The following is a 72,089-nucleotide window of genomic DNA, read 5'->3' on the forward strand; positions in this document are numbered from 1 at the left end:
TCTATTAACTCCCTTTAATTTGGAAATCTCCCTTTATGACTTAACTTCACCTTTAATCCCGACCGTTGATTGAAATCGATCTCAACAGTTGATGAATTTTAGGAAAGTCTATTTAAGAGACCCTCATCTCTTCATTTTGAAAGGTTGAATGAGAATTTGCATCGAATTGTTGCTGGAATTCATACTCACATTTGCTCATATTCACATACGCAAAGATCAAGTTTGACCAAAAGTTAACCAGATTTAACCACGGTTGACTTGAGTTGACTAGTTTCAAAAAGAATTTTGAAATAATTAAACAAAATTGTTTAATTAAATGAAGTACTTAATTCTAATTAATTAAACAAAGTTATTTAATTAAATGAGAAGCCATTCCTAATTAATTAAATGAAGTTATTTAATTAAATAAGAAAAGTGTCTCTAATTAATTAAAGGTTATTTAATTAAATAGAAAAATTAATTATGAGAGCATATCTCATTTTATTAAATTAAATATCTCAACAAAATCTCTCTTCAGTTCAAAAAGGGAAATTTCTAGTTCATTATTGATAAAAAATGAGTTAAATGAGTTAACTCCTTCTTTTACTCAAATTAAATCCTTTTACTCCCTTTAATTTGAAAATCTTCTTTTATGACTTAACTTTACCTTTAATCTTGACCGTTGATTGAAATCGATCTCAACCATTGATGAATTCCAGGAAAATCTGTTTAATAGACTCTCATCGCTTCATTTTGAAAGGTTGAATGAGAATTTGCATCGAATTGTTGCTAGAATTCATACTCACATTTGCTCATATTCACATACACAAAGATCAAGTTTAACCAAAAGTTGACCAGATTTAACCACGGTTGACTTGAGTTGACTAGTTTCAAATTTTTTTTTGAAATAACTAAACAAAATTATTTAATTAAATGGAGTACTTACTTCTAATTTATTAAACAATGTTATTTAATTAAATGAGAAGCCAATTCTAATTAATTAAATGAAGTTATTTAATTAAATAAGAAAAGTGTCTCTCATTAATTGAAGATTATTTAATTAAATAGAAAAAGTAATTATGAGAGCATATCTCATTTTACTAAATTCAATATCTCAACAAAATCTCTCTTCAATTCAAAAAGGGAAATTTCCAGTTCACTATTGATCAAAAATGAGTTTAATTAGTTAACTCTTTTTTCTACTCAAATTGAATAAGTTAACTCCTTATTTTACTCAAATTAAATCTGTTAACTGCCTTTAATTTGAAAATCTCCCTTTATGACTGAACTTCACCTTTAATTGATAAGTAGGAGATGATTTAATTGATGAGCTTTCTAATGAATGGGTCATAAGGCACAACACTTGGTGTAGGTTTTGCAAATGGGGTTGCAAGCTTTGGGTTTAACTATGGAGGAAACTCCGTAGTTAAGCGCGCTCAGGCTGGAGTAGTACTGGGATGGGTGACCTCCCAAGAAGTCTCGGTGCTTCACCCTTGTGAGCATCACCTAGATCCAATGAGTGCTAAGTGTTCCATTTATTATCATGAGAGATGGATTCATGTTGAATCACTACTCATGAAACATGGGTCATCGAGTTTGACTCAAAAATCACACAGTTAAATCTTGATATTCACATCACAATTTGACTAGCTGTGGAAATCATCTCCTACTTATCAATTGATGAGCTTAAGGGGCTTTCTAATGAATGGGTCATAAGGCACAACACTTAGTGAAGGTTTTGCAAATGGGGTTGCAAGCTTTGGGTTTAACTGTGGAGGAAAATCCGTAGTTAAGCGCGCTCAGGCTAGAGTAGTACTGGGATGGGTGACCTCCCGAGAAGTCCCGATGCTTCACCCCTGTGAGCATCACCTAGATCCAATGAGTGCTAAGTGTTCCATTTATTATCATGAGAGATGGATTCATGTTGAATCACTACTCATGAAACATGAGTCATCGAGTTTGACTCAAAAATCACACAGTTAAATCCTGATATTCACATCACAATTCACCTTTAATCTTGACAGTTAATTGAAATCGATCTCAACCGTTGATGAATTCCAGAAAAGTCTATTTAAGAGACCCTCATCTCTTCATTTTCAAAGGTTGAATGAGAATTTGCATCAAATTGTTGCTGGAATTCATAATCACATTTGTTCATATTCACGTACGCAAAGATCAAGTTTGACCAACAATTGACCAGATTTAACCATAGTTGAATTGAGTTGACTAGTTTGAAAAAGAATTTTCAAATAATTAAACAAAATTATTTAATTAAATGGAGTGCTTACTTCTAATTAATTAAACAAAGTTATTTAATTAAATGGGAAGTCATTCTTAATTAATTAAATGAAGTTATTTAATTAAATAAGAAAAGTGTCTTTAATTAATTAAAGATTGTTTAATTAAATATTAAAAGTAATTATGAGAGCATATCTCATTTTATTAAATTAAATATCTCAACAAAATCTATCTTCATTTCAAAAAGGAAAATTTGTAGTTCACTATTAATTAAAAATGAGTTAAATGAGTTAACACCATTTTCTAATCAAATTGAATCAGTTAACCCTTTATTTTATTCAAATTAAATCTGTTAACTCCTTTTAATTTGGAAATCTCCCTTTATGAAAGAATTTCACCTTTAATCCTCACCGTTGATTGAAATCGATCTCAACCGTTGATGAATTCTAAGAAAATCTATTTAAGAGACCCTCATCTCTTCATTTTGAAAGGTTGAATGAGAATTTGCATCGAATTGTTGCTCGAATTCATACTCACATTTTCTCATATTCACAAACGCAAAGATCAAGTTTGACCAAAAGTTGACCAGATTTAACCACGGTTGACTTGAGTAGAGAAAGGAGTTAACTGATTAAACTCATTTTTGATCAATAGTGAACTATAAATTTCGCTTTTTGAATCAAACAGAGATTTTGTTGAAATATTTAATTTAATAAAATCAGATATGCTCACATAATTAATTTTTTCTATTTAATTAAATAATCTTTAATTAATTAGAGACACTTTTCTTATTTAATTAAATTAACTTCATTTTAAATTAATTACAAATGGCTTCTCACTTAATTAAATAAATTTGTTTAATTAATTAGAAGTAAGTACTCCATTTAATTAAATAGTTTCGTTTAATTATTTCAAATTTTTTTCGAAACTAGTCAACTCAAGTCAACCGTGGTTAAATCTGTTCAACTTTTGGTCAAACATAATCTTTGCGTATGTGAATATAAGCAAATGTGAGTATGAATTCCAGCAACAATTCGATGCAAATTCTCATTCAACCTTTCAAAATGAAGAGATGAGGGTCTCTTAAATAGACTTTCCTTGAATTCATCAACGGTTGAGATCGATTTCAATCAACGGTCAATATTTAAGGTGAAGTTCAGTCATAAAGGGAGATTTCTAAATTAAAAGGAGTTAACAGATTTAATTTGTGTAAAATAAGGAGTTAATTGATTTAATTTGACTAGAAAAGAGAGTTAACTAATTTTACTCATTTTTGATGAATAGTGAACTGGAAATTTCTCTTTTTGAACTGAAGAGAGATTTTGTCAAGATATTTAATTTAATAAAATGAGATATGCTCTCATAATTACTTTTTCTACTTAATTAAATAATCTTTAATTAATTAGAGACACTTTTCTTATTTAATTAAATAACTTCATTTAATTAATTAGGAATGGCTTCTCATTTAATTAAATAACTTTGTTTAATTAATTAGAAGTAAGTACTCCATTTAATTAAATAATTTCGTTTAATTATTTCTAAATTCTTTCCGAAACTAGTCAACTCAAGTCAACTGTGGTTAAATTTGGTCAACTTTTGGTCAAACTTAATCTTTGCATATGTGAATATGAGCAAATGTAAGTATGAATTCTAGCAACAATTCGATGCAAGTTCTCGTTCAACTTTTCAAAATGAAGAGATGAGGATCTCTTAAATAGACTTTCTTGGAATTCATCAACGGTTGAGATCGATTTCAATCAACGATCAGGATTAAAGGTGAAGTTCAGCCATAAAGGGAGATTTCCAAATTAAAGGGAGTTAACAGATTTAATTTGAGTAAAATAGGGAGTTAACTGATTCAATTTGAGTAGAGAAAAGAGTTAATTGATTTAACTCATTTTTGATCAATAGTGAACTGTAAATTTTCCTTTTTCAACTAAAAAGAGATTTTGTTGAGATATTTAATTTAATAAAATGAGATATGCTCTTATAATTACTTTTTCTATTTAATTAAATAATCTTTAATTAATTAGAAACACTTTTCTTATTTAATTAAATAACTTGATTTAATTAATTAGGAATGGCTTCTCATTTAATTAAATAAATTTGTTTAATTAATTAGCAGTAAGTGCTCCATTTAATTAAATAATTTCGTTTAATTATTTCAAATTTTTTTTTTGAAACTAGTCAACTCAAGTCAACCGTGGTTAAATCTGGTCAACTTTTTCTCAAACTTGATCTTTGCGTATGTAAATATTAGCAAATGTGAGTATGAATTTCAGCAACAATTCGATGCAAATTCTCATTCAACCTTTCAAAATGAAGAGATGAGGGACTCTTAAATAGACTTTCCTGGAAATCATCAACGGTTGAGATTGATTTCAATCAACGGTCAGGATTAAAGGTGAAGTTCAGTCATAAAGGGAGATTTCCAAATTAAAAAGAGTTAACAGATTGAATTTGAGTAAAATAAGGAGTTAACTGATTCAATTTGAGTAGAAAAAGGAGTTAACTCATTTAACTCATTTTTGATCAATAGTGAACTGTAAATTTCCCTTTTTGAACTGAAGAGAGATTTTGTCGAGATATTTAATTTAATAAAATGAGATATGCTCTCATAATTACTTTTTCTATTTAATTAAATAATTTTTAATTAATTAGAGACACTTTTCTTATTTAATTAACTAACTTCATTTAATTAATTAGGAATGGCTTCTCATTTAATTAAATAACTTTGTTTAATTAATTAGAAGTAAGTACTCCATTTAATTGAATAATTTCGTTTAATTATTTTAACATTCTTTTCGAAACTAGTCAACTCTAGTCAACCATGGTTAAATCTGGTCAACTTTTGGTCAAACTTGATCGTTGTGTCTGTGAATATGAGCAAATGTGAGTATGAATTCAAGCAACAATTCGATGCAAATTCTCATTCAACCTTTCAAAATGAAGAGATGAGGGTCTCTTAAATAGACTTATCTGGATTTCATCAACGGTTGAGATTGATTTCAATCAATGGTTAGGATTAAAGGTGAAGTTCAGTCATAAGGGGAGATTTCCAAATTAAAGGGAGTTAACAGATTTAATTTGAGTAAAATAAGGAGTTAACTGATTCAATTTGAGTAGAAAAAGGAGATAATTGATTTAACTCATTTTTTATCAATAGTGAACTAGAAATTTCCCTTTTTGAACTGAAGAAAGATTTTGTCGAGATATTTAATTTAATAAAATGAGATATGCTCTCATAATTACTTTTTCTATTTAGTTAAATAATCTTTAATTAATTAGAGACAATTTTCTTATTTAATTAAATAACCTCATTTAATTAATTAAGAATGGCTTCTCATTTACTTAAATAACTTTGTTTAATTAATTAGAAGTAAGTACTCTATTTAACTAAATAATTTCGTTTAATTATTTCAAAATTCTTTTCGAAACTAGTCAACTCAAGTCAACTGTGGTTAAATCTGGTCAACTTTTGGTCAAACTTGATCTTTGCATATGTGAATATGAGCAAATGTGAGTATGAATTCCAACAACAATTCGATGCAAATTCTCATTCAACCTTTCAAAATGAAGAGATGAGGGTCTCTTAAATAAACTTTCCTGAAATTCATCAACGGTTGAGATCGATTTCAATCAATGAGTAGGATTAAAGGTGAAGTCTAGTCATAAAGGAAGATTTCGAAATTAGAGGGAGTTAACAGATTTAATTGGAGTAAAATAAGGAGTTAACTGATTCAATTTGAGTAGAAAAATGAGTTAACTTATTTAACTCATTTTTGATCAATAGTGAACTAGAAATTTCCCTCTTTGAACTGAAGCAAGATTTTGTCGATATATTTAATTTAATAAAATGGGATATGCTCTCATAGTTATTTTTTCTGTTTAATTAAATAATCTTTAATTAATTAGAGACACTTTTCTTATTTAATTAAATAACTTCATTTAATTAATTATGAATGGCTTCTCATTTAATTAAATAACTTTATTTAATTAATTAGAAGTAAGTACTCCATTTAATTAAATAATTTTATTTAATTATTTCAATATTCTTTTCAAATCTCAGAAACTCAAGTCAACCGTGGTTAAATCTGGTCAACTTTTTGTCAAACTTGATCTTTGCGTATGTGAATATGAGCAAATGTGAGTATGAATTCTAGCAACAATTCAATGCAAATTCTCATTCAACCTTTCAAAATGAAGAGATGAGGGTCTCTTAAAGAGACTTTTCTGGAATTCATCAACGATTGAGATCAATTTCAATCAACGATCAGGATTAAAGGTGAAATTCAGTCATAAAGGGAGATTTCCAAATTAAAGGGAGTTAACAGATTTAATTTGAGTAAAATAAGGAGTTAACTAATTCAATTTGAGTAGAAAAAGGAGTTAACTGATTTAACTCATTTTTTATCAATAGTGAACTGGAAATTTTACATTTTGAACTGAAGAGAGATTTTGTTGAGATATTTAATTTAATAAAACGAGATATGCTCTCATAATTACTTTTTCTATTTAATTAAATAAACTTTAATTAATTAGAGACACTTTTCTTATTTAATTAAATAACTTTATTTAATTAATTAGGAATGGCTTCTCATTTAATTAAATAACTTTGTTTAATTAATTAGAAGTAAGTACTTCATTTAATTAAATAATTTTGTTTAATTATTTCAAATTTCTTTTTGAAACTAGTCAACTCAAGTCAACCATGGTTAAATCTGGTCAACTTTTGGTCAAACATGAGCATTGCATATGTGAATATGAGAAAATGTGAGTATAAATTCCAGCAACAATTCGATGCAAATTCTCATTCAACCTTCCAAAATGAAGAGATGAGGGTCTCTTAAAGAGACTTTTCTGGAATTCATCAACGATTGAGATCAATTTCAATCAACGATCAGGATTAAAGGTGAAATTCAGTCATAAAGGGAGATTTGCAAATTAAAGGGAGTTAACAGATTTAATTTGAGTAAAATAAGGAGTTAACTAATTCAATTTGAGTAGAAAAAGGAGTTAACTGATTTAACTCATTTTTTATCAATAGTGAACTGGAAATTTTACATTTTGAACTGAAGAGAGATTTTGTTGAGATATTTAATTTAATAAAACGAGATATGCTCTCATAATTACTTTTTCTATTTAATTAAATAAACTTTAATTAATTAGAGACACTTTTCTTATTTAATTAAATAACTTTATTTAATTAATTAGGAATGACTTCTCATTTAATTAAATAACTTTGTTTAATTAATTAGAAGTAAGTACTTCATTTAATTAAATAATTTTGTTTAATTATTTCAAATTTCTTTTTGAAACTAGTCAACTCAAGTCAACCATGGTTAAATCTGGTCAACTTTTGGTCAAACATGAGCATTGCATATGTGAATATGAGAAAATGTGAGTATAAATTCCAGCAACAATTCGATGCAAATTCTCATTCAACCTTCCAAAATGAAGAGATGAGGGTCTCTTAAATAGACTTTCCTAGAATTCATCAACGGTTGAGATCGATTTCAATCAACGGTCAGGATTAAAGGTGAGGTTCAGTCATAAAAGGAGATTTCCAAATTAAAGGGAGTTAACAGATTTAATTTCAGTAAAATAAGTAGTTAACAGATTCAATTTGAGTAGAAAAAGAAGTTAACTCATTTAACTCATTTTTGATCAATAGTGAACTGAAAATTTTCGTTTTTGAACTGAAGAGAGATGTTGATGAGATATTTAATTTAATAAAATGAGATATGCTCTCATAATTACTTTTTCTATTTAATTAAATAATGTTTAATTAATTAGAGACACTTTTCTTATTTAATTAAATAACTTCATTTAATTAATTAGGAATGGCTTCTCATTTAATTAAATAACTTTATTTAATTAATTAGAAGTAAGTACTCCATTTAATTAAATAATTTCGTATAATTATTTCAAATTTTTTTTTAAAACTAGTCAACTCAAGTCAACTGTGGTTAAATCTGGTCAACTTTTGGTCAAACTTGATCATTGCGTATGTGAATATGAGCAAATGTGAGTATGAATTCCAGCAACAATTCGATGCAAATTCTCATTCAACTTTTCAAAATGAACAGATGAGGGTCTCTTAAATAGACTTTCCTGGAATTCATCAATGGTTGAGATCGATTTTAATCAACGGTCAGGATTAAAGCTGAAGTTCAGTCATAAAGGGAGATTTCGAAATTAAAGTGATTTAACAGATTTAATTTGAGTAAAATAAGGAGTTAACTGATACAATTTGAGTAGAAAAAGGAGTGAACTCATTTATCTCATTTTTTATCAATAGTGAACTGAAAATTTCCCTTTTTCAATTGAAGAGAGATTTTGTTGAGATATTTAATTTAATAAAATGAGATATGCTCTCATAATTACTTTTTTTATTTAATTCAATAAAATTTAGTTAATTAGAAGCACTTTTCTTATTTAATTAAATAACTTCATTTAATTAATTACGAATGACTTCTCATTTAATTAAATAACTTTGTTTAATTAATTTGAAGTAAGTAATCCATTTAATTAAATAATTTTGATTAATTATTTCAAAATTCTTTTCGAAACTAGTCAACTGAAGTCAACCGTAGTTAAATCTAGTCAACTTTTGGTCACACTTAATCTTTGCGTATGTGAATATGAGAAAATGTGAGTACAAAGTCTAGCAACAATTCGATGCAAATTCTCATTCAACCTTTCAAAATGAAGAGATGAGGGTCTCTTAAATAGACTTTCCTGGAATTCATCAACAGTTGAGATCGATTTCAATCAACGGTCAGGATTAAAGGTGAAGTTCAGTCATAAAGGGAGATTTCCAAATTAAAGGGAGTTAACAGATTTAATTTGAGTGAAATAAGGAGTTAACTGAATCAATTTGAGGAGAAAAAGGAGTTAACTGATTTAACTCATTTTTGATCAATTGTGAACTGGAAATTTCCCTTTTTGAACTGAACAGAGACTTTGTTGAGATATTTAATTTAATAAAATGAGATATGCTCTCATAATTGCTTTTTCTATTTAATTAAATAATTTTTAATTAACTAGGGACACTTTTCTAATTTAATTAAATAACTTTATTTAATTAATTAAGAATGGCTTCTCATTTAATTAAATAACTTTGTTTAATTAATTAGAAGTAAGTACTCCATTTAATTAAATAATTTTATTTAATTATTTCAAAATTCTTTTCAAAACTAGTCAACTCAAGTCAACCGTGGTTAAATCTGGTCAACTTTTGGTCAAACTTGATCTTTGTGTATGTGAATATGAGCAAATGTGAGTATGAATTCCAACAACAATTTGATGCAAATTCTCATTCAACCTTTCAAAATGAAGAGATGAGGGTCTCTTAAATAGACTTTCCTAGAATTCGTCAACGGTTGAGATTAATTTCAGTCAACGATTAGGAATAAAGGTGAAGTTCAGTCATAAAGGGAGATTTCCAAATTAAAGTGAGTTAATAGATTTAATTTGAGTAAAATAAGGAGTTAACTAATTCAATTTGAGAAGAGAAAGGAGTTAACTGATTTAACTCATTTTTAATCAATAGTGAACTAGAAATTTTCCTTTTTGAACTGAAGAGAGATTTTGTTGAGATATTTAATTTAATAAAATGAGATATGCTCTCATAATTACTTTTTCTATTTAATTAAATAATCTTAAATTAATTACAGACACTTTTCTTATTTAATTAAATAACTTCATTTAATTAATTAGGAATGGCTTCTCATTTAATTAAATAATTTTGTTTAATTAATTAGAAGTAAGTACTCCATTTAATTAAATAATTTTGTTTAATTATTTCAGAATTATTTTCAAAACTAGTAAACTCATTTCAACCGTGGTTAAATCTGGTCAACTTTTGGTCAAACTTGATCTTTGCGTATGTGAATATGAGCAAATGTGAGTATGAATTCCAGCAACAATTCGATGCAAATTCTCATTCAACCTTTCAAAATGAAGAGATGAGGGTCTCTTAAATAGACTTTCTTTGAATTCATCAATGGTTGAGATTGATTTCAATTAATGGTTGGGATTAAAGGTAAAGTTCAGTCATGAGGGGAGATTTCCAAATTAAAGGGAGTTAACAGAGTTAATTTGAGTAAAATAAGGAGTTAACTGATTCAATTTGAGTAGAAAAAGGAGTTAACTGATTTAACTCATTTTTTATCAATAGTGAACTGAAAATTTCCCTTTTTGAACTGAAGAGAGATTTTGTTGAGATATTTAATTTACTAAAATGAGATATGCTCTCATAATTACTTTTTCTAATTAATTAAACAATCTTTAATTAATTAGAGACACTTTTCTTATTTAATTAAATAACTTCATTTAATTAATTAGGAATGGTTTCTCATTTAATTAAATAACTTTGTTTAATTAATTAAAAGTAAGTAGTCCATTTAATTAAATAATTTCGTTTAATTATTTTTAAAAAAAATTGAAACTAGTCAACTCAAGTCAACCGTGGTTAAATTTGGTCAACTTTTGGTCAAACTTGATCTTTGTGTATGTGAATATGAGTGAATGTGATGAGGAATTGCAACAACAATTCGATGCAAATTCTCATTCAACCTTTCAAAATGAAGAGATGAGGGTCTCTTAAAAGGACTTTCTTGGAATTCATCAACGGTTGAGATCGATTTCAATCAACGGTCAGGATTAAATGTGAAGTTCAGTCATAAAGGGAGATTTCCAATTTAAATGGAGTTAACAGATTTAATTTGAGTACAATAAGGAGTTAACTGATTCAATTTGAGTAGAAAAAGGAGTTAACTGATTTAACTCATTTTTTATCAATAGTGAACCAGAAATTTTACTTTTTGAACTGAAGAGAGATTTTGTTGAGATATTTAATTTAATAAAATGAGATATGCTCTAATAATTACTTTTTCTATTTAATTAAATAATCTTTAATTAATTAGAGACACTTTTCTTATTTAATTAAATAACTTCATTTAATTAATTAGGAATGGCTTCTCATTTAATTAAATAACTTTTTTTAATTAATTAGAAGTAAGTACTCCATTTAATTAAATAATTTCGTTTAATTATTTCAAAATTCTTTTCGAAACTAGTCAACTCAAGTCAACTGTGGTTAAATCTATTCAACTTTTGGTCAAACTTGATCTTTGCATATGTGAATATGAGCAAATGTGAGTATGAATTCCAGCAACAATTCGATGCAAATTCTCATTCAACCTTTCAAAATGAAGAGATGAGGGTCTCTTAAATAGACTTTCCTAGAATTCATCAACTGTTGAGATCGATTTCAATCGATGGTCAGGATTAAAGGTGAAGTTCAGTCATAAAGGGAGTTAACAGATTTAATTTGATTAAAATAAAAAGTTAACTGATTCAATTTGAGTAAAAAAGGAGTTAATTGATTTAACTCATTTTTGATCAATAGTGAACTGGAAATTTCCCTTTTTGAAATGAAGAGAGATTTTGTTGAGATATTTAATTTAATAAAATGAGATATGCTCTCATAATTACTTTTTCTATTTAATTAAATAATCTTTAATTTTTTTTGCAGAAAGAGGGGTAAATATTTATTAAGACAAAAAGGAATATTACAAGGAGAGCTCAACAAGGAGATCGATCCTGAGCAACAAGATCATCAAATTCTTGCACCATCTAAAAGGATAGTTGCCACCTAGTCCTAATATTCCAACCCAGATCATGACTAAAAGCCCATTTGGCTAAACAATCAGCAATTCTATTCCATTCACAAGGAATATACGTGAACTTAATGAACTGAAAAGAGGAAGAGAAAAAAAGAATCTGCTTAACAACAGTGGTCTGTTGCCAATTAACATCCTCAAGCTCTTGCGAAGAAAGCATATTCACCACCACCGTGGAATCAGACTCACAGATAATCTTAGTCCATCCTCGCAAGCAAAATTGTTCCACAACATATAAAATAGCCTGAGCTTGCATGAGATTGTTAGTATAATCACCCTTATGAACTGAGAAGAAAAATTTAACATCCCCAAAACTAAAACGAGCCACTCCGCCAATACCAGCCGGACCAGGATTCCCATGGGAAGAACCATCAGTGTTAATTTTCAGAACTCCACAGGGAGGAGGAGTCCAGTGCCCATCCCGATTAACCCGACCCTTCCTCTGATGGTGAAGCTACCTGGACATAGAAGGAAACCTATGAGCTGTAGCCCCATCCTGCAATTGAAAATTGAGACGACTACAGATAGCAAGATCAACCAGATCCATACCCCCATCAAGCTCACACTTCACAAGAATAGTTTCCTGAAGAGAATGTAATATTTTTCCACCAAAGATGCAAAACACCAAACCGAACATCTTGGAATATGTGACGATTCCTCTCCAACCAGATATGCCAAAGCATGAAAGATGGGCCAGCAATCCAAGCAGCATGGAGAGAAGAAGACTTGGAGGGAGCACTACCCAAGCAGGCCCAGAACTTAGGCAAGGAGGAAGCATGCCGACAAGAGCAACCCCAAGTGCTCCACCAAAGGTGCCATATCTGAGTAGAATATGAGCAATGGAAGAACAGATGGGAGATAGACTCCTCTCCATTACCACACAAAACACAATAAGAGGGACCCTGAAATCCACATTTACAAAGATTATCCCAGGTAAGACAACAGTTGTGAGCCACTAGCCACATGAAAAAATTGCACTTGGACCAAGAAACTTTATTCCAAACTTGCTTCCACCAAGGGACCTCAGCATCCCCAAATAATTGTCTAGTTATCTCCTGATACCCAACAGAGACATGATATTTACCAGACAAGGTACCGCCCCAAGCCAAAACATCTGGACCAAGCAAAGAAGAAGACTCTCTAGAGGCCAAAATTTGAGAAAGCTCCTGATGATCCATGTCTGTACCTCTAGGAGGCCAATCAGAAGAATGCTTCCATCTGTAACCAACAACAGGTCCCAATTGATAAGGAGTCTTGTAATGAGCCACTTTATCCCATCCAGTGGCAAGAAAAGAGTCACAAAGAGGCTGAAGATGAGGGTATATGGATAAAATGGAAGGTAATCCATCCCAAGCATTAGACCAAAACAAAGCCAATCAACTCTAGCCTTTTGCTTCCAAAAAATTTCCTCTCGAAGTTCCAATTCTTCTAGAGCTCTAGAAGCAAGGGATTCAGCCTTGCTAAAATTTTCTGAGAAACCTCGATCTCTAATCTCCCTTGTGATGACATCAAGATCTTCTTGAGCAAGCCTCTTCATAAAGTGAAGGTTCCCAAAGCATTCCCTATTCCATATCTTGAGCTTCCTTTTAACATATTGAAGCCTTTTAGAAAATGAGAACATTGCAGTACCATATGCAGGAGCACCATCTTTCCACCAACAAAAAATAAAATCATGAAGAGAGGAGTCACGAAGCCACATCAACTGAAACTTAAAAGGAGGATGCTTCGGAACATAAGCCCCTATAGCAGAAAATTTGATTGGCCAATGATCTAAACCCCTCCAATCAAGGATTTTTGAAGAGATAGAAAGGGTGCCACTAACCCAGAAGCAAGAAATAAGAAATCTATCCAGACGTTCTGAGATAGCAGCAACACTAGTCCTGCGATTATTCCAGGTATAGAGACCATTAGAAGGCTTAACATCAGAGAGATGCAAAAGAGATATGTGTTTCCAAAGAAGAGAAGAAGAAGGCCCCAAACTAGCCAAACCATCATGCTTCTCCTCCAGACTTAAAACTAAATTGAAGTCCCCTGCTAACACCCAAGGATGATAAGGATGACAATTTCTAACATATTGAATATGTTCCCAAAGTTCCTCCTTTCCCACAAGATTAACAGGTGCATACACATTAGTAACCATGATTACCTCTCCTGAGTCTAGAACAGAAGCTACCATAGAGAGAGCTAAGCGAGAAGACATCCAGCCAAGAGGAAAAATTTTTTGAGGATACCAAAATATAGCTAAACCACCAGCACTGCCTGTTGCCCCAACACACTGGCATTGGCCACGAGACCAAATATGAGAAGCATGTTGGACCATAGACTCCACAGGGAGCTTAGTCTCTTGGATACAAAAAACATTAGGACTATGATCAACCACCAAGTTATGAATAGCCTTTTGTCTAGGGATGCTATTCAACCCCCTTACATTCCATGAGAGAATAATCATCATTGGGTAGAATTGGGAAAATGAGAATCCAAAAGTTTCACTGAGCCAGACTCAATCAATATATCTCCTGTGAGTTTAATCTTCTCTTGGTCTATTTTGCGCCCACTCCTTAGAGGGGGAGTAGAAGAAGCCCTCTTAAAGGGTTGAGGCAGCAAGCCCAAGGGGAGAGGAGATCCCTTGCCCTTACTTGATGGTAGCACATCCTTAACCAAGTCAGCCAAAACAACATCATTATCCTCCAACACTGCAAGAGTCACCAGAGCCTCTGTCACAGGAGCTACAGGGACCTCACAGTTCTGATATACTACAACTTGGGATGCCCCACAAGTATCAGTAGGAACAGATTTCTCATCTAGGCAAACTGGATCAGAAGAGATAGGAGGAGGAATACCCTCCTCTAGAACCATACTATCCAGCACCTCAAAGCGGTTAAAACTTGAATCAGATAATCTTTCTTTCAAAGGCCTCTTTTGACCATGTCCCATAGCTCGAGGGTGAACAGGGGTAAATCCATCCCTATCCTGCATTTGAGCCTTACCCTTACCTCTATCATCTGGAAGATTCAGCCCCTTGGTAGTATTAGCCATTTGAGATTGTCCTTTCCCTGTAGTATCTACCAAACCACCAGCATTGCCAGCTGTAAAACCATCCACTCTTTTGAAACTTGAGTTACGAGGGCACTGACGCTGTAAATGACCATACTCATGAAAAATCCAGCAACAGAAAGAGAGGGATTCATAATCTAACTGCTGCACCCAAGAAGAATCCCCTAGACAAATTTCCAAAGAATCTGGTAATGGGTTATTCAAATTAATTTCAACACAAATTCTAGCATAAGAAATAACCTTTTTATCGAGGGATTGATGTGTGATCACAGTCGGCTTCCCCAACAAAGCAGCAATTTGTCGAAGGATGTCTTCACGCCAAAATTCCAAGGGAAGACGAGGCAAGCGAACCCAAACTGGCACTGTTGAAGGGAGATCCTCAACATAATTAAAACCTGAATGCCAAGGTTTGACAAATAAGCCCACATGGTTGTAAAAATAAGGGCCTCCTTCAAAAATACGATCACGATCAGACATGCAAGAGAATACAACAAAAAAATAACTATTCTCTACCAACATAATCTCCATATCGCCTTCCACCTACCATGAGCGGTGGATCCATGCCTCAAGAGCAGATAGGAAAATCTGGATTCCAAGAAATTTGCATATCAAAGCATGCTTTGTCCAATAATCAATGTCCTCCATTACAGCCGTTGGAGGAATAACCAGAATAGGGCGATCATGGCTACGTAGAAAACAACCATTAACTTCTTTTAGCTTGGAGCTCTCCCCTGAATAAAATGATTCAGATTGCATTGCATGCATAGTTGGAGAAGAACCATCTGTTCTCACCAACAGAGAAGACATTCAAGGCCCTACCATGCAAACAATAAAACCCCAATCCAAAATTGACTGCAGAAGATTACCAAAAACACTAACGCAAATTATGTCCAGTAGCTAGCAATCCAAACAGAACAGAAAAATAGTAAAGATCAAACACCAAGAACAGGCTAGGGGAAAAACCCTAGCGCAGTCGGCAGCCAACGCTTCTCCACATTCTCTCAAAACATCGTCATAATCTTTAATTAATTAGAGACACTTTTCTTATTTAATTAAATAAATTCATTTAATTAATTAGGCATGGCTTCTCATTTAATTAAATAACGTTGTTTAATTAATTAGAAGTATGTACTCCATTTAATTAAATAATTTCGTTTAATTATTTCAAAACTCTTTTCAAAACTAGTCAACTCAAGTCAACCATGGTTAAATCTTGTCAACTTTTGGTCAAACTTGATCTTTGCATATGTGAATATGAGAAAATGTGAGTATGAATTCCAGCAACAATTCGATGCAAACTCTCATTCAACCTTTCAAAATGAAGAGATCAGGGTCTCTTAAATAGACTTTCTTGGAATTCATCAATGGTTGAGTCGATTTCAATCAACGATCAGGATTAAAGGTGAAGTTCAGTCATAAAAGGAGATTTTCAAATTAAAGTGAGTTATCATATTTAATTTGAGTAAAATAAGGAGTTAACTGATTCAATTTGAGTAGAAAAAGGAGTTAACTCATTTAACTCATTTTTTATCAATAGTGAACTGAAAATTTCCCTTTTTGTACTGAAGAGAGATTTTGTTGAGATATTTAATTTAATAAAATGAGATATGCTCTCATAATTACTTTTTCTGTTTAGTTAAATAATCTTTAATTAATTAGAGACACTTTTCTTATTTAACTAAATAACTTCATTTAATTAATTAGGAATGGCTTCTCATTTAATTAAATAACTTTGTTTAATTAATTAGAAGTAAGTACTCCATTTAATTAAATAATTTTGTTTAATTATTTCAAAATTCTTTTCGAAACTAGTCAACTCAAGTCAACCGTGATTAAATCTGGTCAACTTTTGATCAAACTTGCTCTGTGCGTATGTGAATATGAGCAAATGTGTGTATGAATTCTAGCAACAATACGATGCAAATTCTAATTCAACCTTTCAAAATGAAGAGATGAGAGTCTCTTAAATAGACTTTCCTGGAATTCATCAACAGTTGAGATCGATTTCAATCAATGGTCAGGATTAATGGTAAAGTTCAGTCATGAAGGGAGATTTCCAAATTAAAGGGAGTTACCAAATTTAATTTGAGTAAAATAAGGAATTACCTATTTCAACTTGAGTAGAAAAAGGAGTTAACTGATTTAACTCATTTTTTATCAATAGTGAACTGAAAATTTCCCTTTTTAAACTGAAGAGAGATTTTGTTGAGATATTTAATTTAATAAAATGAGATATGCTCTCATAATTACTTTTTCTATTTAACTAAACAATCTTTAATTAATTAGAGACAGTTTTCTTATTTAATTAAATAATTTTATTTAATTAATTAGGAATGGCTTCTCATTTAATTAAATAACTTTGTTTAATTTATTAGAAGTAAGTAATCTATTTAATTAAATAATTTCGTTTAATTATTTTAAAATTCTTTTCGAAACTAGTCAACTCAACTAAACTGTTTTTAAATCTGGTCAACTTTTGGTCAAACTTGATCTTTGCGTATGTGAATATGAGCAAATGTGAGTATGAATTCCAGCAACAATTCGATGTAAATTCTCATTCAACCTTTCAAAATGAAGAGATGAGGGTCTCTTAAATAGACTTTCCTGAAATTCATCAACAGTTGAGATCGATTTCAATCAACGGTCATGATTAATGGTGAAGTTTAGTCATGAAGGGAGATTTCCAAATTAAAGAGAGTTAACAGATTTAATTTGACTAAAATAAAGAATTACTTGATTCAATTTGAGTAGAAAAAGGAGTAAACTGATTTAACTCATTTTTTATCAATAGTGAACTGAAAATTTTTCTTTTCAACTGAAGAGAGATTTTGTTGAGATATTTAATTTAATAAAATGAGATATTCTCTCATAATTACTTTTTCTATTTAATTAAACATTCTTTAATTAATTAGAGACAATTTTCTTAGTTAATTAAATAACTTCATTTAATTAATTAGGAATGGCTTCTCATTTAATTAAATAACTTTGTTTAATTAATTAGAAGTACTCAATTTAATTAAATAATTTAGTTTAATTATTTCAAAAAAAAATTAGAAACTAGTCAACTCAAGTCATCTGTGGTTAAATCTGGTCAACTTTTGGTCAAACTTGATCTTTGCGTATGTGAATATGAGCAAATGTGAGTATCAATTCCAGCAACAATTCGATGCAGATTCTCATTCAACCTTTCAAAATAAAGAGATGAAGGTCTCTTAAATAGACTTTCCTGGAATTCATCAACGGTTGAGATCGATTTCAAACAACGGTCAGGATTAAAGGTGAAGTTCAGTCATAAAAGGAGATTTCCAAATTAAAGGGAGTTAACGGATTTAATTTGAGTAAAATAAGGAGTTAACTGATTCAATTTGAGTTGAAAAAGGAGTTAACTACTTTAACTCAATTTTTATCAATAGTGGACTAAAAATTTACCTTTTTGAACTGAAGAGAGATTTTTTTGAGATATTTAATTTAATAAAATGAGATATATTCTCATAATTACTTTTTCTATTTAATTAAACCATCTTTAATTAATTAGACACACTTTTCTTATTTAATTAAATAACTTCATTTAATTAATTAAGAATGAGTTCTCATTTAATTAAATAACTTTTTTTAATTAATTAGAAGTAAGTACTCCATTTAATTAAATAATTTTGTTTAATTATTTCAAAATTATTTTAGAAATTAGTCAACTCAAGTCAACCGTGGTTAAATCTGGTCAACTTTTGGTCAAACTTGATCTTTGCATATGTGAATATGAGCAAATGTGAGTATGAATTCCAGCAACAATTCGATGCAAATTCTCATTCAACCTTTCAAAATGAACAGATGAGGGTCTCTTAAATAGACTTTCCTTGAATTCATCAACAGTTGAGATCTATTTCAATCAATGGTCAAGATTAAAGCTGAAGTTCAGTCATAAAGGGAGATTTCCAAATTAAAGGGAGTTAACAGAATTAATTTGAGTAAAATAAGGAGTTAACTGCTTCAATTTGAGTAGAAAAATGAGTTAACTCATTTAACTCATTTTTGATTAATAGTGAACTGGAAATTTCCCTTTTTGAACTGAAGAGAGATTTTGTTGGGATATTTAATTTAATAAAACGAGATATGCTCTCATAATTACTTTTTCTATTTAATTAAACAATCTTTAATTAATTAGAGACACTTTTCTTATTTAATTAAATAACTTCATTTAGTTAATTAGGAATGGCTTCTCATTTAATTAAATAACTTTGTTTAATTAATTAGAAGTAAGTACTCCATTTAATTAAATAATTTCATTTAATTATTTCAAAATTCTTTTCGAAACTAGTCAACTCAAGTCAACCGTAATTAAATCTGGTCAACTTTTGGTAAACTTAATCTGTGCGTATGTGAATATGAGCAGATGTGTGTATTAATTCTAGCAACAATCCGATGCAAATTCTAATTCAACATTTCAAAATGAAGAGATGAGAGTCTTTTAAATAGACTTTCCTGGAATTCTTGAACAGTTGAGATCGATTTCAATCAACGGTCAGGATTAATGGTGAAGTTCAGTCATGAAGGGAGATTTTCAAATTAAAGGGAGTTACCAAATTTAATTTGAGTAAAATAAGGAATTACTTGATTCAATTTGAGTAGAAAAAGGAGTTAACTGATTTAACTCATTTTTGATCAATAGTGAACTGAAAATTTCCCTTTTTAAACTGAAGAGAGATTTTGTTGAGATATTTAATTTAATAAAATGAGATATGCTTTCATAATTACTTTTTCTATTTAACTAAACAATCTTTAATTAATTAGAGACAATTTTTTTATTTAATTAAATAATTTCATTTAATTAATTAGGAATGGCTTCTCATTTAATTAAATAACTTTGTTTAATTAATTAGAAGTAAGTAATCTATTTAATTAAATAATTTCGTTTAATTATTTTAAAATTCTTTTCGAAACTAGTCAACTCAAGTAAACTGTGTTTAAATCTGGTCAACTTTTGGTCAAACTTAATCTTTGCGTATGTGAATATGAGCAAACGTGAGTATGAATTCCAGCAACAATTCGATGTAAATTCTCATTCAACCTTTCAAAATGAAGAGATGAGGGTCTCTTAAATAGACTTTCCTAAAATTCATAACCAGTTGAGATCGATTTCAATCAACGGTCAGGATTAATGGTGAAGTTTAGTCATGAAGGGAGATTTCCAAATTAAAGAGAGTTAACAGATTTAATTTGACTAAAATAAGGAATTACCTGATTCAATTTGAGTAGAAAAAGGAGTAAACTGATTTAACTCATTTTTTATCAATAGTGAACTGAAAATTTTCCTTTTCAACTGAAGAGAGATTTTGTTGAGATATTTAATTTAATAAAATGAGATATGCTCTCATAATTACTTTTTCTATTTAATTAAACATTCTTTAATTAATTAGAGACAGTTTTCTTAGTTAATTAAATAACTTTATTTAATTAATTAGGAATGGCTTCTCGTTTAATTAAATAACTTTGTTTAATTAATTAGAAGTACTCAATTTAATTAAATAATTTAGTTTAATTATTTCAAAAAAAAAATTAGAAACTAGTCAACTCAAGTCAACTCTGGTTAAATCTGGTCAACTTTTGGTCAAACTTGATCTTTGCGTATGTGAATATGAGCAAATGTGAGTATCAGTTCCAGCAACAATTCGATGCAGATTCTCATTCAACCTTTCAAAATAAAGAGATGAGGGTCTCTTAAATAGACTCTCTTGGAATTCATCAACGGTTGAGATCGATTTCAATCAATGGTCAGGATTAAAGGTGAAGTTCAGTCATAAAAGGAGATTTCCAAATTAAAGGGAGTTAACAGATTTAATTTGAGTAAAATAAGGAGTTAACTGATTCAATTTGAGTAGAAAAAAGAGTTAACTTCTTTAACTCAATTTTTATCAATAGTGGACTAAAAATTTACCTTTTTGAACTGAAGAGAGATTTTGTTAAGATATTTAATTTAATAAAATGAGATATGTTCTCATAATTACTTTTTCTATTTAATTAAACAATCTTTAATTAATTATAGACACTTTTCTTATTTAATTAAATAACTTCATTTAATTAATTAAGAATGAGTTCTTATTTAATTAAATAACTTTTTTTAATTGATTAGAAGTAAGTACTCTATTTAATTAAATAATTTCGTTTAATTATTCCAAAATTATTTTCGAAACTAGTCAACTCAAGTCAACCGTGGTTAAATCTGGTCAACTTTTGGTCAAACTTAATGTTTGCATATGTGAATATGAGCAAATGTGAGTATGAATTCCAGCAACAATTCGATGCAAATTCTCATTCAACCTTTCAAAATGAAGAGATGAGGGTCTATTAAATAGACTTTTCTGAAATTCATCAACGGTTGAGATCTATTTCAATCAACGGTCAAGATTAAAGGTGAAGTTCAGTCATAAAGGGAGATTTCCAAATTAAAGGGAGTTAACAGATTTAATTTGAGTAAAATAAGGAGTTAACTGCTTCAATTTGAGTAGAAAAATGAGTTAACTCATTTAACTCATTTTTGATCAATAGTGAACTGGAAATTTCTCTTTTTGAACTGAAGAGAGATTTTGTTGGGATATTTAATTTAATAAAATGAGATATGCTCTCATAATTACTTTTTTTATTTAATTAAACAATCTTTAATTAATTAGAGACACTTTTCTAATTTAAATAAATAACTTCATTTAATTAATTAGGAATGGATTCTCATTTAATTAAATAACTTTGTTTAATTAACTAGAAGTAAGTACTCCATTTAATTAAATAATTTCATTTAATTATATCAAAATTCTTTTCGAAACTAGTCAACTCAAGTCAACCGTGGTTAAATCTGGTCAACTTTTGGTCAAACTTGATCTTTGCGTATGTGAATATGAGCAAATGTGAGTATGAATTCCAACAACAATTCGATGCAAATTCTCATTCAATCTTTCAAAATGAAGAGACGAGGGTCTCTTAAATAGACTTTCCTCGAATTCATCAACGGTTGAGATCGATTTCAATCAGCGGTCAGGATTAAAGGTGAAGTTCAGTCATAAAGGAAGATTTTCAAATTAAAGTGAGTTAATAGATTTTATTTGAGTAAAATAAGGAGTTAACTGATTCAATTTGAGTAGAAAAAGGAGTTAACTCATTTAACTCATTTTTTATCAATAATGAACTGAAAATTTTCCTTTTTGAACTGAAGAGAGATTTCGTTGGGATATTGAATTTAATAAAATGAGATATGCTCTCATAATTACTTTTTGTATTTAATTAAATAATCTTTAATTAATTAGAGACACTTTTCTTATTTAACTAAACAACCTAATTTAATTAATTAGGAATGGCTTCTCATTTAATTAAATAAATTGGTTTTAGTAATTAGAAGTAAGTACTTCATTTAATTAAATAATTTCATTTAATTACTTCAAAATCTTTTTCAAAACTAATCAACTCAAGTCAACCGTTGTTAAATCAGGTCTACTTTTTGTCAAACTTGATCTTTGTGTATGTGAATATGAACAAATGTGAGTATGAATTTCAGCAACAATTTAACGCAAATTCTCATTCAACCTTTCAAAATGAAGAGATGAGGGTCTCTTAAATAGACTTTTTTGGAATTCATCAACGGTTGAGATCGATTTCAGTCAACGATCAGAATTAAAGGTGAAGTTCAGTCATAAAGGGAGATTTCCAAATTAAAGGGAGTTAACATATTTAATTTGTGGAAAATAAGGAGTTAACTGATTCAATTTGAGTAGAAAAAGGAGTTAACTGATTTAAATCATTTTTTATGAATAGTGAACTGAAAATTTCACTTTTTGAACTGAAGAGAGATTTTGTTAAGATATTTAATTTAATAAAATGAGATATGCTCTCACAATTACTTTTACTATTTAATTAAACAATCTTCAATTAATTAGAGACACTTTTCTTATTTAATTAAATAAATTCATTTAACTAATTAGGAATGGTTTTTCATTTAATTAAGTAACTTTGTTTAATTAATTAAGAGAAAGTACTCCATTTAATTAAATAATTTTGTTTAATTATTTCAAAATTCTTTTCGAAACTAGTCAACTCAAGTCAACCGTTGTTAAATCTGGTCAACTTTTGGTCAAACTTGATCTTTGCGTATGTGAATATGAGCAAATGTATGAATTCCAGCAACAATTCGATGCAAATTCTTATTCAACCTTTCAAAATGAAGAGACGAGGGTCTCTTAAATAGACTTTCTTAAAATTCATCAACGATTGAGATCGATTTTAATCAACGGTCAGGATTAAAGGTGAAGTTCAATCATAAAGGAAGATTTCCAAATTAAAGGGAGTTAACAGATTTAATTTGAGTAAAATAAGAAGTTAACTAATTCAATTTGAGTAGAAAAAGGAGTTAACTAATTTAACTCATTTTTGATCAATAGTTAACTAAAAATTTCCCTTTTTGAACTGAAGAGAGATTTTGTTGAGATATCTAATTTAATAAAATTAGATATGCTCTAATAATTACTTTTTTCATTTAATTAAATAATTTTTAATTAATTAGAGACACATTTTTTATTTAATTAAATAACTTCATTTAATTAATTAGGAATGGCTTCTTATTTAATTAAATAACTTTGTTTATTTAATTAGCATTAAATACTCTATTTAATTAAATAATTTCATTTAATTATTTCAAAAAAAAATTTAAAACTAGTCAACTCAAGTCAACCGTGGTAAAATCTGGTCAACTTTTGGTCAAACTTGATCTTTGTGTATGTGAATATGAGCAAATATGAGTATGAATTCCAACAACAAGTTGATGCAAATTCTCATTCAACCTTTCAAAATGAACAGATGAGGGTCTCCTAAATAGACTTTCCAGGAATTCATCAACAGTTGAGATCGATTTCAATCAACGGTCAGGATTAAAGGTGAAGTTCATTTATAAAGGGAGATTTCCAAATTAAAGAGAGTTAACATATTTAATTTGAGTAAAATAAGGAGTTAACTGATTCAATTTGAGTAGAAAAAGGAGTTAACTATTTTGACTCATTTTTGATCAACAGTGAACTGCAAATTTTTCTTTTTGAACTGAAAAAAGATTTTGTTGGGATATTTAATTTCAAAAAATGAGATATGCTCTCATAATTAATTTTTCGATTTAATTAATTAGAGACACTTTTCTTATTTAATTAAATAACTTCATTTAATTAATTAGGAATGACTTCTCATTTAACTGATTCAATTTGAGTAGAAAAAGGAGTTAACTGCTTTAACTCATTTTTGATCAATAGTGGACTAAAAATTTCCCTTTTTGAACTGAAGAGAGATTTTGTTGAGATATTTAATATAATAAAATGAGATATGTTCTCATAATTACGTTTTTTATTTAATTAAACAATATTTAATTAATTAGAGACACTTTTCTTATTTAATTAAATAACTTCATTTAATTAATTATGATTGGGTTCTCACTTAATTAAAAAACCTTCTTTATTTAATTAGAAGTAAGTACTCCATTTAATTAAATAATTTCGTTTAATTATTTGAAAAAAAATTTGAAACTAGTCAACTCAAGTCAGCCGTGGTTAAATCTGGTCAACTTTTGGTTAAACTTGATCTTTGCCTATCTGAGTATGAGCAAATGTGAGTATGATTCCTAGCAACAATTCGATGCAAATTCTCATTCAACCTTTCAAAATGAAGAGATGAGGGTCTCTTAAATAGACTTTCCTGGAATTCATCAACAGTTGAGATCGATTTCAATCAACGGTCAGGATTAAAGGTGAAGTTTAGTCATAAAGGAAGATTTCCAAATTAAAGGGAGTTAACATATTTAATTTGAGTCAAATAAGGAGTTAATTGATTCAATTTGAGTAGAAAAAGGAGTTAACTGTTTTAACTCATTTTTCATCAATAGTGAATTGGAAATTTCCCTTTTTGAACTGAGGAGAAATTTTGTTGAGATATTTAATTTAATAAAATGAGATATGCTCTTATAATTACTTTTTCTATTTAATTAAACAATCTTTAATTAATTAGAGACACTTTTCTTATTTAATTAAATATCTTCATTTAATTAATTAGGAATGGCTTCTCATTTAATTAAATAACTTTGTTTAATTAATTAGAAGTAAGTAGTCCATTTAATTAAATAATTTTATTTAATTATTTCAAAATTCTTTTCAAAATTAATCAACTCAAGTCAACCGTGGTTAAATATGGTCAACTTTTGGTGAAACTTGATCTTTGGGTATTAGAGTATGACCAAATGTGAGTATGAATTCCAGCAACAAATTCTCATTCAATTTTTCAAAATGAAGAGATGAGGATCTCTTAAATAGACTTTTTTTGAATTCATCAATGGTTGAGATCAATTTCAATCAATGGTTAAGATTAAAGGTGATGTTCAATCATAAAATGAGATTTCCAAATTAAAGAGAGTTAACAGAATTAATTTGAGTAAAATAAGGAGTTAACTCATTCAATTTGAGTAGAAAAAGGAGTTAACTGATTTAACTCATTTTTTATCAATAGTGAATTAGAAATTTCCCTTTTTGAACTGAAGAGAGATTTCGTTGAGATATTTAATTTAATAAAATGAGATATGCTCTCATAATTTTTTCTTCTATTTAATTAAATAATCTTTATTTAATTAGAGACACTTTTCTTATTTAATTAAATAACTTCATTTAATTAATTAGTAATGGCTTCTCATTTAATTAAATAACTTTGTTTAATTAATTAGAAGTAAGTACTCCATTTAATTAAATAATTTCGTTTAATTATTTCAAAATTCTTTTCGAAACTAGTCATCTCAAGTCAACCCTGCTGAAATCTGGTCAACATTTAGTCAAACTTGATCTTTGTGTATGTGAATATGAGCAAATGTGAATATGAATTCTAGTAACAATTCAATGCAAATTCTTATTCAGCCTTTCAAAATGAATAGATAAGGGTCTCTTAAATAGACTTTCCTGGAATTCATCAACGGTTGAGATCGATTTCAATCAACGTTCAATATTAAAAGTGAAGTTTAGTCATAAAGGGAGATTTTCAATTTAAAGGGAGTTAATAGATTTAATTTGAGTAAAATAAGGAGTTAACTGATTCAATTTGAGTAGGTAAAAGGAGTTAACTGATTTAACTACTTTTTGATCAATAGTGAACTAGAAATTTTCCTTTTTCAACTAAAGAGAGATTTTGTTGAGATGTTTAATTTAATAAAATGAGATATGCTCTCATAATTACTTTTTCTATTTAATTAAATAATCTTTAATTAATTATAGACATTTTTCTTATTTAATTAAATAACTTCATTTAATTGATTAGGAATGGCTTCTCATTTAATTAAATAACTTTGTTTAATTAATTAGAAGTATGTACTCCATTTAATTAAATAATTTCGTTTAATTATTTCAAATTTTTTTTCGAAACTAGTCAACTCAAGTCAACCGTGGTTAAATCTGGTCAACTTTTGGTCAAACTTGATCTTTGCGTATGTGAATATGAGCAAATGCGAGTATGAATTCCAACAACAATTCGATGCAAATTCTCATTCAACCTTTCAAAATTCAAAGAGATGACCGTCTCTTAAATAGACTTTCTTGGAATTCATCAACGGTTGAGATTGATTTCAATCAACGGTAAGGATTAAAGGTGAAGTTCAGTCATAAAGGGAGATTTCCAAATTAAAGGGAGTTAACAGATTTAATTTGAGTAAAATAAGGAGTTAGCTGATTCAATTTGAGTAGAAATAGGAGTTAACTTATTTAACTCATTTTTTATCAATAGTGAATTGGAAATTTCCCTTTTTGACCTAAAGAGAGATTTTTTTGAGATATTTAATTTAATAAAATGAGATATGCTCTTATAATTACTTTTTCTATTTAATTAAACAATCTTTAATTAATTAGAGACACTTTTCTTATTTAATTAAATAACTTCATTTAATTAATTAGGAATGGCTTCTAATTTAATTAAATAACTTTGTTTAATTAATTAGAAGTAAGTACTCCATTCAATTAAATAAGTTTGCTTAATTATTTCAAAATTCTTTTCAAAACTAGTCAACTCAAGTAAACCGTAGTTAAATTTGGTCAACTTTTTTTCAAACCTGATCTTTGCGTATGTGAATATGAGCAAATTGAGTATGAATTCCAGCAACAATTCGATGCAAATTCTCATTCAACCTTTCAAAATGAAGAGATGAAGGTCTGCTAAATAGACTTTCTTAGAATTCATCAACGGTTGAGATCGATTTTAATCAACGGTCAGGATTAAAGGTGAAGTTCAGTCATAAAGGGAGATTTCTAAATTAGAGGGAGTTAATAGATTTAATTTGAGTAAAATAAGGAGTTAATTGATTTAATTTGATTAGAAAAAGGAGTTAACTGATTTAACTCTTTTTGATCAATAGTGAAATGGAAATTTCCCTTTTTGAACTGAAGAGAGATTTTGTTGAGATATTTAATTTAATAAAATGAGATATGCTCTCATAATTACTTTTTCTATTTAATTAAATAATCTTCTATTAATTAGAGACACTTTTCTTATTTAATTAAATAACTTCATTTAATTAATTAGGAGTGGCTTCTCATTTAATTAAATAACTTTGTTTAATTAATTAGAAGTAAGTACTCCATTTAATTAAATAATTTTGTTTAATTATTTCAAAATTCTTTTTGAAACTAGTCAACTCAAGTAAACTATGGTTAAATCTGGTTAGCTTTTGGTCAAACTTGATCTTTGCGTATGTGAATATGAGAAAATGTGAGTATGAATTCCAGCAACAATTCGATGTAAATTCTCATTCAACCTTTCAAAATGAAGAGATGAGGGTGTCTTAAATAGACTTTCTTAGAATTCATCAACGGTTGAGATCAAATTCAATCAACAGTCAGGATTAAAGGTGAAGTTCAGTCATAAAGGGAGATTTTCAAATTAAAAGGAGTTAACAAATTTAATTTGAGTAAAATAAGTAGTTAACTGATTCAATTTGAGTAGAAAAATGAGTTAACTGATTTAACTCATTTTATATTAATAGTGAACTTGCAATTTCCCTTTTTTGAACTGAAGGGAGATTTTGTTGAGATATTTAATTCAATAAAATGAGATATGCTCTCATAATTACTTTTTCTATTTAATTAAATAATCTTTAATTAATTAGAGACACTTTTCTTATTTAATTAAATAACTTCATTTAATTAATTAGGAATGGCCTCTCATTTAATTAAATAACTTTGTTTAATTAATTAGAAGTAAGTACTCCATTTAATTAAATAATTTTGTTTAATTATTTTAAAATTTGTTTCGAAACTAGTCAACTCAAGTCAACTGTGGTTAAATTTGGTCAACTTTTTGTCAAACTTGATCTTTATGAATGTGAATATTAGCAAATGTAAGTATGAATTCCAGCAACAATTTGATGCAAATTCTCATTCAACCTTTCAAAATGAAGAGATGAGGGTCTCCTAAATAGACTTTCTTAGAATTCATCAACGGTTGAGATCGATTTCTATCAGCGGTTAGTATTAAAGGTGAAGTTCAGTCATAAAGGGAGATTTCCAAATTAAAGGGAGTTAACAGATTTAATTTGAATAAAATAAGGAGTTAACTGATTCAATTTGAGTAGAAAAAGGAGTTAACTGATTTAACTAATTTTTGATCAATAGTGAACTGGAAATTTCCCTTTTTGAACTTAAGAGAGATTTTGTTGAGATATTTAATTTAATAAAATGAGATATGCTCTCATAATTACTTTTTCTATTTAATTAAATAATCTTTAATTAATTAGAGACACTTTTCTTATTTAATTAAATAACTTCATTTAATTAATTAGGAATGGCTTCTCATTTAATTAAATAACTTTGTTTAATTAATTAGAAGTAATTACTCCATTTAATTAAATAATTTCGTTTAATTATTTCAAAATTCTTTTCAAAACTAGTCAACTCAAGTCAACCGTGGTTAAATCTGGTCAGCTTTTTCTCAAACTTGATCTTTGCGTATGTGAATATGAGTAAATGTGAGTATGAATTCTAACAACAATTCGATGCAAATTCTCATTCAAGCTTTCAAAATGAAGAGATGAGGGTCTCTTAAATAGACTTTCCTAGAATTCATCAACGGTTGAGATCAATTTCAATCAATGGTCAGGATTAAAGGTGAAGTTCAGTCATAAAGGGAGATTTCAAAATTAAATGGAGTTAATAGATTTAATTTGAGTAAAATAAGGAGTTAATTGATTCAATTTGAGTAGAAAAAGGAGTTAACTGATTTAACTCATTTTTGATCAATAGTGAACTGAAAATTTCCCTTTTTGAACTGAAGAGATATTTTGTTGAGATATTTAATTTAATAAAATGAGATATGCTCTCATAATTAGTTTTTCTATTTAATTAAATAATCTTTAATTAATTAGAGACACTTTTCTTATTTAATTATGTCATGCCCTAAATTTACCCTAAATGCACATTAAGCACAATTCTTTTTTTTATAAAAATTATTATTATTATTATTATTATGATTATTATTATTCTTAATTAATTAATTTAATAAGCCTAAATAACTTCCAAAAGACATATGTGTGTTACAACTATATAATCACTGTGTTGGACATCCCTCTGACATCTACTGACCCAGTATTTGGAAAGAGAATACTCATACCTACTACTTCAATCTGTACTCTACATTTTAATGTCATCTTTACTAATTTGTCATATAAGTTAACATTTCTTCAATGCATGTAACCCTCGATTAACCATCCATTAGAACTATGATCAACTTTGATGCCAACTATGCTACTCTAGGCAATCGATTCAAATAACATTATATACATAATTAACACTTTTCTAGAGTATTTAAAATGTTCCCAAAATCAATGGGTGTATATTTTTATTTTTTTCATATCCCAACTTACATCTTTCATCGACATCATTATTAAGATTGAATTATCTATTTATTATTCATATTAAATCTCTAATTCAAGCGACATCACATTTTAATATTAGGGTCAATACCTACTACAATTGAAATTGTAGTGAAAAGAATGATTAATTCATTTATATAAACATATATAATAAAAGAATGATTTTAAAAGATAATCTATCCTTACTAATACTAAGCTAACAAAATGAATGCATATGAACATATTAACTATCCATCTATCTAAAATACCCTATTAGTCATAGTCCATTAACTTGACCCCACTCACATTTCTTTTAAGAAGATGAAATACTTTTTCTCTAGCAAAGTTCCAAATCACCCTACTACCCACGTGCTACCACCCCATAATCTTCTTCACTTACCCATAGACCAAATGAATTCCTTAGGTTTCTCTCCATGGTGGACTCACTTACCAAAGTTTTGGCCAAGACAAGCATAGGCGCCTTTTCCATGAGTCAAATCCTATTAATTTTTAGCTAGAAGATATGCATTTCGAATTCCCATGTTAAATCGACTTGCTACTTGGTCCCATATTGTTGGCAGCATGGAGTTTATCCTAGTCTTAATTAGGTGGGTTAAGAAAGACATATAAAATGCCATAACTTCTAACAAGGAAAATCAAGGCGTCAAGGACAAAATGGAAGCCATTCCCTCTTGTCGGAATTATGTCATAAACTTGCACGGTATTCCAATATAATATTTGAAGGCACAAAGCACCTAGGGACTAGGTGGATGAAATAAGTCTTGGTCATGTCATAGAAATTAAATACCTTGGTCTCCATAGCATATTAAATTTTTTTTCTCATTCACCAACCCATGCTAGCCTAGGGTAGATAATATAGTAGGTTTTTTGTCATGCTATGTCTTGTTTAAAATATTACTTGGTGCTAGTTTAGGTTTGTTTAACATGAGCATTGTATATATATTTTTTAAAAAGTTTCTTTTGATTTGATATGGTGTTGAATCGAGTTATGTGTCTCATATGAGGTCCCTTCTAATGCAATTAATATGATGGTTAGTTTATTATGTTAAAATATGCTTTATAGGTTATAGGGTCCTAGGAGTCTAAGGAATACTCTTGAATATTTTAATGTCTATATTATGAGAAGAGATTTATTTTACTTTCTCATACATTTTCCAGAGGATAAAATGTGCACCTACAGCTAGCTTATGTCTTAAGTCTTGTATATTTTATATCATTACTTGATTTTCTTCTTCTGTAATCTAGGATATTCAAGGTAAGTTATTGCAAGGATAATTAGGAGATAATTATAAACTAAGTATAGTTTTAAAATTGTGATTCATTTATCATTCAAAATATTAACTTAATCCAATAACTCAACATTTAATGACAAGACTTTATATGAAGTTATCTGGATTATCCCTATCTATGAATTATGAAATTTAGAAACCATTTTCTCAACATTATCTTCTTATGTAGATCTAGATTTGAATGGACATTCACAATTGGTAAACAATGGAACTAAAATTATAATAGCAATCCACTAGGATAATCCTTCCTATGAATATTATCTCTTCTATGATATCAAATTTCTTTTACATTCCACTCAAGAGCATCAAGTAATTTGGATCTCTGATTGGTGTTACCATCGAATAAAACAACAATATTACTGCAATGAATTATCTTAAGTGATACCCTCATGATACAAAAAAAGGTGGTGAAGTCAACATATCATAATATACACAATGGAAAATAAGTTTACTACACATGAGCACTCACAACCTTTCCATTGACAATCAAACCAAGACAGTAGCTTTCTCTTACAATACATTTAGGCTCACATAACAAAATGGAGTTTTTCTCTCTATCTCATCTCAATGCAATATTGTCTTCTCCTCCTATGCACATGGAAGATAACAAGGACTCCAAGTTTCCAAGATTTTTCTCTAAGAACTTGCAAATGCATCACAACAAAACAACAAGGACCATGGGTGCTTTCCACCCAACCATAGGCCTCAAAGAGACCACCCCCGCGCTAGGGGAACAAGGCTCAAACAAAATCCACATACACACTTGTAAGAAACATATACACCACATAAAAAAACTACAACAAATCCCATCCCAAGGATATTTCACAAAGGCTCACCATTGGAACCTTGAACATAGGGTGAAGGTGGAAACACAAGGAGGTTTACAATTTCATATCATATTTTCCATAAAACTCATGCCCTTTTGGGGCTAAATCAACAAAATACAAGGCCCTTTCAGGGCTTCATAATATCATGCCCTTTTGGGGCTTCAGAAACATCTTCCACCACACACACTACCAACACAACATCCTCCACCACACACAACCAACAGCTTTAGCTTCCTACAAACCCATACTTCAGTTACTTCCTTCCTCACCATTTTTTTTTTTTTTTTCCTTATCCTCCCCCAAGGAAAAATATGAATATGACAATGGCATACAATGGAGCCCATACTCCAAGGTCCTCAACTATGCAATCCAACTGTTGCCTGTTCACCCTGGACTTCTCTTCCCTTTCCACAAGGGTGAGTTTAAGTCCCACACCCATAAGAACACTCAAGCACAACAAGAAAACAAAACCAAGTAGCAATAAAACAACAGATTTTCAAGAGCACATCACATTATCACAACACAATATCAACACCCATAATGCAACAAAGAAATAGAGGAAATCCAAACCTCATACTCACAATACTCCACACAATATAACAAGATGCACAATGGTGTCACACTAATCTACATGGAATGAACATCATTAAAACACTTACATGAATGCTACTCCACAATGCAATGCAATGCATACTCCATTGATAAACTCCACACTTGCAGATTGGCTTAACCATGCTAAAAGAAAGAAAAAGGAAAGGAAGCAAGCTTGAGATACCAACCTTGGTCCAAGCTAGGGTAAGGATAGTTGCAGTAGAGCTCCCCTCCTCTCCCTCCAAAACCTAACTATCTCTAAAATTAGAGAGTGGCCAAGTGGTTTCTCATTTAGCCATACCTCTATATATATATATATATATCCTTCTCATTTTCGGATTCCATAAAGAATGTCATTTTCATGGGGTCTCCTAGGCCCACTAGACACCCTAGAGGTCATTAATAGCTCCCTAGCCTATAGTACTAACATGGGTGGGGTTAATTTTAATCCCAACTTACCTTAAAGTTACTTTATGACCCTCCCAAAGCTAGGTGATTCAAATTTCAAACTCCCCAAAGTGATGACCTTGTCCTTTTACTGACAAAGGCAATAATCAAATTCTTCAATTGAGGCATTTATCACGAAATAAGGTGGCCACATGATCCATTGACAAATAACATGTCATATCACATAACAAGCAGAAGTGTCAAGTGACACACACAAAATATCACATTATATTAAAAAAAATGACTTGTTTTACAATAATACATGAACTAGGGTACTACGCACACATACAATTCACATATACTAAATAAAACACATTACAATTAGGTTTGAATCTTTTCCACTGATTCAACCTTGGTTATGTCATGTTTGTAGTAGTTTGATCCTTAATTCCCCTTTAACCCATGGTCAAATTCCTACACACTAAACTCGAGCATCAGTAGTCCAAAAAAATCATATAAGCATATGTAATATAAATCATTATCTCATTCAACATTAGACTTGCATATATTTCATCATCTCAAATTAACTTTCCCTTTCTTAATTATTTCAAATATAACCTTCAAAATATTAAAATATCAAAACTTACATATCACATTCGACATTTGAGTTCCAGACTTCATTCCTTATAATTACATTACTTCTTGTAACAATTTCCATGTAAAATGTTCAAAATACTATAAAACTAAACTTTAATTATCAACATAACATGGTCAATTTAATATTCTAAATAACTTCATATTCTATGAAAAGATGCTGAATCCATAACTATTGAATCCCTAGGTATACGGGTTAGGTCTCAATGCATAACAAAATTTATCTTTTAACTCTAATTTCCACTTCAACATTACCTTCTTATATTACAAGCATTTCTACCATTCAATTTCTATTAGAGCAATGTCAATAGCTTACAACATGAAATAGAATCATTAAATGCATCAATTAGGTCATAATATGTACAGGTAATTGTAGATCATCAAAATGAAAATATTAAAATGACATAACCCTACAGTCTTAAAAGTCTATCAAACATGGGATTAAAATCACCGTAATGCAATTATCTCATTGATACTATGACGAATTGGGTGAGGCCTAACAAATTAAATAACTTCATTTAATTAATTAGGAATGGCTTCTCATTTAATTAAATAACTTTGTTTAATTAATTAGAAGTAAGTACTCTATTTAATTAAATAATTTTGTTTAATTAATTAAAAATTCTTTTTGAAACTAGTCAACTCAAGTCAACCGTGGTTAAATCTGGTCAACTTTTGGTCAAACTTTATCTTTGCGTATGTGAATATGAGCAAATGTGAGTATGAATTCCAACAACAATTCGATGCAAATTCTCATTCAACCTTTCAAAATGAAGAGATAAGGGTCTCTTAAATAGACTTTCCTGGAATTCATCAATAGTTGAGATCGATTTCAATCAACGGTCAGGATTAAAGCTGACGTTCAGTCATCAAGGGAGATTTCAAAATTAAAGGGAGTTAACAGATTTAATTTGAGTAAAATAAGGAGTTAACTGATTCAATTTGACTAAAAAAAGGAGTTAACTGATTTAACTCATTTTTTATCAATAGTGAACTAAGAAATTTTCCTTTATGAACTCAAGAGAGATTTTGTTGAGATATTTAATTTAATAAAATGAGATATGCTCTCATAATTACTTTTTCTATTTAATTAAATAAGCTTTAATTAATTAGAGACACTTTTTAAATTTAATTAAATAACTTCATTTAATTAATTAGGAATGGCTTCTCATTTAATTAAATAACTTTGTTTAATTAATTAGAAGTAAGTACTCCATTTAAATAAATAATTTCACTTAATTATTTCAAAATTCTTTTCAAAACTAGTCAACTCAAGTCAACCGTGGTTAAATCTGGTCAACTTTTGATCAAACTTAATATTTGCATATGTGAATATGAGCAAATGTGAGTATGAATTCCAACAACAATTCGATGCAAATTCTCATTCAACCTTTCAAAATGAAGAGATGAGGGTCTCTTAAATAGACTTTCTTGGAATTCATCAATGGTTGAGATTGATTTCAATCAACGGTCAGGATTAAAGGTGAAGTTCAGTCATAAAGGGAGATTTATAAATTAAAGGAAGTTAACAGATTTAATTTGAGTAAAATAAGGAGTTAACTGATTCAATTTGAGTAGAAAAAGGAGTTAACTCATTTAACTCATTTTTTATCAATAATGAACTGAAAATTTCCCTTTTTGAACTGAAGAGAGATTTTGTTGAGATATTTAATTTAATAAAATGAGATATGCTCTCATAATTACTTTTTCTATTTTATTAAATAATCTTTAATTAATTAGAGACGCTTTTTTGATTTAATTAAATAACTTCATTTAATTAATTAGGAATGGCTTCTCATTTAATTAAATAATTTTCTTTAATTAATTAGAAGTACTCCATTTAATTAAATAATTTTTTAAAATTATTTCAAAATTCTTTTCGAAACTAGTCAACTCAAGTCAACCGTGGTTAAATCTGATCAAATTCTGGTCAAACTTGATCTTTGCATATGTGAATATGAGCAAATGTGAGTATGAATTCTAGCAACTATTCAATGCAAAATCTCATTCAACCTTTCAAAATGAAGAGATGAGGGTCTCTTAAATAGACTTTCCTGGAATTCATCAATGGTTGAGATCGATTTCAATCAACGGTCAAGATTAAAGGTGAAGTTCAGTCATAAAGGGAGATTTCCAAATTAAAGGGAGTTAACAGATTTAATTTGAGTAAAATAAAGAGTTAACTGATTCAATTTGAGTAGAAAAAAGAGTTAACTGATTTAACTCATTTTTGATTAATAGTGAACTGAAAATTTTCCTTTTTCAATTGAAGAGAGATATTGTTGAGATATTTAATTTAATAAAATGAGATATGCTCTCATAATTACTTTTTCTTTTTAATTAAATAATCTTTAATTAATTAGAGGCACTTTTCTTATTTAATTAAATAACTTCATTTAATTAATTAGGAATGGCTTCTCATTTAATTAAATAACTTTGTTTAATTAATTAGAAGTAAGTACTCCATTTAATTAAATAATTTCATTTAATTATTTCATAATTCTTTTTGAAACTTGTCAACTCAAGTCAACCGTGGTTAAATTTGGTCAACTTTTGGTCAAACTCGATCTTTGCGTATGTGAATACGAGCGAATGTGAGTATGAATTTCGGCAACAATTTGATGCAAATTCTCATTCAACCTTTCAAAATGAAGAGATGAGGGTCTCTTAAATAGACTTTCCTGGAATTCATCAATGATTGAGATCGATTTCAATCAACGGTCAGCATTAAAGGTAAAGTTGATTCATAAAGAGAGATTTCCAAATTAAAGGGAGTTAACCGATTTAATTTGAGTAAAATAAGGAGTTAACTGATTCAATTTGAGTAGAAAAAGGAGTCAACTAATTTAACTCATTTTTTATCAATAGTGAACTGAAAATTTCCCTTTTTGAACTGAAGAGAGATTTTGTTGAGATATTTAACTTAATAAAATGAGATATGCTCTCATAATTACTTTTTCTATTTAATTAAATAATCTTTAATTAATTCGACGCACTTTTCTTATTTAATTAAATAACTTCATTTAATTAATTAGGAAAGGCTTCTCATTTAATTAAATAACTTTGTTGAGCTAATTAGAAGTACTCCATTTAATTAAATAATTTCGTTTAATTATTTCAAAATTCTTTTTGAAACTAGTCAACTCAAGTCAATCATGGTTAAATCTGGTCAAGTTTTGGTCAATCCTGATCTTTGCGTATGTGAATATGAGCAAATGTGAGTATGAATTCGTGCAACAATTCGATGCAAATTCTCATTCAACCTTTCGAAATGAAGAGATGAGGGTCTCTTAAATAGACTTTCCTGGAATTCATCAACGGTTAAGATCAATTTCAATGAACGGTCAGGGTTAAAGCTGAAGTTCAGTCATAAAGGGAGATTCTCAAATTAAAGAGAGTTAACAGATTTAATTTGAGTAAAATAAGGAGTTAACTGATTCAATTTGAGTAGAAAAAGGAGTTAACTAATTTAGCTCATTTTTGATCAATAGTGAACAGAAAATTTTCCTTTTTGAACTGAAGAGACATTTTGTTGAGATATTTAATTTAATAAAATGAGATATCCTCTCATAATTAATTTTTCTATTTAATCAAATAATCATTAATTAATTAGAGGCACTTTTCTTATTTAATTAAATAACTTCATTTAATTAATTAGGAATGGCTTCTCATTTAATTAAATAACTTTGTTGAACTAATTAGAAGTAAGTATGCCATTTAATTAAATAATTTCACTTAATTATATCAAAAAAAATTTCGAAACTAGTCAACTCAAGTCAACCATGGTTAAATCTGGTCAACTTTTGGTCATTCCTGATCTTTGCGCATGTGAATATGAGCAAATGCGATTATGAATTCCAGTAATAATTCGATGCAAATTCTCATTCAACCTTTCAAAATGAGAAAATGAGGGTCTCTTAAATACACTATCCTGGAATTCATCAACGGTTGAGATCGATTTCAATCAACGATCAAGATTAAAGGTGAAGTTTAGTTATAAAGGGAGATTTCCAAATTAAAGGGAGTTAACAGATTTAATTTGAGTAAAATAAGGAGTTAACTGATTCAATTTGAAAAGAAAAAGGAGTTAACTGATTTAAACCATTTTTGACCAATACTGAACTGAAAATTTCCCTTTTTGAATTGAAGAGAGATTTTGTTGAGATATTTAATTTAATAAAATGAGATATGCTCTCATAACTACTTTTTCTATTTAATTAAATAATCTTTAATTAATTAGAGGCACTTTTCTTCTGTAATTAAATAACTTCATTTAATTAATTAGGAATGGCTTCTCATTTAATTAAATAAATTTGTTGAATTAATTAGAAGTAAGTACTCCGTTTAATTAAATAATTTCGTTTAATTATTTCAAAATTCTTTACGAAACTAGTCAACTCAACTCAATCATTGTTAAATCTGGTCAACTTTTTGTCAAACTTGATCTTTGCGTATGTGAATATGAGCAAATGTGAGTATGAATTCTTGCAACAATTCGATGCAAATTCTCATTCAACTTTTAAAAATGAAGAGATGAGGGTCTCTTAAATAGACTTTCTCTGAATTCATCAACGGTTGAGATCGATTTCAATCAACGATCAGGATTAAATGTGAAATTCTGTCGTAAAGGGAGATTTTTAAATTAAAGGGAGTTAACAGATTTAATTTGAGTAAAATAAGGAGTTAACTGATTCAATTTGAGTAGAAGAAGGAGTTAACTGATTTAACTAATTTTTTATGAATAGTGGACTAGAAATTTCTCTTTTTGAACTAAAGAGAGATTTTGTTGAGATATTTAATTTAATAAAATGAGATATGCTCTCATAATTACTTTTTCTATTTAATTAAATAATCTTTAATTAATTAGACACACTTTTCTTATTTAATTAAATAACTTCATTTAATTAATTAAGAATGGCTTCTCATTTAATTAAATAACTTTGTTTAATTAATTAGAAGTAAGTACTCCATTTAATTAAATAATTTTTTTTAATTATTTAAAAATTCTTTTGGAAATGAGTCAAATCAAGTCAACTCTGGTTAAATTTGATCAACTTTTGGTCAAACTTGATCTTTACGTATGTGAATATAAGAAAATGTGAGTATGAATTCTAGCAACAATTCGATGCAAATTCTCATTCAACATTTCAAAATGAAGAGATGCGGGTCTATTAAATAGATTTTCCTGGAATTCGTCAACAGTTGAGATCGATTTCAATCAACGGTCAAGATTAAAGATGAAGTTCAGTCATAAAGGGAGATTTTCAATTTAAAGGCAGTTAACAGATTTAATTTGAGTAAAATAAGGAGTTAACTGATTCAATTTGAGTAGAAAAAGGAGTTAACTGATTTAACTCATTTTTGATCAATAGTGAACTGGAAATTTCCCTTTTTGAAAAGAAGAGATATTTTGTTGAGATATTTAATTTAATAAAATGAGATATGCTCTCATAATTACTTTTAATATTTAATTAAATAGTCTGTAATTAATTAGAGACACTTTTCTTATTTAATTAACTACCTTCAATTAATTAATTAGAAATGGTTTCTCATTCAATTAAATAACTTTGTTTAATTAATTAGAAGTAAGTACTCCATATAATTAAATAATTTTGTTTAATTATTTCAAAATTCTTTTCGAAACTAGTCAACTAAAGTCAACCGTGGTTAAATTTGGTCAACTTTTGGTCAAACTTGATCTTTGTGTATGTGAATATGAGCAAATGTGAGTATGAATTCTAGCAACAATCCGATGCAAATTCTCATTCAACTTTTCAAAATGAAGAGATGAGGGTCTCTTAAATAGACTTTCCTGGAAATCGTCAACGGTGGAGATTGATTTCAATCAACGATCAAGATTAAAGGTGAAGTTCAATAATAAAGAGATATTTCAAAATTAAAGGGAGTTAATAGATTTATTCTGAGTAAAATAAGGAGTTAATTGATTCAATTTGAGTAGAAGGAGTTAATTGATTTAACTCATTTTTTATCAATAGTGAACTGAAAATTTTCTTTTTTGAACTGAAGAGAGATTTTGTTGAGATATTAAATTTAATAAAATGAGACATGCTCTCATAATTACTTTTTTATTTAATTGAATAATCTCTAATTAATTAGAGACACTTTTCTTATTTAATTAAATAACTTCATTTAATTAATTAGGAATGGCTTCTCATTCAATTAAATAACTTTGTTTAATTAATTAGAAGTAAGTACTCCATTTAATTAAATAATTTAATTTAATTATTTCAAAATTATTTTTGAAACTAGTCAACTCAAGTCAACCGTGGTTAAATCTGGTCAACTTTTGCTGAAACTTGATCTTTGCGTATGTGAATATAAGCAAGTGTGAGTATGAATTCCAGCAACAATTCGATGAAAATTCTCATTCAACCTTTCAAAATGAAGAGATGAGGGTCTCTTAAATAGACTTTCCTGGAATTTATCAATGGTTGAGATCGATTTCAATCAACGGTCAGGATTAAATGTGAAGTTCAGTCATAAAGGGAGATTTCCAAATTAAAGGGAGTTAACAGATTTAATTTGATTAAAATAAGGAGTTAAATGATTCAATTTGAGTAGAAAAAGGAGTTAACTGATTTAACTCATTTTTGATCAATAGTGAACTGGAAATTTTCCTTTTTGAACTAAAGACAGATTTTGTTGAGATATTTAATTTAATAAAATACGATATGCTCCCATAATTACTTTTTCTATTTAATTAAATAATCTTTAATTAATTAGAGGCACTTTTCTGATTTAATTAAATAACTTCATTTAATTAATTAGGAATGGCTTCTCATTTAATTAAATAACTTTGTTTAATTAATTAGAAGTAAGTATTCCATTTAATTAAATAATTTTGTTTAATTATTTCAAAATTCTTTTCGAAACTAGTCAACTAAAGTGAACCGTGGTTAAATCTGGTCAACTTTTCGTCAAACTTGATCTTTTCTTATGTGAATATGAGCAAATATGAGTATGAATTCCAGCAACAATTCGATGCAAATTCTCATTCAACCTTTCAAAATGAAGAGACAAGGGTCTCTTAACTAGAGTTTCCTGGAATTCATCAACAGTTGAGATCGATTTCAATCAACAGTCAGGATTAAAAGTGAAATTCAGTCATAAAGGGAGATTTCCAAATTAAAGGGAGTTAACAGATTTAATTTGAGTAAAATAAGGAGTTAATTGATTTAATTTGATTAGAAAAAAGAGTTAACTGATTTAACTCATTTTTGATCAATAATGAAGTGGAAATTTCCCTTTTTGAACTTAAGGGAGATTTTGTTTAGATATTTAATTTAATAAAATTAGATATGCTCTCATAATTACTTTTTCTATTTAATTAAATAATCTTTAATTAATTAGAGGCACTTTTCTTATTTAATTAAATAACTTCATTTAATTAATTAGAAATGGCTTCTCATTTAATTAAATAACTTTGTTGAACTAATTAGAAGTAAGTACTCTATTTATTTAAATAATTTCATTTAATTATTTCAAAATTCTTTTCGAAACTAGTCAACTCAAGTCAACCATGGTTAAATCTGGTCAAATTTTGGTCAATCTTGATCTTTGTGTATGTGAATATGAGCAAATGTGAGTATGAATTCTAGCAATAATTCGACGCAAATTCTCATTCAACCTTTCAAAATGAGGGGATGAGGGTCTCTTAAATAGACTTTCCTAAAATTCATCAACGGTTGAGATCGATTTCAATCAATGATCAGGATTAAAGGTGAAGTTCATTCATAAAGGGAGATTTTCAAATTAAATGGAGTTAACCTATTTAATTTGAGTAAAATAAGGAGTTAACTGATTCAATTTGAGTATAAAAAAAAGTTAACTGATTTAAATCATTTTTGATCAATAATGAACTGGAAATTTGCCTTTTTGAACTGAAAAGAGATTTTGTTGAGATATTTAATTTAATAAAATGAGATATGCTCTCATAATTACTTTTTCTATTTAATTAAATAATCTTTAATTAATTAGAGGCACTTTTCTTCTTTAAATAAATAACTTCATTCAATTAATTAGGAATGGCTTCTCATTTAATTAAATAACTTTGGTGAATTAATTAGAAGTAAGTACTCAATTTAATTAAATAATTTTGTTTAATTATTTCAAATTTTTTTACGAAACTAGTCAACTCAAGTGAACCGTGGTTAAATCTGGTCAACTTTTGGTCAAACTTGATCTTTGCGTATGTGAATATGAGCAAATGTGAGTATGAATTCTAGCAACAATTCGATGCAAATTCTCATTCAACCTTTCAAAATGAAGAGATCAGGGTCTCTTAAATAGACTTTCCTAAAATTCATCAACGGCTGAGATCGATTTCAATCAACGATTAGGATTAAATGTGAAGTACAGTCATAAAGGGAGATTTTTAAATTAAGGAGAGTTAACAAATTTAATTTGAGTAAAATAAGGAGTTAACTGATTCAATTTGAGCAGAAGAAGGAGTTAACTGATGTAACTCATTTTTGATCAAAAGTGAATTCAAAATTTCCCTTTTTGAACTGAAGAGAGCTTTTGTTGAGATATTTAATTTAATAAAATGAGATATGCTCTCATAATTACTTTTTCTATTTAATTAAATAATCTTGAATTAATTAGAGACACATTTCTTATTTAATGAAATAACTTCATTTAATTAATTAGGAATGGCTTCTCATTCAATTAAATAACTTTGTTTAATGAATTAGAAGTAAGTACTTCATTTAATTAAATAATTTTGTTTAATTATTTCAAAATTCTTTTCGAAACTAGTCAACTCAAGTCAACCGTGGTTAAATTTGGTCAACTTTTCATAAAACTTGATCTTTGCATATGTGAATATGAGCAAATGTGAGTAGGAATTCCAGCAACAATTCGATGCAAATTCTCATTCAACCTTTTAAAATGAAGAGATGCGGGTCTCTTAAATAGACTTTCTTGGAATTCATCAACAGTTGAGATCGATTTCAATCAACGGTCAGGATTAAAGATGAAGTTCAGTCATAAAGGGAGATTTCCAATTTAAAGGGAGATAACAGATTTAATTTGAGTAAAATAAGGAGTTAACTGATTCAATTTGAGTAGAAAAAGGAGTTAACTGATTTAACTCATTTTTGATCAATAGTGAACTGGAAATTTCCCTTTTTGAAAAGAAGAGAGATTTTGTTGAGATATTTAATTTAATAAAATGAGATATGCTCTCATAATTACTTTTTCTATTTAATTAAATAATCTTTAATTAATTAGAGAAACTTTTATTATTTAATGAAATAACTTTATTTAATTAATTAGGAATGGCTTCTCAATCAATTAAATAACTTTGTTTAATGAATTAGAAGTAAGTACTCTATTTAATTAAATAATTTCTTTTAATTATTTCAAAATTCTTTTCAAAACTAGTCAACTCAAGTCAACCGTGGTTAAATTTGGTCAACTTTTTGTCAAACTTGATTTTAGCGTATGTGAATATGAGCAAATGTGAGTATAAATTCCAGCAACAATTCAATGCAAATTCTCATTCAACCTTTCAAAATGAAGAGATGCTGGTCTCTTAAATAGACTTTCTTGGAATTCATCAACGGTTGAAATCGATTTCAATCAACGGTCTGGATTAAAGGTGAAGTTTAGTCATAAAGGGAGATTTCCAATTTAAAGACAGTTAACAAATTTAATTTGAGTAAAATAAGGAGTTAACTGATTCAATTTGAGTAGAAAAAGGAGTTAACTGATTTAACTCATTTTTGATCAATAGTGAACTGAAAATTTTCCTTTTTCAATTGAAGAGAGATATTGCTGAGATATTTAATTTAATAAAATGACATATGCTCTCATAATTACTTTTTCTATTTAATTAAATAATTTTTAATTAATTAGAGGCACTTTTCTTATTTAATTAAATAACTTCATTTAATTAATTAGGAATAGCTTCTCATTTAATTAAATAATTTCATTTAATTATTTCATAATTCTTTTCAAAACTTGTCAACTCAAGTCAACCGTGGTTAAATTTGGTCAACTTTTGGTCAAACTTGGTCTTTGCGTATGTGAATATGAGCAAATGTGAGTATGAATTCCAACAACAATTCGATGCAAATTCTCATTCAACCTTTCAAAATGAAGAGATGAGGGTCTCCTAAATAGACTTTCCTGAAATTCATCAATGGTTGAGATCGATTTTAATCAACGGTCAGCATTAAAGGTTAAGTTCATTCATAAAGGGAGATTTCCAAATTAAAGGGAGTTAACAGATTTAATTTGAGTAAAATAAGGAGTTAACTGATTCAATTTGAGTAGAAAAAGGAGTTAACTGATTTAACTCATTTTTTATCAATAGTGAACTGGAAATTTCCCTTTTTGAACTAATGAGAGATTTTGTTGAGATATTTAATTTAATAAAATGAGATATGCTCTCATAGTTACTTTTCATATTTAGTTAAATAATCTTTAATTAATTAGAGACACTTTTCTCATTTAATTAAATAACTTCATTTAATTAATTAGGAATGGCTTCTCATTTAATTAAATAACTTTGTTTAATTAATTAGAAGTAAGTACTCCAACTAATTAAATAATTTCGTTTAATTTTTTCAAAAAAAAATTTGAAATTAGTCAACTCAAGTCAACCGTAGTTAAATCTGGTCAACTTTTGGTCAAACTTGATCTTTGCGTATGTGAATATGAGCAAATGTGAGTATGAATTCTGGCAACAATTCAATGCAAATTCTGATTCAACCTTTCAAAATGAAGAAATGAGGGTCTCTTAAATAGACTTTAATGGAATTCATCAACGGTTGAGATCGATTTCAATCAACGGTCAGGATTAAAGGTGAAGTTCAGTCATAAAGCAAGATTTTAAAATTAAACAATGTTATTTAATTAGATGAGAAGCCATTCCTAATTAATTAAATGAAGTTATTTAATTAAATAAGAAAAGTGTCTCTAATTAATTAGAGATTATTTAATTAAATAGAAAAAGTAATTGTGAGAGCATATCTCATTTTATTAAATTAAATATCTCAACAAAATCTCTCTTGTAGTGCCTACCCTCATTCACATCTTTTCTGGACATTGTTAATATCATCAGACAATGATATACTAGTTTTATGTTGATAGATTAGCGGTATTGGTTTGACATTATCAGACATTATGTTATGGATTCAGTTGTTATAAGATGAGATCATTTAGACTCTATATTTCATGCATACATGATGATCATTATATTGTTTTCAGTTATTATTGTTGATTAGATGGATGGTTTATTATCTTATGTGATGCATGATGCTTGGTTTTCTTGTCCTGTTGAGGTGGAAGCTTGTGGTGAAGATGAAGATGGTTGTATATCTTTCTTTTGGTGTTAAAGTGTGGGACACACTTTTCTATCTACCAAGGGAGTTTGATGCAGGAGCATCTTACATGGGAAAATTAAATTATTAGAAAAAAAAAGAAAAAAAAAAGAGAGAAAAAAAAAAAAAGAAGAAAAAAATAAAAATTAAAAAAAAAAATTCTAGAGGAGAGAGAAAGTGACGAAAATTAGAGGAGAAATAATAAAAAAATAAAAAGGAGAAAAGAAAGGAAAAGGAGATTTCTATTTTCGAGGCGCATGGGTGGCATAAATAAAAAATAATAAAAATAGTTGTCATTCCATTAATCGAGGTGTGTAGGTGGCATCTTAGAAGTTTGTGGAAAGTTCCTTAAATCATTCATTTAATATTTGTTGGGTGCTTAGTTGTATTTGGGTGGAAATTTAATATTTATTTAAAGGTAGTTATATTTACCTTTTATCCCACATTGGTTGTGTTTGTAATGTCTTGGGTTAGAAGTGCCTATTTAAGAAAGGCTTATAATCGTTTGTAATCAAGTTCAAGGAATGGAAGCTCTTCTAAAGGAAGTTGGAGAAATGGAAGCTCTTCTAATGGAAGTTCGAGAAATAGAAGTTCTTGAATTGTAAGCTCTTCAAATGTAATCTCTTCTAATGAATTTCAAGTATTAATGGATGCCTTATGAAGCATTTTTTTTGTCATCTCTCTATCTCCATCTTGTTGCATTTTTTGTTGTTAGTTGGTACGGGTGGTGTGGCTCGTCATCATTATGTGTTTTATTATGGATACTTAACACATACTTGCATGTGTATGGTGTGTGTGTTTTCTTATTGTATGACATTTCTAATGTGGTTAAGGAAGGGAGTCATAGTCACTTGCTTAGTCGAGATCTACACGATGCACCACTTCCTGCCATTATCTGTTTAGCTTAGCATTATATATATTATATGTACATGAATGATTTTTTTGCAGATTGTAGGTACCGGGTATCGACTTCTCTAAATTGCCAGGATGAGCATACCCTATTATACTATCTCAATGATAAAAGAAGGGAGATAAATTCTCAAGTCCAAATGCCAAACCCTTAAACCAATTGTCCTAGTGAGGAAGGACAAGTATCTGGATATTTTACCCATTGAATGTGTCGGATGACATAATTCGTGATTTTTAACCCTTTAGACTGATTTTGAGTGATTTGCTCTATGATGGGTTTTCATATTCTATCTTGGAGGTCTATGGTGAATTATCTATTAATTAAATCTTAATAAATAGATTTAATTAATAAATTAATGATTTGAAAAAATTAATATAGAATATCATGTTATTTGATATTTTGATTATAATTAATTAAATGTGAATTATTGAGGAAAAAAGAATTAAATAAAAGAAAATTAGAAATTAAAATTAATAATAATTATAAAATAATAATAAAGTAACAAATAAATAATAATAATAAAAGTTATAAAGTTAAAATGAAAGTTATAAATATTTAAATAGAAATTATATAAAAAGTAAATTGGAGTTATAAGCTTGCATGGGAATTAATGCACCTCTCTATTTCTCATGTGTCAACAACACGGGGGTTAGTGCATCAATTAAGCACATGGTGTCTACAACCCTATGGCTCAACTTGAAGGTTGGAAAAGACCCATGCTTAGTTGGTGACTCCTTCCAGCTATTTCTAGAAGAATTCTAGATGTTTCCTAAAAGCTCTTTATATTCAGGCATTCATAGAAGCTTAGACATAGCGTTGGGAGAGCAATTGGAGCATTGGAGGACTCAAGAATTCTGAAGAAGGGAGGAGCTTGCTCTGCAGATTTTCTGAGGAAGAGCGATTTAGCATCAGAATTCGGGTAGATTCTTGTGATTTTAATTATGCTATTTTTGCATCTCACATTCCCTGTCTTCTTCGTGTCTTCCATATGTCTTCTGAGAAGTTTCATATTTATATGCATTCTCAATATGGGTAGATTAATTTTATTGGAGAATTTTATATGCATTCATAATTGTAGATATAATCTTTGTGAAAAAAAAAAAAAAACATACATGGTTATATATTCAGATCTGCATACATATACGTATACACACACACACACACACACACACATATATATATATATATATATATATGAAGATGTATACATTTATTATGGATCTATTATAAAATTTGATTTTATATATATATATATATATATAATGCACAAAATTGAGCGATTGATAAATCGCAGTGAGAAATTTAATAAATCGCATCGCGATTCATATTGCATCAAACAAGTATATATTATAATGTCGTGGGCATGATTCGTACCCTGCACCTGCGAAAGGCAGAGACCTGTCGTCGCAGGTCTGCGGCGACAGGAGTACTATGTACCCGCTGTCGGCGCAGTGCCTGCGATCGCAGGTACTACGTACAGCAGCAAGAGTTTGGGGGGGTTTAATTGATGTTAATGTTATGCAAAAAAAATGTTATGTTAAAATGTTTCTAAACAATCAATTCACATTGCTATATAATATGGTTTCAATCAAAATTGTTAAATCAATTTTATGAAAACGTATTAATATATTTACATATGTATGTATGTATGTATATATATATGTGTGTGTATATATGTAATATGTAAATAAGTTATTTATAAATTTAAATTATTATTATTTGATCAATGATTTATATTGAAGATTTATTTTCATAAAGGTGACTCTTTAATAACTTTCAACTATTTAATAATTTAATTATTTTAAATTATTAAATAAGGAATTTATAGTTTGGTGGGGGATGTATCAAAGAAATATTATAAATTGGAAAATGGATTTTTTTAGTTTTGTTAAGGAAAACTTATATACAAAAACAGTATGAGTGTTTCTCCATTCATTCTTCAAACTTGGGAACTTAAACTGAGATCTCTACAATTCAAGTTGTAAAAACAAAACATATGTTTACATTGTGTATTCTTTATGCTATTGTTTTGGGTTTTGGGTTGACTAGTGTTGACCAGTATAGGACATCTACCAGAGGCTTGAGGGTTATGTGATTGTGGTGACATGATGATGTTTTAATCTCGATATTTATAAACCCAACCATGGTTATGTGATGGAATGCTCTATGTATTGGTTGTGATTACTGATTGTTATAGTTGAGATTCTTATGTATGAGACACTTGACTTAACCATTATTTTGTTCATCGATCAGTTATCCTTGGTTATTTTCTGGTCGCCATGATGGAACTGAAATGTGGATTTATTCTTGGTGATGTCATGATGTGACATGTTTGACTCAACCATTTTTGGAGTCTTCGATTAGTATGATTGAGATATATATTTTGGTTATTGAGAACCATTGGATATTTGATTATCAGTGATACTTTAGTTGCCAATAGAGAGTTGTTGTGTTCATGATTTTCTATGGATGTTAGCTCATAGATATTTGACGCTTTTATGCATATTTGATGATTTTATGGTTTATCTTTTGTGATTTTGAGATTTATGAGTCCATGAGCATTAGGGTAGGATATCTACATGTAGTGGCGGGAAGTGGCTTGCAATGGGGGTCGGGGCCCTAAAAGGCTACCAGGGTAACTCATTGTAAGTTGGATTAATAAGCGATAACATTCACACCTAATACTGACTGAATGAACCTAAAAAGATAAGTGTTTTGTTCTCGCCCATGCCTTGAGTGCTTGTACAGACTAGGATGGGAGTAGTGAGATGTAGTGCCTAGCCTTGTTCACATCTTTTCTGGACATCGATGCTATTATTATCATTAGACTTTGATGGACTAGTTTTATGTTGATGGTTTGGTGGTATTGTTTTGACACTATCAAATATTATGATATGGATTCAGTGGTTATATGATGAGATCATTTAGATTTTACATTTCATGCATACATGATGATCATTATACTATTTTCAATTATTATTGATGATTAGATGGATGGTTTATTATCTTATGTGTTTTATTATGGATACTTACCTCATACTTGCATGTGTATGGTGTGCGTGTTTTCTTATTGTATGATGTTTCTGATGTGGTTAAGGAAGGGAGTCGTAGTCACCTGCTTAGTTGGGATCTACATGATGCACCACTTCCTGCCATTGTCTGTTTAGCTTAGCATTATATATTGTATGTACATGCATAGTTTTTCTACAAGTTGCAATTATTAGGTATCGACTTCCCTGAATTGCCAGGATGAGCGTACCCTATTATACTATCTCAATGATAAGAGAAGGGAGATAGATTCTCAAGTCCAAATCCCAAACCCTTAAACCATTTGTCCTAGTGAGTTAGGACAAGTATCAGAGTTGAGTACCCACCGAATGTGTCAAATGACATATTTCATGATTTTTAACCCTTTAGACTAATTTTGTATGATTTTTTCTATGATGGGTTTTCATATTTTATCTTGGAGGTCTATGGTGAATTTTCTATTAATTAAGTCTTAATAAATAGATTTAATTAATAAATTAATTATTTTGGAGAAAATTAATAAAATATCATGATTTTTGATATTTTGAGTATAATTAATTAAATGTGAATTATTGAGGAAAATGAATTAAATAAAAGAAAATTAGAAATTAAAATTAATAATAATAAAATCATAATAAAGTAATAAATAAATAATAATAATAAAAGTTACAAAAATTAAAATAAAAGTTATAAATATTTAAATAGAAATTATATAAAAAGTGGATTGGAGTTATAAACTTGCATGGGAGTTAATGCACTTTTCTATTTCTCATGTGTCAACAACATGGGGGTTAGTGCATTAATTAAGAACATGGTGTCTACAACCCTATGGCTCATCTTGAAGGTTGGAAAAGACCCATGCTTAGTTGGTGACACCTTCCAGCTATTTTTAGGAGCATTCTAGAGGTTTCCTGGGAGCTATTTATATTCAGGCATCCCTAGAAGCTTAGATATAGCGTTTGGAGTGCAATTGGAGCATTGGAGGATTCAAAAATTTTGAAGAAGGGAGCTTGCTCTGCGGGTTTTCTGAGGAAGAGCAAATTAGTATCAGAATCCGAGTAGATTCTTGTGATTTTACTTATGCTATTTTCGCATCTTGCATTCCTTGTCTTCTTCATGTCTTCCATATGTCTTCTGAGGAATTTCATATTTTTATTGTATGCATTCTCAATACGGGCAATTGAATTTATGTGGAAATCTTTATATGCATAGATCTGAAAGAAAACGGGGCTAGGGTTTAAATTCATAGCCAAACCCATTAGATTATTTATTGGATAAATTTGAAGATCAAAGATTTAAAAAAAAAATCTAAAAATTAAAATTTTTAAGTAAACTGTGTATATTCTTGAATCTGCATATACCTATACGTATATATCGTTATATACATATATATATGTATGTGTTGTGATGGTGATAAACTCTGCGGGTATATATATATATATATATATATATATATATATATATATATATATATATATATATATATATATATATATATATATATATATATATATATATTTATATAATAATCGAATGTCAAATCGCGATAGAGTTGCATGTTAATAGTATTTCATATCGCATGGGAACGTTTTTATAAAAAAATGTTATTGAAAATCACGTTAAAAAATATATATATATGATGTTGGGCTAGTATTATATGCCACCCACCGCAAGAACGTGAGACCGCAGTGTACCTGCAGTGCAGATGTATTGGGCCGCGCAATTTTAAAATCGCATTGCGATTTGAGTTTGGTTTTAAATTATATAAAGTTTTATTCGCAACGTTATTTCATATGAGATTTGGATATGAATCTCAATTTTGTTGCAGTATCATTAATTATTAAATGTTATTATATACATATATATTTATGTATGTATGTATGTATATGTATATATATATATATATATATATATATATATATGTATGTATGTATGTATGTATGTATGTATGTATGTATGTATGTATATAAGTATATATGTATATATAATTAATTATAAATGAATATTATAAAGTTCTAAATTAATGGATCACTCTTTTAATGATTTAAAATATTGATATTGAGCTTGTCAATTATGAAGAGATATTAATAATTAATTTAATTAAACTCAGTTAAATTAAGATTAGTTATTAGAATATAATCAAAGTTTTGATTCATTGAGAGTGTCAATTTTCAAACAATGTTATATAACCAAAAAATTAATAGATCAATTAGAAAATTGAGTCTAATAGTTTTGGGGAGAAACTTTTATCTATCAAACAAATACATGGGTTAGGAAAAACGTGAAATTTCTCCACTTAATATAATTTGGAAAAAACATAAATTGAGACTTTTAAATTCAAATTTGAAAACTTAGCAAAACCAAAACATGTGTTTACATTGTGTATTCTTTATGCTATTTTTTTGGATTTTGGGTTGACTAGTGTTGGCCAGTATAGGACGTCTACCAAAGGCTTGGGGGTTATGTGATTGTGATGTCATGATGATGTTTTAATCTCAATCTTTATAAACCCAACCATGGTTTGTGATGGAATCCTCTATGTATTGGATGTGATTACTGATTGTTATAGTTGAGATTCTTGTGTATGAGACTCTTGACCTAACCATTATTTTGGTCATCAATCAGTTATCTTTGATTATTTTCTAGTCGCCATGATGGGACTAAGATGTGGATTTATTCTTGATGATGTCATGTTGTGACATGTTTGACTCAACCATTTTTGGAGTCTTCGATCAGTATGATTGAGATATATATTTTGGTTATTGAGAACCATTGGATATTTGATAATCAGTGATACTTTAGTTGCCCATAGAGAACTGTTGTGTTCATGATTTTCTATGGATATTTTCTCATGGAGATTTGATGCTTTTATGCATATTTGATGATTTTATTATGGATTAGCTTTTTTGATTTTGAGATTTATGAGTCCATGAGCATTAGGGTAGGATATCTGCATTTAGTGACAGGAAGTGGCTTGCACTGGGGGCCAGGGCCCTAAGAGGCTGCTAGAGTAACTCATTGTAAGTTGGATTAATAAGTGATAACATTCACACCTAATACTAACAAAATGAACCTAAAAAGATAAGAGTTTTTTTCTCGCCCATGCCTTGAGTGCTTGTACAGGCTAGGATGGGAGTACTGAGACGCATGGTTGCGACCTTGGATTTCGTAGTATGCCTCATCAGTATGAGAGGATACTAGTGGCCGCATGAAATCAGTATTGACCCATGGAGTTTAGCTAACTGCCAGGGAAACTTGTATGTGATAATTGCGATGACACTTTTTCGCTTGCATAGCAGGTTCCTACATGTCATTGTGTGATTCTGGGATTAGATGTCAGATTTTGTGTTTAGAACCTTTGAGTTAGTATACTTTTATGATTCCTGGACTTAAAGATATATGTGCTATGTGATTCTGATAGCCTGTTTGGCACTTGAGATTATTTCCTTAGCATGGTGGGAGTGGACCACTTAGGTACCATGCGGTCGGGTGGTAGTGTATTTTCAACTCTTATCATTTTGAGATTCATTAAGACATCGTGGCTGATGCGTCCTTCATGATGGTGGATATGTATCCTTTTTCATTGATGATTAGCATATGTTAGATGATGTTATCTTATGCTTTTATTTTGATGTTAGATTACTTCTACATATGATGTTGTATTTATTAGGAGTGACATTCCTACTATGTAATATTGATGATCTCTTCGATGATTTGGAATGCTACACACGGAGGGGTGGCTAGGATCCGCGATGGTCTAATGATGCTATTAACAGTTAGGAGGAACCGTGCACTTAGTTTATTATATTGATCTTTATGATGGATGTATATGTTCTCTATCATATGTATCATGTGTTTATCTCTACTTTGATATATCATGGATTAGAATAGGATGATGTACCTTAATCTATGTATGTATACTTTTGTGCCTATCATACCCTGTGACATGTATAGTGGATGATTGCACATTTTGGAATGTAATTCAGAAAGGACATTTGTATATTGGACGTATCATTATTATTTCATGTGGATTTTGTGCTAGATGGATTCATGTATGTAATTCAACGTTAAGGAATCTTAAAGAATGTAATCTATTATTTATGTTATGTGTACTTTCAGATGGACATTGCTATTTCTTTTGTTAATGTGCATAAGTTATATGTGATGTTTACTTCTATGAAAAAAAATAAAATGTTAGTGAAATTCTAGGTTAATTCTTTAGATCCCTTGGCGGGGCATTACATGAGATGCATGGTTGCGACCTTGCATTCCATAGTATGCCTCATCAGTATGAGAGGAAACTAGTGGCCGCATGAAATTAGTATGGACCCATGGAGTTTAGCTAACTGCCAGGGTAACTTGTACGTGATAATTGCGATGACACTTTCCCGCTTGCATAGTAGATTCCTACATGTCATTGTGTGCCTCTGGGATTAGATGTCAGATTTTGTGTTTGGAACCTTGAGTTAGTATACTTTTAGGATTCCTGGACTTATAGAGATATGTGTTATGTGATTTTGATAGCCTGTTTGGGACTTGAGATTATCTCCTTAGCACGGTGGGAGTGGACCACTTAGGTACCATGCGGTCAGGTGGTAGTGTATTTTCCACTCTTATCATTTTGAGATTCATTGAGACATCGTGGCTGATGTATCCTTCATGATGGTGGATATGTATCCTTTTTCATTGATGATTAGCATATGTTAGATGATGTTATCTTATTCTTTTATTTGCATGTTAGATTACTTTCTACATATGATGTTGTATATATTAGGAGTGACATTCCTACTATGTAATACCGATGATCTCTTCGGTGATTTGGAATGTTACACATGGAGGGATGGCTAGGATCCATGATGGTCTAATGATGCTATTAATAGTTGGGAGGAACCATGCACTTAGTTTATTATGTTTGATCTTTATGATGGATGTATATGTTTTTGTATCATGTTATTATCTCTACTTTGATGTATCATGGATTAGAATAGGATGATGTACCTTATTCTATGTATGTATATTTTTTGAGGTTGTCATACCCTGTGACATGAACAGTGGATGATTGAGTATTTGAAATGTAATGTATAAACATTGGACTTATCATTATTATTTCATGTGGATGTTGTACTAGATGGATTCATGTATGTAATTCAATATTAAGGGATCTTAAAGAATGTGATCTGTTATGTATGTTATGATGGACAATGTTGTTGCTTCCATTATTGTGCATGAGTTATATATATGGTATTTATTTTCAAAAAAAAAAAAAAAAATGCTACTAAACTTAGTGAAATTCTAGGTTAATTCTTTGGAACCCTTGGCAAGGCATTACATTTGGTATCAGAGCTCGCGTTTCTACATTGGGAGCTCTGGGTATTTTGGAACAACTAGAACTTTGAACTATTAAGTGTAACTTTCCAAACTTGATCTAGGTGAATTGAAACAGGACTCAAACTGTTACTTGAATATTTTTCATACTTCAACACTTAGTTTCAAAATTGTAAATTTTACTTAAAACTAAACATAGAACTGCACTTAGTACCTTGTACTGTTGTAGGATGGTATCTAGGACTAGGGCTTCTGTTAGAGGCCATGGTAGAGGCTGTGGTCGTGCCAGAGCTATCAGTGTCCATGAGTCTGCCCATGAGGGATCGACTCATGTAGAGAGCAGGGAAGAGCACTTTAGTAGGCAGCAGGAAGAGAGCCATAGAGAGGACCAAGCTGAGTCTGAGGAGGTTGGTTTGAGGCATATGATGAAAACAATTCTAGAACATCTACCTCCTATTCAAGAACAGCCTAAAGTGCATCAGACAGAACAAGAGCATAGACCCAGATCTAGAAGTCCTCGGAAGGAATGTCAGAGGTCCATTGTGTCCACTCAGATGAAGGATGTTTCAAGATCCAAGGTTAAGCCTTTCAATGAGCAAGGTTATGGTTATGTGGCCAAGCAGTGGCTTATTTCCCTCAACAGGATTTTTGCCATGCAGGAGTTCGACAACAATGGTAAGGCAAGATTTGCAATCACTAATTTAGAGAATTTTTGGGCCACTTGGTGGACGATTGAGGAGAAGAAGTTGGGAATTGATATGAGTAGTGTTACATGGGAGTTATTCCTAGAAAGTTTTTTTGAATGATTCCTACCAGAGGAATGGAAATAACAAAGGGCTAATGAATTTCATAATCTTAGATAGTACACTTTGTTAGTGACCGAGTATGAGCATAAGTTTTATGAGCTTATTCCTTTTTCAGGGTTCAGTGAAAATTTTGCTCAGTTGACACAACATTTTATTAGGGGTTTGAATAATCGTATTATTGGGGGAGTTAAGGTATTTGAGCCAAAAACACTCAAGGATGCGGTGCATCGAGCTATCCTTGTTGAGCAAAGTGTCAACCTTGGTCAAAGTGGTTTTGTATGAGCACCAGCGGCATCAGGATCTAAAAGCAACTACAATTCAGGTGGTAACAAGAAATTTTCTTTCTCTAAGGGGAAACAGTATCAGCAGCAGTCTCAATAGACACAGTAATAGAAGGGATCGAATTCTCAAGCTCAAGGCGATGGCAAAGGTGCTAACACTAAGAACAACCACAATGCTCAACACAATAAACAGAATCAGTCCAATCAACCAGCTTAGAGTAGCCAGTCTTTTGTGAGCAGGAACAGTCGCCAGCAATCAAATGTACAACCTATGGGAAGAGGTTCTAGCAAAAATACGAAATACTTTTCATGTGGTCAGATTGGACATTATGCAGCTCAGTATCCTCAGTGAGCACCTCAGTTTTTAGGACCTAGACCTACCATTTCAGAGCCTACAGTTGGTGATGTAGGTAGAGCTCATAGAGTTTTTGCAGCTATTGATCAGCGTCAAGCAAATCATCAAGGAATAGTGGTTGAGACCACAAGTGTTATTAGAGGTATATCTCTTTTAGTATTTTTTGATTTAGGAGCTACAGATTCATTTATTTCACCATCTATAGTTTCTAAGTGTAAGCTGGATGTGGTGAAGCAAGATCATGGTTAGCAAGTGGAACTAGCCTCAGGCATTAAGGTCTCCACAGATTCTGTAGTTCATAAGTGTGGGCTTAGCTTAGGAAGCTTTGATACTGCAATGGATCTTCGAATCATACCACTTGGTTCCTATGATGTAATTTTAGGCATGGACTGGCTTGGATCTCATAGAGCCAGTATAGATTGCAGGAAGAAGATTATTATGTGCCAAGATGACCAAGGGAATGATGTGCAAATAGTTAGGATACCGAGGCCTATATCTCTATGGATGATTTTTGCTATGCAATTGAAGCAAAGTTTCCAGAAGGGATGTCAGATATTTGCTATTATGGTAAATGATCTTGATGAAGAAGATCCCATGAGGGAGACTTTAGATCACCTGATTTTGCAGGAGTATGCAAATGTTTTTCCAAGTGAGATTCCAGGCATGCCTCCAAAGAGGGACATTGACTTTAGTATTGATATGATTCTTGGAGCGGAGCCTATCTCTAAAGCTCCTTATCACATGATGACACAAGAATTGGGAGAGCTACGTCTTCAACTAGAGGAACTTCTAGCCAAAGGGAGCATTCGACCTAGTGTATCACCATGGGGAGCTCTAGTGTTCTTTGTGAAGAAGAAAGATGGTTCTTTGCACCTTTGTATTGACTATAGACAGTTGAATAAGGTGACTATTAAGAACAGGTATCCTTTACCTAGGATTGATGACTTATTTGATCAGATCAAGGGAGCTACAGTATTCTCCAAGATTGATCTTAAGTAAGGATACAACCAGCTTCGCATTAAGGAAGTAGATATTCACAAGACTGCTTTTTGAACTTGTTATGGGCATTATGAGTTCACAGTGGTACCTTTGGGATTGACTAATGCTACATCAATTTTTATGAGTTTGATGAATGGTGTGTTCCGATCTTATCTAGATAGGTTTGTACTCGTGTTTCTTGATGACATATTGATATATTCTAAGACTCAGAAGGAGCATGAGGAACACCTGTGGTTTGTTTTTCAATGTTTAAGGGACAATCAACTTAATGCCAATGCAACTAAGTGTGAATTCTTCAAAATAGAGATTTAGTATTTAGGGCATGTTATTTTAGGTGATGGTATTTTAGTGGATCCTGCAAAGATTTAGGCGATAATAGATTGGGCAACACTGACTAATGCGTCAGAGATTTGTAGTTTCATGGGGTTAGCTGGTTATTATCGTAGATTTGTCCAGAACCTCTCTCGGATAGCACATCCTATCACTTCTCTTCAAAGGAAAGGAAAGAAGTTCATATGGACAGAGAAATTTGAGGAAGCTTTCCAAAAGCTCAAGGAGCTTTTGACTAGTGCACCGACTCTAGCTATACCTAATCTAGAAGGTGATTTTATGGTATGTACAGATGCTTCTCTTGAAGGGATTGGGGCAGTGTTGATGCAGAATGGATGGGTGATTGCGTATGAATCACGCAAGCTCAAAGATCATGAGTTAAATTATCCTACACATGATCTTGAGTTAGCGGCAGTAGTTCATGCTTTGACAAGGTGGAGACATTTCTTGTTGGGGCACAGATTTTAGCTACATAGAGATAATCATAGTCTTCAGTACATTTTTACTTAGCCTAATTTGAATGCTCGCCAGAGGCGATGGATGGAGTTTCTATGCAAATATGATTTTGAGGTTAAGTACATTCAGGATAAAGAGAATGTGGTGGTAGATGCTTTGAGTCACAGGAGACATGTGTTATCATCGATGACTCTTAGTGTGGATTTGAGGAGTCAGATTCTTCAGGCACTTCCTATGGATTCATGGTATGAGGAAGTGTGTACAGAGATTGATTCAGGAAGATCTTTGGAAGGTAAATTTGTAGGTTATGTTCGAGAATCAGATGGTCTTTTAAGACATTTGGGGAGGATTTATGTGTCATTTTTTGATGAGCTTTGCACCTTGATTCTGGCAGCAGCCCATAGTACACCTTACTCAACACATCCAGGTGTCAAGAAGATGCATGCTGATTTGAGACGTTTGTTCTTTTGGTCTGGGATGAAGCGAGATATTGTTGATTTTGTGGCTAGGTGCCTTGAGTGTTAGAGAGTTAAGGCAGAACATCAGCACCTGGCTGGACTTTTGCAGCCTAATCTTATTCCTTCTTGGAAGTGGGATATCATCTCCATGGATTTCATAGTAGGATTACCTATGACAGTTCAACGTCATGATGCTATCATGGTCACCATTGATCGGTTGACTAAGGTGGCGCATTTTTCACTAATTAGGTCTTCCTACATAGTAGCTTCTATAGCTAATGTCTTTATGCATGATATTGTGAGATTACATGGTATTCCTAGAAAGATCATTTTTGACAGGGATCCTATATTCACATCCACATTCTGGACATCGCTGTAGCATGAGCTTGGAGTGCAATTAAACTTTAGTTCAGCAAATCATCCAGAGACTGATGGTCAGATAGAGAGGGTGAATCAAGTTTTGGAGGATATGTTACGGATGTATGTGATGGATAGGCAGACACATTGGGAGGATTACCTCTACTTAGTGGAGTTTTCTTACAACAACGGATATCATAGTTCTATTGGTATGGCACCATTTTAGGCATTATATGGGCATACTTGTCATAGACCATTTAGTTGGGATAGTCTTGAGGATCACATCTTGTTGGGACCTAAGATGCTTTGTGATATGGAGCAACAGGTAGTGTGTATCCTAGCAAAAGAGTCTGATCTGATATGGAAAGGGTTCTAAGCTAGCACCTCGCTTTGTGGGACCGTTCGAGATTTTAGAGAGGATTGGCCTGGTTGCTTACCGCCTTGCTCTACAGCCCAGCCTAGCTTGTATTCATGATGTTTTCCATGTTTCAATGCTTTGGCAGTATATTCCTGATATTGTACATGTTCTTGATTGGAATGCGTTGCAGGTAGAGGACGGGCAGCTGGCTTTAGAGCCGATTCATATTCTGGAGCAGTGGAGGTTGACCCTCAGGGGTCGAACCATCGAGCAGGTAAGGGTCCAATGGGACCCTACTGATGATTCTTCAGCTACTTGGGAGGATGCAACTAGATTGAGGGAGTTATATCCCTACTTGTTTGTAGGCTTCCAAGAGTAAGCCTAACCCAAGGGGGGGTGGATGTAGTGCCTACCCTCGTTCACATCTTTTCTGGACATTGTTAATATTATCAGACTATGATAGACTAGTTTTATGTTGATAGATTAGTTGTATTGTTTTGACATTATCAGACATTATGTTATGGATTCAGTGGTTATAAGATGAGATCATTTAGACTTTACATTTCATGCATACATGATGATCATTATATTGTTTTCAGTTATTATTGATGATTAGATGGATGGTTTATTATATTATGTGTTTTAGTATGGATACTTACCCCATACTTGCATGTGTATGGTGTGTGTGTTTTCTTATTGTATGGCATTTTTGATGTGGTTAAGGAAGGGAGTCGTAGTCACCTACTTAGTCGAGATCTACACAATGCACCACTTCCTACCATTGTTTGTTTAGCTTAGCATTATATATATTATATGTACATACATGGTTTTTCTGCAGGTTGCAGGTACCGGGTATCGACTTCCCTGAATTGCCAGGATGAGCGTACCCTATTATACTATCTCAATGATAAGAGAAGGGAGATAAATTCTCAAGTCCAAATCCCAAACCCTTAAACCAATTGTCCTAGTGAGGTAGGAAAAGTATCTGGATATTTTACCCATCGAATGTGTCGGATGACATAATTCATGATTTTTAACCCTTTAGACTGATTTTGAGTGATTTTCTCTATGATGGGTTTTCATATTCTATCTTGGAGCTCTATGGTGAATTATCTATTAATTAAGTCTTAATAAATAGATTTAATTAATAAATTAATGATTTGAGGAAATTAATATAAAATATCATGTTATTTGATATTTTGATTATAATTAATTAAATGTGAATTATTGAGGAAAAATGAATTAAATAAAAGAAAATTAGAAATTAAAATTAATAATAATTATAAAATAATAATAAAGTAACAAATAAATAATAATAATAAAAGTTATAAAGTTAAAATGAAAGTTATAAATATTTAAATAGAAATTATATAAAAAGTAAATTTGAGTTATAAGCTTGCATGGGAATTAACGCACTTCTCTATTTCTCATGTGTCAACAACACGGGGGTTAGTGCATCAATTAAGCACATGGTGTCTACAACCCTATGGCTCATCTTGAAGGTTGAAAAATACCCATACTTGGTTGGTGACACCTTCCAGCTATTTCTAGAAGCATTCTAGATGTTTCCTAAAAGCTCTTAATATTCAGGCATTCATAGAAACTTAGACACATCGTTGGGAGAGGAATTGGAGCATTGGAGGACTCGAGAATTCTGAAGAAGTGAGGAGCTTGCTCTGCGGATTTTCTGAGGAAGAGCAATTTAGCATCAAAATCCGAGTAGATTCTTGTGATTTTAATTATGCTATTTTCGCATCTCACATTCTCTGTCTTCTTCATGTCTTCCATATGTCTTCTAAGAAGTTTCATATTTATATGCATTCTCAATATGGGTAGATTAATTTTATTGGAGATTTTTATATGCATTCATAATTGTAGATATAATTTTTTTGAAGAAAAAAAAAAAACATACATGGTTATATATTCAGATCTGCATACATACATACATACATACATACATACATACATACATACATACATACATACATACATACATACATACATACATACATACATACATACATACATACATACATACATACATACATACATACATACATACATACATATATATATATATATATGCATATGTATACATTTATTATGGATCTATTATAAAATTTGATTATATATACATACATACATATATATACCTATGTATATTTATATATAATGCACTGAATTGAGCGATTGATAAATCGCAGTGAGAAATTTGATAAATCGCATCGCAATTCATATCGCATGAAACAAGTGTCTATCATAATGTCGGGGGCACGATTTGTACCCCGCACTTGCGAAAGGCAGAGACCTGCTGTCGTAGGTCTACGGTGACAGGGGTACTATGTACCCGTTGTCGGCACAGTGCCTGAGACCGTAGGTATTGCATACCACAGCAAGAGTTTGGGGGGGGTTTAATTGATGTTAATGTTATGCAAAAAAAATGTTATGTTAAAACGTTTGTAAACAATTGATTCACATTGCTATATAATATGGTGTCAATCGAAATTGTTAATTTGATTTTATGAAAACATATTAATATATTTACATATGTGTATGTATGTATGTATGTATGTATGTATGTATGTATGTATGTATGTATTTATATATTTAATATGTAAATAAGTTATTTATAAATTTAAATTATTATTATTTGATCAATGATTTATATTGAAGATTTATTTTCATAAAGGTGACTCTTTAATAACTTTCAACTATTTAATAATTTAATTATTTTAAATTATTAAATAAGAAATTTATAGTTTGGTGGGGGATGTATCAAACAAATATTATAAATTGGAAAATGGATTTTTTTTAGTTCTGTTAAGGAAAACTTATATCCAAAAACAATATGAGTGTTTCTCCATTCATTCTTCAAACTTGGGAACTTAAACTGAGATCTCTACAATTCAAGTTGTAAAATCAAAACATGCATTTACCTTGTGTATTCTTTATGCTATTGTTTTGAGTTTTGGGTTGACTAGTGTTGACTAGTATAGGACGTCTACGAGAGGCTTGGGGGTTATGTGATTGTGGTGACATGATGATGTTTTAATCTCGATCTTTATAAACCCAACCATGGTTATGTGATGGAATGCTCTATGTATTGGTTGTGATTACTGATTTTTATAGTTGAGATTCTTATGTATGAGACACTTGACTTAACCATTATTTTGGTCATCGATCAGTTATCCTTGATTATTTTCTAGTCGCCATGATGGGATTGAAATGTGGATTTATTCTTGGTGATGTCATGATGTGACATGTTTGACTCAACCCTTTTTGGAGTCTTTTATCAGTATGATTGAGATATATATTTTGGTTATTGAGAACCATTGGATATTTGATTATTAGTGATACTTTAGTTGCCAATAGAGAGCTGTTGTGTTCATGATTTTATATGGATGTTAGCTCACGAAAATTTGATGCTTTTATGCATATTTGATGATTTTAAGGTTTATCTTTTGTGATTTTGAGATTTATGAGTCCATGAGCATTAGGGTAGGATATCTACATGTAGTGACGGGCAGTGGCTTGCAATGGGGGCCGGGGCCCTAAGAGGCTGCCAGGGTAACTCATTGTAAGTTGGATTAATAAGTGATAAAATTCACACCTAATACTAACTGAATGAACTTAAAAAGATAAGTGTTTTGTTCTCGCCCATGCCTTGAGTGCTTGTCCAGGCTAGGATGGGAGTAGTGAGATGCATGGTTGCGACCTTGCATTCCATAGTACGCCTCATCAGTATGAGAGGATACTAGTGGCCGCATGAAATCAATATGGACCCGTGGATTTTAGCTAACTGCCAGAATAACTTGTATGTGATAATTACGATGACACTTTGTAACTTGCATAGTAGGTTCCTACATGTCATTGTGTGCCTCTGGGATTAGATGTCAGATTTTGTGTTTGGAACCCTAAGTTAGTAAACTTTTAGGATTCTTGGACTTATAGAGATATGTGTTATGTGATTTTGATAGCTTGTTTGGGACTTGAGATTATATCCTTAGCATGGTGGGAGTGGACCATTTAGGTACCACGTGGTCGGATGGTAGTGTATTTTCAACTCTTATCATTTTGAGATTCATTGAGACATCGTGGCTAATGCATCCTTCATGATGGTGGATATGTATCCTTTTTCATTGATGATTAGCATATGTTAGATGATGTTATCTTATGTTTTTATTTGCATGTTAGATTACTTTCTACATATGATGTATATATTAGGAGTGACATTCCTACTATGTAATATCGATGATCTCTTCAGTGATTTGGAATGATACATAAAGAGGAATGGGTAGGATCCACGATGGTCTAATGATGCTATTGACGGTTGGGAGGAACTGTGCAATTAGCTTATTATGTTTGATCTTTATGATGGATGTTTATAGTTTTGTATTATGTGATTATCTCTACTTTGATGTTGTCCTAGATGGATTCATGTATGTAATTCAACGTTAAGGGATCTTAAAGAATGTAATCTGTTATGTATGTTATGATCGACAATGCTATGGCTTCCATTATTGTGCATGAGTTATATATATGGTATTTATTTTCAAAAAAAAAAAATGCTACTAAACTTAGTGAAATTCTAGGTTAATTCTTTGGAACTCTTGGCGGGGCATTACATCTCTTCAGTTCAAAAAGGGAAATTTCCAATTCACTATTGATAAAAAATGAGTTAAATGAGTTAACTCCTTTTTCTACACAAATTGAATCAGTTAACTCCTCATTTTACTCAAATTAAATCTGTTAACTCTCTTTAATTTGAAAATCTACCATTGATTGAAATCGATCTCAATCGTTGATGAATTCCAAGAAAGTCTATTTAAGAGACCCTCATCTCTTCATTTTGAAAGGTTGAATGAGAATTTGCATCGAATTGTTACTGAAATTCCTACTCACATTTGCTCATATTCACATACGCAAAGATCAAGTTTGACATAAAGTTGACCAAATTTAACAACGATTGACTTGAGTTGACTAGTTTCAAAAAGAATTTTTAAATAATTAAACAAAATTATTTAATTAAATGGAGTACTTACTTCTAATTAATTAAACAAAGTTATTTAATTAAATGAGAAGCCATTCCTAACTAATTAAATGAAGTTATTTAATTAAATAAAAAAAGTGTCTCTAATTAATTAAAGATTATTTAATTAAATAGAAAAAGTAATTATGAGAGCATATCTCATTTTATTAATCTAAATATCTCAACAAAATCTCTCTTCAGTTCAAAAAGGGAAATTTCCAGTTCACTATGGATCAAAAATGAGTTAAATGAGTTAACTACTTTTTCTACTCAAATTGAATCAGTTAACACCTTATTTTACTCAAATTAAATTTGTTAACTCCCTTTCATTTGGAAATCTCCCTTTATGACTGAACTTCACCTTTAATCCTGACCGTTGATTGAAATCAATCTCAACCACTGATGAATTCCAGGAAAGTCTATTTAAGAGACCCTCATCTCTTCATTTTGAAAGGTTGAATGAGAATTTGCATTGAATTGTTGCTAGAATTCATACTCACATTTGCTCATATTCACATATGCAAAGATCAAGTTTGACCAAAAGTTGACCAAATTTAACCACGGTTGACTTGAGTTGACTAGTTTCAAAAAGAAGTTTGAAATAATTAAACAAAATTATTTAATTAAATGAAGTACTTACTTTTAATTAATTAAATAAAGTTATTTAATTAAATGAGAAGCCATTACTAACTAATTAAATGAAGTTATTTAATTAAACAAGAAGAGTGTCTCTAATTAATTAAAGATTATTTAATTAAGTAGAAAAAGTAATTATGAGAGAATATCTCATTTTATTAAATTAAATATCTCAACAAAATCTCTCTTCAGTTCAAAAAGGGAAATTTCTAGTTCACTATTGATCAAAAATGAATTCAATCAGTTAACTCCTTTTTCTAATCAAATTGAATCAAATAACTCCTTATTTTACTCAAATTAAATCTGTTAACTCTCTTTAATTTGGAAATCTCCCTTTATGACTGAACTTCTCTTTTAATCCTGACCGTTGATTGAAATTGATCTCAATTGTTGATGAATTCAGGGAAAGTCTATTTAAGAGATGCTCATCTCTTCATTTTGAAAGGATGAATGAGAATTTGCATCAAATTGTTGCTGGAATTCATACTCACATTTTCTCATATTCACATACGCAAAGATCAAGTTTGACCAAAAGTTGACCAGATTTAACCACGGTTGACTTGAGTTGACTAGTTTCAAAAATAATTTTAAAATAATTAAACAAAATTATTTAATTTAATAGATTACTTACTTCTAATTAATTTTAAAAAGTTATTTAATTAAATGAGAAGCCATTCCTAATTATTTAAATAAAGTTATTTAATTAAATAAGAAAAGTGTAACTAATTAATTAAAGATTATTTAAATAAATAGAAAAAGTAATTATGAGAGCATATTTCATTTTATTAAATTAAATATCTCAACAAAATCTCTCTTCAGTTTGAAAATGGAAATTTACAGTTCACTATTGATAAAAAATGAGTTAAATCAGTTGACTCATTTTTCTACTCAAATTGAATCAGTTAACCCCTTATTTTACTCAAATTAAATCTGTTAACTTCCTTTAATTTGGAAATCTTCCTTTATGATTGAACTTCACCCTTAATCCTGATTGTTGATTGAAATCGATCTCAACCATTGATGAATTCAGGGAAAGTCTATTTAAGAGACCCTCATCTCTTCATTTTGAAAGGTTGAGTGAGAATTTGCATTGAATTGTTACTGGAATTCATACTCACATTTGCTCATATTCACATAAGCAAAGATCAAGTTTGATCAAAAGTTGACCAGGTTTAACCACGGTTGACTTGAGTGGACTAATTTCAAAAATAATTTTGAAATAATTAAACAAAATTATTTAATTAAATAGATTACTTACTTCAAATTAATTCAACAAACTTATTCAATTAAATGAGAAGCCATTCCTAATAAATTAAATAAAGTTATTTAATTAAATAAGAAAAGTGTCTCTAATTAATTAAAGATTATTTAATTAAATAGAAAAAGTAATTATGAGAGCATATCTCATTTTATTAAATTAAATATCTAAACAAAATCTCTCTTCAATTTAAAATAGAAATTTTCAGTTCACTATTGATCAAAAATAAGTTAAATCAGTTGACTCCTTTTTCTACTCAAATTGAATCTGTTAACTCCTTATTTTACTCAAATTAAATCTGTTAACTCCCTTTAATTTGGAAATCTTCCTTTATTACTGAACTTCACCTTTAATCCTGAGTGTTGATTGAAATCGATCTCAACCATTGATGAATTCCAGGAAAGTCTATTTAAGATACCCTCATCTCTTCATTTTGAAAGGTTGAATGAGAATTTGCATCGAATTGTTGCTGAAAGTCATTCTCACATTTGCTCATATTCACATACGCAAAGATCAAGTTTGTCCAAAAGTTGACCAGATTTAACCACGGTTGACTTGAGTTGACTAGTTTCGAAAAAAAATTTGAAATAATTAAACGAAATTATTTTATTAAATGGAGTACTTACTTCTAATTAATTAAACAAATTTATTTAATTAAATGAGAAGCCATTCCTAATTAGTTAAATGAAGTTATTTAATTAAATAAGAAAAGTGCCTCTAGTTAATTAATGATTATTTAATTAAATAGAAAAGTAATTATGAGAGCATATCTCATTTTATTAAATTAAATATCTCAACAAAATCTCTCTTCAAATCAAAAAGGGAAATTTCCAGTTCACTATTGATCAAAAATGAGTTAAATCAGTTAACTCCTTTTTCTACTCAAATTGAATCAGTTAACTCCTTATTTCACTCAAATTAAATCTGTTAACTCCCTTTAATGTGGAAATCTCCCTTTATGACTGAACTTGACATTTAATCCTTACTGTTGATTGAAATCGATCTCAACCATTGATGAATTCTAGGAAAGTCTATTTAAGAGACCCTCATCTCTTCATTTTGAAAGGTTGAATGAGAATTTCCATCGAATTGTTGCTGGAATTCATACTCACATTTGCTCATATTCACATACCCAAAGATCAAGTTTGACCAAAAGTTGACCAGATTTAACCACGGTTGACTTGAGTTGACTAGTTTCAAAAATAATTTCAAAATAATTAAATGAAATTATTTAATTAAATAGAGTACTTACTTCTAATTAATTAAACAAAGTTATTTAATTAAATGAGAAGCCATTCCTAATTAATTAAATGAAGTTATTTAATTAAATAAGAAAAGTGTCTCTAATTAATTAAAAATTATTTAATTAAATAGAAAAAGTAATTATGAGAGCACATCTCATGTTATTAGATTAAATATCTCAACAAAATCTCTCTTCAGTTCAAAAAATAGAAATTTCCAGTTCACTATTGATAAAAAAAGAGTTAAATTAGTTAACTCTTTTTTCTACTCAAATTGAATCAGTTAACTCTTTATTTTACTCAAATTAAATCTATTGACTCCCTTTAAATTGAAAATCTCCCTTTATGACTGAACTTCACCTATTATCCTGACCGTTGATTGAAATTGATCTCAACCGTTGATGAATTCCAGGAAAGTCTATTTAAGAGACCCTCATTTCTTCATTTTGAAAGGTTGAATAAAAATTTGCATCGAATTGTCGCTGGAATTCATGCTCACATTTGCTCATATTCACATATGCAAAGATCAAGTTTGTCCAAAAGTTGACCAGATTTAACCATGGCTGACTTGAGTTGACTAATTTCGAAAAATAATTTGAAATAATTAAAAAAAATTATTAAATTAAATGGAGTACTTACTTCTAATTAATTAAACAAAGTTATTTAATTAAATGTGAAGCCATTCCTAATTAATTAAATAAAATTATTTAATTAAATAAAAAAAGTGACTCTAATTAATTAAAGATTATTTAATTAAATACAAAAAGTAATTATGATTTCATATCTCATTTTATTAAATTAAATATCTCAAAAAAATCTCTCTTTAGTTCAAAAAGAGAAATTTTCAGTTCACTATTGATAAAAAATGAGTTAAATCAGTTAACTCATTTTTCTACTCAAATTGAATCAGTTAACTCCTTATTTTACTCAAATTAAATCTATTAACTTCCTTTAATTTATAAATCTCCCTTTATAACTGAACTTCACCTTTAATCCTGACAGTTGATTGAAATCGATCTCAACCATTGATGAATTTCAAGAAAGTCTATTTAAGAGACCCGCATCTCTTCATTTTCAAAGGTTGAATGCGAATTTGCATCGAATTGTTGCTGGAATTCATGCTCACATTTGATCATATTCACATACACAAAGATCAAATTTGACCAAAAGTTGACCAGATTTAACCACAGTTGACTTGAGCTGACTAGTTTCGAATTTCTTTTTGAAATAATTAAACAAAATGATTTAATTAAATGGATTAATTACTTCTAATTAATTAAAAATAGTTATTTATTTAAATGAGAAACCTTTCCTAATTAATTAAATGAAGTTATTTAATTAAATAAGAAAAGTGACTCTAATTAATGAAAGATTATTTAATTAAATAGAAAAAGTAATTATGAGTGCATATCACATTTTATTAAATTAAATATCTCAAAGAAATCTCTCTTTAGTTCAAAAAGCAAAATTTCCAGTTCACTATTGATAAAAAATGTGTTAAATCAGTTAACTCTTTTTTCTACTCAAATTGAATCAGTTAACTCCTTATTTTACTCAAATTAAATTTGATAACTCCCTTTAATGTGAAAATCTTCTTTTATGACTGAACTTCACCTTTAATCCTGACCGTTGATTGAAATCGATCTCAACCGTTGATGAATTCTAGGAAAGTCTATTTAAGAAACCTTCATCTCTTCATTTTGAAAGGTTGAATGAGAATTCGCATCGAATTGCTGCTAGAATTCATACTCACATTTGCTCATATTCACATACGCAAAGATCAAGTTTGACCAAAAGTTTACTAGATTTAACCACGGTTGACTTGTGTTGACTAGTTTCGAAAAAAAAATTGAAATAATTAAACAAAATTATTTAATTAAATGGAGTACTTACTTCTAATTTATTAAATAAAGTTATTTAATTAAATGAGAAGTCATTCCTAATTAATTAAATTAAGTTATTTAATTAAATAAGAAAAGTGCCCCCAATTAATTAAAAATTATTTAATTAAATAGAAAAACTAATTATGAGAGCATATCTCATTTTATTAAATTAAATATCTCAACAAAATCTCTCTTCTGTTCAAAAAGAGAAATTTCTAATTCAGTATTGATCAAAAATGAGTTAAATTAGTTAACTCTATTTTCTACTCAAATTGAATCAGTTAACTCCTTATTTCACTCAAATTAATTCTGTTAACTCCCTTTAATTTGGAAATCTCCCTTTATGACTGAACTTCACCTTTAATCCTGACCGTTCATTGAAATCGATCTCAACTACTGATGAATTTAAAGAAAGTCTATTTAAGAGACCCCCAACTCTTCATTTTGAAAGGTTGAATGAGAATTTGCATTGAATTGTTGCTGGAATTCATACTCACATTTGCTCATATTCACAAACACAAAGATCAAGTTTAACCAAAAGCTGACCAGATTTAACCACGGTTGACTTGAGCTGACTAGTTTCAAAAAGAATTTTTAAACAATTAAAAAAAATTATTTAATTAAATGGAGTACTTACTTCTAATTAATAAAACAAAGTTATTTAATTAAATGAGAAGCCATTCCTCATTAATTAAATGATGTTATTTAATTAAATAAGAAAATTGTCTCTAATTAACTAAAGATTATTTAATTAAATAGAAAAATTAATTATGAGAGCATATCTCATTTTATTGAATTAAATATCTCAACAAATTCTCCTTTCAATTCAAAAAGAGAAATTTCTAGTTCACTATTGATAAAAAATGAGTTAAATCAGTTAACTTCTTTTTCTACTCAAATTGAATTAGTTAACTCCTTATTTTACTCAAATTAAATCTGTTAACTCCCTTTAATTCGGAAATCTCTCTTTATGACTGAACTTCACCTTTAATCCTGACCCTTGATTTAAATCGATCTCAACTGTTGATTAATTCTAGAAAAGTCTATTTAAGAGACCGTCATCTCTTCATTTTGAAAGGTTGAACAAGAATTTGCATCGAATTCTTGCTGAAATTCATACTCACATTTGCTCATATTCACATACGCAAAGATCAAGTTTGATGAAAAGTTGAACAGATTTAACCACGGTTGACTTGAGTTGACTAGTTTTAAAAAGAATTTTTAAATAATTAAATGAAATTATTTAATTAAATGGAGTATTTACTTCTAATCAATTAAACAAAGTTATTTAATTAAATGAGAAGCCATTCGTAATTAATTAAATGAAGGTATTTAATTAAATAAGAAAAGTGTCTCTAATTAATGAAAGATTATTTAATTAAATAGAAAAAATAATTATGAGAGCATATCTCATTTTATTAAATTAAATATCTCAACAAAATCTCTTTTCAGTTCAAAAAGGGAAATTTCCAGTTCACTATTGATTAAAAATGAGTTAAATGAGTTAACTCCTTTTTCTACTCAAATTGAATCAGTTAACTCCTTATTTTACTGAAATTGAATCTGTTAACTCCCTTTAATTTGATAATCTCCCTTTATGACTGAACTTTGCCTTTAATCCTGACAGTTGATTGAAATCAATCTCAAACTTTGATGAATTCCAGGAAAGTCTATTTAAGAGACCCTATTCTCTTCATTTTGAAAGGATAAATGAGAATTTGCATCAAATTGTTGCTGGAATTCATACTCACATTTGCTCATATTCACATACGCAAAGATAGGGTTTGACCAAAAGTTGACTAGATTTAACCACGGTTGACTTGAGTTGACCAGTTTCAAAATTTTTTTTTGAAATAATTAAAAGAAATTATTTAATTAAATGGACTACTTACTTCTAATTGATTAAACAAAGTTATTTAATTAAATGAGATGCCATTCCTAATTAATTAAATGAATTTATTTAATTAAATAAGAAAAGTGGCTCTAATTAATTAAAGATTATTTAATTGAATAGAAAAAGTAATTATGAGAGCATATCTCATTTTATTAAATTAAATATCTCCAAAAACTCTCTCTTCAGTTCAAAAAGAGAAATTTCCAGTTCACTATTGATAAAAAATGAGTTAAATCAGTTGACTCCTTTTTCTACTCTAATTGACTGAGTTAACTCCTTATTTTACCTAAATTAAATTTGTTCACTCCCTTTAATTTGGAAATCTCCCTTTATTAGTGAACTTCACCTTTAATCCTGACCTTTGATTGAAATCGATCTCAAATGTTGATGAATTCCAGAACAGTCTATTTGAGAGACCCTCATCTCTTCATTTTGAAAGGTTGAATGATAATTTGCATCGAATTGTTGCTAGAATTCATACTCACATTTACTCATATTCACCTACGCAAAGATCAAGTTTGACCAAAAGTTGACCAGATTTAACCACAGTTGACTTGAGTTGACTAGTTTCGAAAAGAATTTTAAAATAATTAAACGAAATTATTTAATTAAATGAAGTACTTACTTGTAATTAATTAAACAAAGTTATATAATTAAATGAGAAGCCATTCCTAATTAATTAAATGAAGTTATTTAATTAAATAAGAAAAGCGTCTCTAATTAATTAAAGATTATTTAATTAAATAGAAAAAGTAATTATGAGGGCATATCTCATTTTTCTAAATTAAATATCTCAACAAAATCTCTCTTCAGTTCAAAAAGGGAAATTTTCAGTTCACTATTGATCAAAAATGAGTTAAATCAGTTAACTCCTTTTTCTAGTGAAATTGAATTAGTTAACTCCTTATTTTACTCAAATTAAATCTGTTAACTCCAATTAATTTCAAAATCTTCCTTTATGACTGAACTTCATCTTTAATCCTGACTGTTGATTGAAATCAATCTCAGCTGTTGATGAATTTCAGCAAAGTCTATTTAAGAGACCTTCATCTGTTTGTTTTGAAAGGTTGAATGATAATTCGCATCGAATTCTTGTTGAAATTCATACTCACATTTGCTCATATTCATATACGAAAAGATCAAGTTTGACCAAAAGTTGACCATATTTAACCACGGTTGACTTGAGTTGACTAGTTTCAAAAAGAATTTTGAAAAATTAAACTAAATTATTTAATTAAATGGAGTACTTACTTCTAATTAATTAAACAAAGATATTTAACTAAATGAGAAGTCATTCCTAATTAATTAAATGAAGTTATTTAATTAAATAAGAAAAGTGTCTCTAATTAATTAAACATTATTTAATTAAATAGAAAAAGTAATTATGAAAGCATATCTCATTTTATTAAATTAAATATCTCAACAAAATCTCTCTTAAGTTGAAAAAGGGAAATTTCGTATTCACTATTGATAAAAAATGAGTTAAATCAGTTGACTTCTTTTTCTACACAAATTGAAT

Source organism: Cupressus sempervirens, chromosome 5 (genome assembly GCF_028749045.1).
Source record: "Cupressus sempervirens isolate cs-2001-9-10 chromosome 5, ASM2874904v1, whole genome shotgun sequence".
In the NCBI taxonomy this organism is placed as follows: domain Eukaryota; kingdom Viridiplantae; phylum Streptophyta; class Pinopsida; order Cupressales; family Cupressaceae; genus Cupressus; species Cupressus sempervirens.